Genomic DNA, 72,089 nt, shown 5'->3' with positions numbered 1-72,089 from the left:
ATCAACCCCACAACCATAGAATTCCACGAAACAACATTCTTCGCGGGCATTTCATCAAACACCTTTCTCGCATCTTCAATCCGCCCCACATCAGCATACCCACTAAGCATTGCGGTCCAAGAAACAACATTTCTCTCCGGCATATCATCGAAAAACATCCGACCCTGTTGAAGCATACCCAATTGAAGGTACGCAGACAACATTGCATTGTAAGTGACAATGTTTCTGTGAGGCATTATGTCGAACAGGTTTCGAGCTTCTTCCACGTAACCATGTTTTGCGTAGTTGGTGAGCAAGGAAGTCCAGTGAACAACATGGGTGTGGAGGTTTCCGCATGGAAAAGAGCGAAGAATGTTTCGTGCTTCGAGAAGCAACCCTTTTGTTAGGTAGTGGAGGAGCTGGGATTCATCGTAATCGTGTTTACGAGGAAAAGGAAAGAGAGGTTTGGGTTGAGAATGGTTTTGGTTGTTCGAAATTGGAAGAGAAAAGCGCCTTAGACTTAAACTGGAACCGCGAATCAACTGCAGAAGGATTGACCATCGGTGAAGAACTTGCATTGCATCATGAATCACTAGCACTTTTTCCTCATTCTATATTTTATTTTAAATTTAATCTCAAATTAAGAGCAAATTTCAAAATATTGATGTTAAATACAATTTTTTTTTTAAAATTGTGTTTTAAAAGCCGAAAAGAAACTCATAATTATAAATATGTTTAATTAGGGTTGATAAAACACGTCAGATCCGTAAGACCGATTTGTTTAACCTGTCATTTTTTTAGGGTTGGAGTGAGGTTTTTGACTCTGTGTTTTAAATTTGATCCACCCTATCTAATTCACTTTAAAAATGAGGCGTGGTGGCCGGGGTGGATTTTGTCTGCATATTTTTTTATTAAAATTTGTTGTACTTTGAATTAAAATTGAATAGTGTATTGAAGAGTCGGATCAATTAATTTTTTTCATTATTGATAAAAATTTGAATTTGAATATTTACTTCTAACTTATTGGAAAACTTGTTTTTATACTCTTTGACTTATATTAATGGTGGAAGCAAGTTACAACCATGAAGCATAGGAATTTAAAATTTAAGAAGCAGTGAAATAGTAAACTTTGTTTATTATCGTTTAGTAAAATAATATAATTTTTATGTATTTTATTATATAATGACTCTTAAAAGTGTGTATTATTATTATTCAGAAGATAATGACATGAAATAAAAAATAACACTATTACAAATGGTGCACACAAAACATAAATAGAATTATATTTTAGTCAAAACAGGTTTTTCTCTTTTTAAAATCTTATTTTCTTTTTTGAAATTGATGTTGAAAAGAGTGGTGATGCAGAGTCAGTTGATGCTGCTTGACTTGATGGTGCAGACTCAGTTAATGTTGCATAACTTATGTTAGGATGAGTTGCTTGTTGTGTCAAAGGCATTGGCAATTAGCATGTCGTCTTGTTGTGTCCATCTATATGCCATATACTGCACTTAATTCTAAATCATATGTAGTTAAATCAAATGCAGATAAACCTTCAAAATATGTATGAATAACATTTGGTCCAATATGAGAGTAACTCCTTAATTATGTTAGAATCAAAATTGAAAATTAATGTGCACACAAAGTGAGAAGTCATTTTGATAATAGACACCAAGCAAAAACTAAATTGTGGAATGAACAACAATTGTTCAATTCAAGAGAAGATGCCAGTTTCTACTGAATTCCACAAAACCATAGTGTTTCATTTCAAAATTATTTGTTTGTATATTCAATTTTCAACCTGCAACATCTGAAGCTCCATTTTTTTTATTTCTCGATCATTTACAAAAACATGGGTGTTTCCCTAGCATTGGGCTTAATGGGATTTCCAACATTCAAATGAACCCTAATTATAGTGGAAGACATTTGTCATTTGTATGAAATCACAAACCAAAATCAGGCTCTATAATGAAACATAAAAAATCAAACAATGCTCAAATCACAAATGCATGAAGAGAAATAATACATATAATAATAAATATATACATTCCCTTAAAATCCAGATACTTTATCCTACCAATATTTTCCTAGATTAAGCTTCTTTGGAGGATTTAGACTGTTCTGCAAGGTAACCAGCTCTTCATAAGAAAGCGGTTTCTCATTCACACAAATGTATTTTGGTGGAAGTTGACTTACTTCACAAAACTTCTCATCTTTCATTATTTGTCTAACCTCCAACTGACTAAACAAATGCTTAAGTATTCGAGAGCATTTCTCTAACTTCGCTCTATTGGATTTGTCTATAGAAGATCCAACGTAAAGAAGAAACACAAGTTAATGGATACTCTAAACTCAATACTGGCTCAATTGAATCTCAATCTTACTGATTTAACTCGTTAAAATAAAAACTCAATTTCTCATCATCATATGAAACCCTCAAAGCATTAAACTCCAAAGTACTAGAGCTTCTAATTCTAGTGATTTGATGGTCATCAAAATGAAAAAAAAACCTCAATCCCAACCAAATTGCAACATATTCAGAGGAATAAAAAATATAAAAGTGTGATTAAAATTTACTTTTGCTAAGTATCTTTGAAACCACATGCAATCTTTAAATATAAATCAAGAACTGATAATGATCTATGATGAATTTGAGAAGTTTCATAAACTCATGTCTAAAAGGGGTACAAGAGGAAAAGCAACAAATTATTTATATGAGATGTCAGAGAAGGATTAAATTTTGGGATTCTCAGATTTGAGAGAACAAGAACAGGTTCAAGGGTTTGATTATCAAATGAAATAAATTTTTGATTAAAACTAATAATAACTTAAGAAAAGTTATGTTCCATAACATAATCATAACTAGGTTATCACATTCACATAACTTAATTTTTGAAAAGACCAACTTGCCTAAGAAATTTTTAAGGGACAAAAATGAATGTTTATTAATTAAGAGATAAAAAAGAAATATTAAATTAAATTAATTGACTGAAAGATGCATTAAGCCTTATAAATATGAACTTACTCTTATAATTGATAAATTCAATGATAGTTTATAGTATTTAGTAAAAATAATTTATTAGTATGAAACAACATATATATTTTTTAAAAATAAAATAAATTAAAAAATTAAAAAATTATAAACTACTTGAATTAATTTATAATTTTTTTGATAAACTAATAAAACTAAATTACAAGTCATAAGAAAGTAAATGATATCACATATTTTCATCGTGAAGAATATATCTCTTAGTTCTTATTTTGCTTTCTCTCATGCATTGAAAGATACTCTTTATAATGTGATTGTCGAGCAAAGATTTGTAGGTGTTTAGGTTCGTTTGTGACTTCTTCCTCGTTGAACATTACAAGTGCGCATGCCTCAGAATAGGCGAGATCACAAGCCTGAGAATCAGAAGTCCTAGCAACAACATTACATTTTCAGGTGTTTGGTTACTTTGAGAAACATAAATGGTCTTGCCAATTTAGTTGATAATGTGCTGGGCAGCTCTGAGCAAGATGATTTTGATCATGAGGGAGATCACACTAAGGAAAAAGATAAAAAGATAAACTCAAACATCTGGTAATGCCCCTGCAAGGTTATTGTGAGAATTTGGATCGAACTCTAGTTTCGACAAGGGTAGCTTCTTGGTTCGACAAAGGTTTAGCATATAGTCGATATTTGTTCACATGCTGATCCTGCATGTTGTAGTCGAAGTATGCTCAAACATGCAATAGTCAAAATTACTAGGATTGTTAGCATGTCAAATTGGACCTGTTTGTTTATCCAAATTATTTAAGTTATCTTGTAGCTTAAGTTAGCTTAGTAGTCTATAAATGGACTAGTTCTCCCAGGTTGTTAGGAGGAGTTAGTTGTTGTTATTCACTTATAATCTTTGAACCCTAATTGAGTAAGTGAATAAAAAAACAATTTTAACAAATCCTATTTTTCTCCTCATTCTTCCCTCTTCTTTCTCTTTTGATCCTAATAGGGTTTCCTGTGTTTATTCAAGAAACTCAATCTTTCTCATAGTTTTAGTTTGTTCTTGATGGTACTTCGTTACAACAAATTGGTGCGGTGAGCGTGGAGAAGAAGATGTCATCAACAAAGTATAAGATTGTGAAATTCACCGGTGTGAATGATTTTGGTTTGTGGCGCTTGAAGATGCAAGCCCTACTTGTTCATAAGGGTGTATTAGAATCGTTGAAAGGATTAGAGGAAATGGATATTCCCCTAATATAGAAGGAGAAGGTGACAATGATTGAGAAAGCCCACAATGCCATTGTATTGAGCCTTGGTGATAAGGTTCTTCGGCAGACATCGGAGGAGAAAATTGTAGCTGGTGTATGGACAAAACTCGTAGGTTTGTACGTGACAAAATCGTTGGTCAATCATCTCTACCTGAAGTAAGCTTTGTATTCATTCAAGATGAGTTAATACAAAGTATTAGTTGAGCATATGAATATGTTCAACAAATTGATTCTTGATCTTGAGAATATTGAACTCAAGATTGATAATGAAGATCAAGCGTTATTGTTGTTATGTGCTTTACCTAAGTCTCATGCTCATTTCAAAGAAACTCTCTTGTATGAAAGATATTTGTTGACCTTTAAAGATGTTAAATAAGCCTTGTACTCTAAGGATTTGAATGAACGAAAGCAGCACAAGCCATCATCGATAGCTCGTGAAGGTTTGTCCGTTAAGAGAAAATTCTTGAAGAAAGATGGCAGGTTTAAGAAGAAGAAGAAGGGTAAAGTTCTACATAATTCTTATGGTGATAATGCTCATACTATTAGGTGTTATAGTTGTAAAAGTGGGGGTCACACAAGAAAGGTGTGCCCTAATTGACTGAATAATCATGATAGAAAGGATAATGGTAATTCAACCATCGTGCAAGATGATTATGAATCATCTGATGTCATGGTGCTTTCAAGCAACAACTCTAGCAAGGACTGGATTATAGATTCAGGTTGCACTTGGAAAATGACTCTAAACAAAGATGTATTTGAGGAACTATGTGATCAAGATGGTGGATCAATATTGCTTGGAAACAACAAATCCTGCCAAATCGCAAGTATTGGATCTATAAGATTCAAGCTCCATGATAAGTCAGTAAGACTATTGACTGATGTCAAGTATGTTCATGATCTTAACAAAATATTTATTTCTCTTGGTGAATTAAATAAGAAAGGACATTTTTTCAAAGGAGAGTAAAGTATCCTAAAGGTGATGAAGGAGTCGAAGAAAGTCTTGAGAGGCATTAAGAAACAAGTTTTGTATACCCTTGAGGACAAGGTTGTAAGTGGTTCAGCAAATGTGGCATCCATAAAACCTGTGTCAAATACTGAGCTATGGCACAAGAGACTTGTCCATGTCAATGAAAGAGGCATGGTCGAATTGTCGAAACAAAATCTGTTGTGTGGTGACAAGGTCTAAAAACTGGAGTTTCATGAACCTTGTGTATTTGGTAAATCTTGTATAATGAAGTTTAACAAAGGTACACAAAGAACATTATAGATTACATCCATACTGGTATTTGGGGGCCTGGAAGGAATCCTTCACACTTAGGTGCAAAGTATTTCCTATCCATAGTTGATGATCATTCTAGAAAGTTATGGGTATTCATTCAGAAATCCAAAGATAAAACTTTTGAAAATTTAAAAAGTTGGAAGACCCTGGTCGAAAACCAAACTGACAGGAAGGTCAAGAGGTTAAGGGCCGACAATGGTGTTGAATTTTGCAATGAGGCTTTCGACAATTATTATGTTGTGTTTGGTATTGGAAGGCACATAACTACAACATGAACTCCCCAACAAAATGGTTTGGCTTAAAGGTTTAATCGAACCATTCTGAAAAGAGTGAGGTGCATGTTGGTTAGTGCGTGATTAAAGAAGGTTTTTTCGGCATAAGCTATTGTGACTGCAACATACCTGATAAATAGGTTCCCCTCGAGTTCCCTGAGGATGAAAACACCTGAAGAAGACAGGTTGAAACATCCATCTAATCTCGACATACTTAGAGTATTTGGCTGTTTAGTCTATGCTCACATTAGGCAAGACAAGATCAAACCTAGATCAATGAGATGTATGTTTCTTGGATACCTTGAAGGAGTCAAAGCTTGTAGACTGTGGTTCCTAGAGCCAGGTCAGAAGAGGTTTATCACAAGTCAAGATGTAGTTTTTAATGAAGCAAAAATGGCATTCAAGAAAATTGATGATGTTGATCAAAATGCATAAATTTCTAAAGAAGAGATGGAACAGGAAGAGATTCCTGTTGACGTGGAGCATAGTGATGATAGATTTCATAACCCAGATGAAGTCGAAGAAGATACATAAGTTGCTGACGAAGATGAGGAGACTTAAAATGACTACCTACTGGCAAGAGACAGGTCGAGAAGGGTTATCAAGCCACTTCAAAGACTTGGTTATGCAAATCTCATAACATCCGCCTTAATATCTTCAAGTGAGGTCCTTGATGAAGAACCTAGAGATTACGTGGAAGCTGTGAGGAGTTGAAATAAGACTGAATGGTTGAAATCCATGGATGATGAGATGAAATCTCTTCATGATAATAACACTTGGGAGCTGATTGAGAAACCTACAAGGTCCGGATTAGTTAGCTGTAATGTAAGTGGATTTTCAAGGTTAAGGAAGGAATAAAAGAAGTGATGTCAAAGTGATTCAAGGAAAGGTTGGTTGCTAGGGGGTACACTCAGAAATAAGGTTTCGACTTCAATGTTATGTTCTCACCTGTTGTAAAGCATAAATCCATTTGAATGTTTCTTTCTATGGTGGCGAAGCTCGACCTAGATCTTGAACAAATGGATGTGAAAATTGCCTTCTTATATGGTGATCTAGATTAAACAATCTTGATGAGGCAACCTAAAGGGTATGCCGAAAAGGGATAGGAAAATCATATGTGCAAGTTGAATAGGTTGTTATATGGCCTGAAACAATCTCCTCGACAATGGAATAGAAGATTCAACAAGTTCGTGGCACACATAGGTTTCAATAGGATCCAATTCGACCACCGTGTTTACTTCAAATTTCAACCTGGAAATTCACTTTTTATTTTGTTTCTTTATGAAGATGACATCCTCATAGCAAGAAAGAGTGTCAAAGATGTTACGAAGGTAAAGGCTGAATTCGATAAGGAGTTCAACATGAAGGATCTGGGAGCTGCCTACAGGATTCTTGGGATTTACTTTCGGAGAGATAAAAAGTTGTCGAGATTATGCTTATCTCAAGAGACATATCTGAAGAAGATTCTCGACAATTTTGGTATGTCAAATTTAAAGCCTGTTGTAACACCGACTAATCATCAGTTCAAGCTGAGTTCGACTCAAAGTCATAGTACTAAAGTCGAAAGAGCCTATATGAATAACATTCCATATGCTAGTATAGTAGGTTCTTTGATATATGTTATGGTTTGTACGAGGCCAGACATAGTGTAGAGAGTGAACCTTGTAAGCAGGTATATGACCAATCCCGTGAAGGCACACCAGCAAGCATTAAAGTGGATTCTAAGGTACATAAATGGGTCTTTAACATATTACTTATCTATGGTGGAACTTGTGGTGATGATAGCAAAGTCAAAATCGAAGGATTTGTCGACTCTAATTATGCAGGATGTATGGATCCTAGAAAATCTATTTCTAGATAATTGTTCACTATGTTTAGCACAACAATTGGTTGGAAAGCAACACTTTATAAGTTTATTTCCTTATCAACCAATGAAGCAGAATGTATTTCCCTCGCTGAAATTGTGAAAGAAGTATTGTGGCTTGAAGGTTTTGCTAAGGAGCTAAAACTTCAAGGTCAAGTTATCATTGTTAAATGTGATAGTCAAAATGCAATACACCTGTCGAAGAATTCAACCTATCATGAGTAAATCAAGAACATCCATGTGAGGTTGCATTTCGTCAAAGAGATAATTGAGCATGGAGAAGTCCAAGTACTTAAAGTTTCGACTGATAACAATGTTATTGATATGATCACCAAGACATTGTCAAGCTGCAAGTTTTTCCATTGTATGAAGTTAATAAAGCTGCATGACGAAAGCTAGTTTGTTCCCTTTATGTTGTAAAGTTTGTTCCAAGGTGGAGATATGTGAGAATTTAGATTGAACTCAGGTCTCAATAAGGGTAGCTTCTTGGTTTGACAAAGTTTAACATGTAGTCGAAGTCTGTTCACATGTTGGTCTTGTATGCTGTATTTGAAGTATGCTCAAACATGCAGTAATCGGAATTGCTAGGATTGTTAGCATGTCGAGTCGGGCTCGTTTGTTTAGCCCAATTGTTTAAATTAGCTTGTAGCTTAAGTTAGCTTAGTTGTCTATAAATAGACAAGTTCTGTCAGGTTGTTGGGAGGAGTTAGTTGTTGTTTGATCAGTGCATTTTCATGCACATTCTTTCGCTATTATGTTACGACAATTATAGAGTGTCTTTTGTTATTTATACTATTTAGTGTGTTTCCTTGTCTTAGTTTATTTTTATCTTTATTTTAAATGTCGTATTGTATTTTTTTGAATAAACAACTATTTACACCCTCTTATTGTGAAGGTTATAACTCTGACTATGAGAATCATATTGACGCATTCTAATATGATTTGGAAATATAAGAGGATAAGCTAAAACTTTCATGTTGAAGTCAAAATAAGATTCAGAATGCAGAAGACTAGAATGAATCATTTTAGTTCAAGAATTAAATAAAATAATAAGTTTTGGGCCGATTTTTACGTTTCCGACCCGGTTAGGATTAGAATTCGAATTCCTTGTTTTCTTAACCTAAGTCAGTTGCTGCTACTACTCATTATATTCACTATTCACGAAATTAGACGGCTACGAAGATTTCATGGAGAACTAAACCATTTCGAAGTTGATATGTTTTATTAAGACTCCAAGACCTTGAGATTATTATAATTTTGTAATATAATTTCTATTCTGGTGTCAATTCTGTTATAAGATTATCGTTTGCTTAATCTGATTTGTCATAGAGTAGTTTTGATTTGTTCGATTGATATATGTTCGCTAATTTTAATCGCGCTTAACTCAACTTATTTGTTTATTCACGTTATCTCTAACCGATTGCTTAATTCGACAAACAGGAACACAATTCTTATAATATCATTAACACTTATTGATTGATATTGTGATCAAACGGGAATAGAGAATATGCTTAAGGAAGTGAATTTACAATAGTCGATAATAGGTAGGAATCGAATCAGTAGATTAGCTCTTTAATCGTAATTATAATCAAATTCTGTTAATCGTGATCTTAATCTTAATCGAAACTGAAATCCCCCATTGTTCTTTCGGTTGGTAAAAATCAATCAAAGAGTCTTTGCGATACGACTCTCGAGTGTCGCTTCCCTAACTACAATTTTTAATTATTCATTTTTGACCTGTGTACGACAGCAGGTCAAATTGGCGCCGTTGTCGGTGACTCTCTGTATTTTAGCCAAATTTGGAATCCTAGTTTGAGTTTTGTTAACAATTTTTTTTTGTTGATTTTCAGGGTTGCAGTATAGTGGTAAGTATTTCAACCTATCAGGTGACACTCTGTAATTCAACAAAATGTACTCACTTAAAAGAAATTTTTAAGTGAATTTGACCCTTATAATCGAAAATTTCTTGTTTTTCTATTTTATTTGATTTATTTTCTGTTTCCATAATTTTGAAAAAATCCGAAAAAAATTTGTAGAGTCTTATTTTGATTTTTAGTGATATTTATAGTTTTTTTTTATATTTTAATTTAATCGTTTTTCATTTTTCCAATTGTTTTTCTCATTAGGGACATTGTTGGTACTTTCCAAATGTACTCACTTAAAAGAAACTTTTAAGTGAATTTGACCCTAAAAATCGAAAATTTCTTGTTTTTCTATTTTATTTTATTTATTTTCTATTTTCATAATTTCGAAAAAATCCAAAAAAAAATTGTAGTGTCTTATTTTGATTTTTAGTGATATTTCTAGATTTTTTATATTTTATTATAATCGTTTTTCATTTTTCCAATTGTTTTTTTCATTAGGGACATTGTTGGTACTTTCATATTTGTTGCATTGCTGACTCATGACGCATGACTACTAGTGCACCCATTAGCGATAATGATTTTAATTTTGTGTTTTCTAATAATTTGTTTGATTATGATTTTGAGTTTAATTATCATAACATGGTTGAACAAAGAACCTTAAGAGAACTTATTGCACCTGATTCACTTTTTGTTGATTTCTCTTTTTTGTCTGATTTTAATGACACTTATACTTGTGATGTTTGTACTGATACTCACTTATGTTCGATTTGTGCTGAAATTGAAGTTGTCTTACATATTGATATTTCTTATGACATTTCTACTGACAATGTTGATGTTGCAGATGTAAATGTAATTCATGCTACCAAAAATTTGCCATCCATTGAGAAACCATATGGTTTAGAGCTTAAGTCACTCCCTTCAAATTCAAAATATGCATTTTTAGAATGTGAAGAAAATTTGTCTGTATTTTTTTTTATCTAAACTTGAATATGAACATGAAAAAAAAATGTTGCAGGTATTAAAGAAACATAATAAGGTAATTAGATGGACATTGGTTGACATTACTAGTATTAGTCCGTCAATGGGTATGCATAGAATCTTACTTGAGGATGGAGAAAAATCATTTAGGCGGCCCCAAAGGCGACTTAACCCTTTGATTTTAGATGTTGTGAAAATTGAGATCTATATTGCACTGGAGGACAAAGAGAAAACCACCTTCACTTGTCAATTTAACACTTCTACCTATAGAAGAATATTCTTCGATCCAAGAATAAAAAATGACGGCACTGATAAAAATTTCAAAGTCAATGGACATTGCCTTAAGTTATTCCATGAGAGCCCCGCTTTGGAAGAAGAGGTTGTAGAAGAGCTCTCTTTGGAAAAAGACTGCTTATACGATCATCTATCCATCTTGACTGCTTGGGTGTGTTCTTTCCTCCATTCTCTCACTCTTATTTTATATTTCTGTTCTTTCATTAAGGATAATGTGTGACTTAAGTGTGGGGGGGTGAACCATTTATTTTTTGTTTTCTTTCATTCAGTTCACATTGCTTTTGTTTTTTTCTTAAATAAAAAAAATTGCATGCTTTTCATTGGCTTTTGGGTTGCAAGTGTTGTGTGAATAATTTTTCTTTTCTATTGATTAAAGATGTGTGGTGTGGTGTGATCGATTTGTTGTGCATTCTTAGTATGATAGGTAGAACTGAATGCTGAATTGTGTATCATTTGTGGTAGATCATCAACCTTTGTGAGATTTTGAGCCTAATAATGGATAACATTCAAAAATCTATCTCTTTCTTTTTGTGTGATTTCACTTATGTATGTTAGTCTCTAGAACTTGATCTAACTCTTTTTGAAACTGTTTGATTACTTGTGTACACTGACATGATAAAGACAAGTTATTTGTGTTATATTTTTTAACCAATTAGCCAAAAAGTCAACCCTGAATAATATCATCCGTTATTTGAAAATCCCTTTGAGCCTATTAATCCCAATTTTTTGTTTATAAATCATTACAAGCCTAGAAGTGAAAAACAATATTATCACCCTATTCAAATGGTTGAAAGATTCTTGTTTGGAGTTGTGTGGCGGTTGAATAATCATAGTTGTGATATTTCATTCAAAAGTTGGCAAAAAATAGAAAAAGAAGAAAAAATTTGAAAAAAAAGAGAAGGATGACAATACATATTCCTTCTGAAAAAAAGAAGAATAAAAAAATAAAATAAAAGAGAAATAACTGCAAAGTTGTTGTTTGAAAGTGAATGGAATTTTATTTAGTTCAACTCCCACAATTTCTTTCAATTTCCTTTTATTCCTTTGAATTTTAACCTATTACCCCTTAAGATGTATCTTCCTCTTACCTTGGGCAAGTTAGAACCCAAATAAAGTCATTTTGATTTTTGTGTGCATGTATTTCAATTGTGGATGTTAGAGTCTTTTCAAGCTTATGATAATATTAAATTTTATGATGTGCTTTGAGTGTAAACAGTATACACTTAAGAGTTGAGAAAAATTTTATGTGAGAATCGTGCTGCTTATGATGTACTTTTTGGTAAATTTTCTTCTTACTTGCTTTGAATGTCATTAAATTTTACTCACTAACACCATGCTTCTTGAAGCTTAGAATGAGGGTTTTACTTACACTCTTGTGATTTTGAAGGTCTTTGAATTTGCTTGTTTTGTTTTATTCTTATTTTTCTGCTTCGAATTTTAACTCTAGAATTTTGCTCGAAGTGCAAATGTTCAAGTGTGGGGGAATTTGATCAGTGCTTTTTTATACACATTCTCTTACTATTATGTCATGATAATTTTACAATGTCTTTCGTTATTTTTAGTATTTTAGCGTGTTTCCTTAACTTAATTTATTTTTACCTTTATTTTAATTTTGTATTGTATTTTTTGAATAAATAACTATTTACACCCTCTCAATGTGCAAGTCATAACTTTGGCTACAAGAATCGAATTGACGCATTCTAATATGCGTTATAAATCTGAAAGGATAAGCTAAAAGTTTGATGTTGAAGTCAGAAACAGATTCGGAATGCAGAAGACTCAGATAAATCGTTTTAGTTCCAGACTTAAATAAAATAATTAGTTTTGGGCCGGTTTTTATATTTCCCTACCCAGTTAGGATTAAAGCCCAAATTCCTTATTTTCTTAACCTAAATCAGCCGCTGCTACTGTTCATTATATTCACTATTCACGAAACTAGATGGCTACGAAGATTTCATGGAGAACTAGACCACTTCAAATTTGATCTATTATATTCACTATTCACGAAACTAGATGGCTACGAAGATTTCATGGAGAACTAGACCACTTCAAATTTGATCTATTATATTCAGGTTCCAAAACCTTGAGAATATTATAATTTTGCAATATAATTTCTATTTCATTGTCAATTATCTTATATGATTATCGTTTGCTTAATACGATTTGTCATAAAGTAGTTTTGATTGGTTCGATTTATATATGTTCCCTAATTTTAATCTCCCATAACTCAACTTATTTGTTAATTCGCGTTATCTCTAACTGATTGCTTAATTCGGAAAATAGAAACATAATTCTTATAATATCGCTAGTGCTTGTTAATTGATATTGTGATCGGACATGAATAAAAATCCGCTTAGGGAAGTGAATTTATAATAGTCGATGATAGGTAGGAATCGAAACAGTAGATTAACTCTTTAATCCTAATTGTAATCAAATTATGTTAATTGTGGTCTTAATCTTAACCGAAACCAAACCCCCTCATTATTCTTTCAGATGGTAAATATCAATTTAAGAGTCCTTGCGATACGACTCTCGAGTGTCACTTCCCTAACCACAGTTTTTAATTACTCATTTTTGACCCATGACCGACAACGAATCATTGTTATTCACTTGTAATCTTTGAACCCTAATTGAGTAAGTGAATAGAAAAGCAATTTTAACCAATCCTATTTTTCTCCTTATTCTTCCCTCTTCTCTCTCTTTCGTGAAATCATAATAGGGTTTCTTATGTTTGTTCAAGAAACTCAATCTTTCTCATAGTTTCAATTTGTTCTTGAAGGTACTTCGTTACAATAGTTAAAGATGGCCACTTCATAACCATTGTGAAAATGTTGAGACCATCTGAAGTGGCCCTGTATAATGGAGATACAATGAAGGTTTTGGAGGCTAAATAGTCGTACATTCCATCTCCCTCTATAATAACCACCTTGTTCTCAGAACCTCCTCTTGTGGATGATATTGATATTATCCTTATGTGCATTAAATCATATCCCAAAGAGTCATAATGGGGTAGAGATGGCTTGTGAGCACAACATATATTAAACATATTATGTGGAGAAGATTCTATTATGGCAAGAGATATTTTATGTGCAATCATTGTAATTTTTAACTTATGAGTAGGATGAAGATGTTTGATAAGTTTGGCAGAGTTTATTCCCTTTGCACCCTTGACGTCGTTATTAAAGCATGATGGTGGGATACACCTAATTATCATGTGAGCTACTTGGAGAGATCTTGTATCCAGTGTTACTATGAAAATAATCGGTAAAAATGTGACATAATATCTCAATGACTTCTAATTTGGGTCGGGGTATCGTGTGGTGTTGATGTCATTTTGCATTATGACAACAAAGTGTTGAGAAAGGGAATGGATATGGCTTTTTGGCTATGCTTGTAGTAGATTTTTCAAATGCTTTCAACATGATAGATCAATCGACCCTACTACGCGTGGTGAGGGTGAGATGCATATTTATTTCTTTGTGGGTTGAGTTTCATTATGGTTAGACAATGAGGTTATGCCTTGGGGATGAACATACTATGTTTATCACTAGAGTGCAACAATATTTTTCTCTTGTGCTACACCCTCTTATTCATCTAATTAAAGACAATTTTAAGTTTCTTCATGTCTTTTATCTTCATGATATGAACATCATAGATGATTCAGAGGAGGAGGCTAAAGTCATTAACATTATTCGAGAGACATTTTCAAAATTAAGTCTTATTGAATATTTGCAAAATTGAGTTGAGATCTTTTGAACATAGTGTGATAATATAACACCATAATGTTTTAAATGTGTTATTTATTATTATTATTATTATTATTATTATTATTATTATTATTATTATTATTATTATTATTATTATTTGTACTATTTATTTTACACATTTTTACTTAACACAATCTATTAAATAGATTTATGGAAAATGATAACGCGAAAACGTATTATGTATTTGGCTTCATATGCATTGCTTTTTACTTGATTAACACTTATTATTACGCAGTATTTTATGTTTATTGCAGTTATTTATCGAATAAGAGATGTATAAGCGAGTAAAGTGGAAAATAGCAAAAAGGAAAGAAAAAGAGAAGAAAATGGAGAAAAATAGAGAGCATGGGGCCCACCACATCAAATGGACATGTGGCACCCACCACTTGGATGTGTGGCGCCCGCCACATGACCTAAAAGGAGTGGTGGCGCCCGCCACAAAGCAAGGAAGTGGTGGTGCCCATCACTCAAAAGGTGACACTCGCCACTAAGATCATACTAGGATTGTGGCAACCGCCATCAACCCGATCTCCCCTATTTTCTCTCCACCTTTTTAGCCACGACCTCCACAATTTTAGCCATGACTTCCACTTACCTTTTCAACCCACGAATGCTACAATTAAGGGAAGTGAAAAGTATATAAAGGAGGGTCGGTTTTCTTTTCAAGGTGTGCATTTTTTCAGTCAGATTCTTTTGGTTAGTTTTCTTAGGCAGTTTCTTACTCTGTAAAAGCAATAGATTCTCCACATCAGGGACGATTGCAACTTATTGTTTACGCATTTGAATTCAATTGTAATGTTGTATGCAATTGCTAAAGCTTGCCGACATTATTTAATTTGAAGAATTAGGATTCCGTTCAAGTTCTCAATTTATATTCCAGATTTTGTTTTAACTGCCATTTTATTTATTTATGCCTTATTGTATGTTTGATTTCCTGAATACCATGTCTATTACTAGATCCATGTCCAGCTAAACCCCTAGGTATCGGTATGTAAAGACCGTCGAAACGACGAGATTCATAAATAATTGGTGAGATTCATAAATAATTGGTGTTGGCTTTTATAAAACTTACTTTTTCGGTTTTAGTTTCTTGTTTTATTCAAAACTGTTTTTCGTACGAGAGTACAAAACAAACAAAGGTTACGGTCAACAAGAACGAGAGTTTGAGATTTTAACCAGATAGCTAAAACTAGACATTAATCCTAAACACAGCGAGAGCGCTTTATGATTAATTAGACTTTATTCATATTCAAAAATTACTTTTAAATTCAAAATGAGACCGCGAGAGCCAAACATTATGGTTTAAGAGTATGATCAGAGTCAATAAAAATAAAACGAGAGTGTGAGACTAATTCCTTTTTATAAATAATTTCTACTGAAGAATATTTTGACCAATAAGATTACACCAACTATCTATCGAATCCCCGAAGTTTGATGCGTTACATACCGATATCCCCCTTTATCAAATATCTTTATTAATCTTCTATTTACGTTATATTTATTTCTCTTCATCCCTCCAATCTTAGAACGATCATCAGCCTTAGATTTACATAGTAACATTAGATAACGATACGTTCGATTATTAGTTCTTGTGGGTTCGATAATGTTTAAAACTACGCGATACAACTGTGCACTTGCAGTCAAGATTCCCATAAACTTACTAAGTCGCGATCAGAAAATAACTTCAAAAATAAATATATTAATATGTTATGATAAATTTGGACTTAAGATTTTATTAAATTTTTTATTGTAAAATTTTCAGCTATGCAAATTTATATGTAAAAATATATATTTGAAATCACAAAAGTACATAATTAAAATGACATAGTTAAAAAAATTTAATTTTTATATTTAATTAATAAATATAAAAATAAATAAAGAAATAATTAAAAATAAAACTAAGAAGATAAGAATGAAAGAGTAAGCATGACTTGGCTTTGGATACTACAATAACACTTGCCTTGATTTTTTACCAAGATTAAATGTCTTTAATTTCAACCAAGTAAAAAAACTCCTAGAAAAAGGAGTAACATGCAGCATAAAGAAACCATCCAAACATCATACAAATAGGCGACACATACAAATCGGCATATATTACATCTCACAAAGAAAATCATATCAACAAGAAGAAGAAAAAATCAAAGGTGAAAACTCCAGAAAACCATTTTCTCTTTCTATAGTATTAGGTTAATTTATTTTATTGGTTATAATTTTTAGTTTGTAGGGGTTATCTCGAGATGATTAAAAATAAAATAAAATTATATTTAAAATATAAATATGTAATTTAGAGTCATCTTGCAAATAAATTTAGTTTATAGTTTAAAATGTTATTTTTTAATTAGAATTTTTTTATTTAAAATAATCATTATTTTCAAATTAAATGACAAAGTAATCACATTTTTAAATTATTTATCAAACTGATCACATTTTAAAAGACAATTACACAAGAAAAACATGTGTCTGTGGGGTATGCATTGCTTATTTGCACTAAGGTGTCACTGTCTATGACACATGCACACAAAAGACTAATAGTGCATACATACGTTACTCCTCCTGACACTACTGCCTATTACTTTTTATCAATATTGCATTTATGCGCCATTCCTCTTGGCGCATGTTCAATAGCTTTTTGCATGTATTCGTCATTATGATTGACGCTTTAGTGCAAAAAAACGCGCATGCGTCATAGGTAGTGACGTCTGTTCTTGTCGTATAATTTTTTTGTTTGAAAATGATTAGTTTAATAAAAAATTTGAAAATGTGGTTGTTTTGATATTTAATTTAAAAATAATAGTTTTTTTTAATGAATAACATGTGATTTGTTTTACTGTAAAAGTTGTTAAATTGTATTTTTGAATATATTTTAGAATTTTAATTAAAGTGTTGATTAGTTGAGATATAGTTATGCTATTCAGTAATTAAGTACCGTAGGAGTTGGAGAAAGTGGTTACTCAAGCTAAATTGAAAAACTCAAAAGTAAATTTTTTTTCTAATAATATATATATATATATATATAATATATATATATAATATATATAATATATATATATATAGAGAGAGAGAGAGAGAGAGAGAGAGAGAGAGAGAGAGAGAGAGAGCGAGAGAGAGAGAGAGAGAGAGAGAGAGAGAGAGAGAGAGAGAGAGAGAGAGAGAGAGAGAGAGAGAGAGAGAGAGAGAGAGAGAGAGAGAGAGAGAGAGAGAGAGAGAGAGAGAGAGAGAAGAGAGAGAGAGAGAGAGAGAGAGAGGAGAGAGAGAGAGGAGAGAGAGCGAGAGAGAGAGAGAGAAGAGAGAGAGAAGAGAGAGAGAGAGAGAGAGAGAGAGAGGAGAGAGAGAGAGAGAGAGAGAGAGAGAAGAGAGAGAGAGAGAGAGAGAGAGAGAGAGAGAGAGAAGAGAGAGAGAGAGAGAGAGAGAGAGAAGAGAGAGAGAGATAGAGAGAGAGAGAGAAGAGAGAGAGAGAGAGAGAGGAGAGAGAGTAATTGGAATACACTGTCAGTGTAAAACCATTTTACACTATCCTCCAATTAAAACTATTCATTTTGACATATAAGCATGTAATTAAAAATAAATATAATAATAATTATTAAATCATAATAATAACAATTTCTCCATGTTTCTCTCTTTCTCTTTCTTCTTTCACGTTTCTCTCGCTCTCTTTCTCTTTCTTCTTCCACTTTTCTCTCACTCCATTTATTTCTCATTTCAGTTACATAACTTACATCTGCTATTCGTCCCTCACTCCATCCATCTATTCAAAATTGATCTTTATACTTTCACAAATTTTATCTCACAAACTATATTTGCAAATCTCTACATACATGAGGTTAAACCCTACACTAATAATATTTTCTTCTTTTTTATAATTGTCTGACTTTCCAATTTTTTCTTGTTTTTTTTTCTTTTAATATTAAATTTAAGTAGAATAATTTATGAACTTCTACTGATTGTTGAAACTTTATAAAATTTAAAGCAATGGTAACTTGAGTTTTAACAAATAATATGGAATTTGATTAAAAGAGAAAGATATAAGTATTGTATTCAATTTTACTAGCTTTACTAGTGCAATATTATTTTTGTTATCACGTTTAACAGTTGTGTAAATATTGTTTGTATGATTATAACAAATTAAGAGATGCAAAACATACATGAAGATTCAACCATAGTTAGCTCTGATGACATGCTTGAAAGTGTTGTTGGTATTGATCCTCTCAATAACAGACTACCAACAGAGCCTCCCTTAGAGCCATACGAAGGAATGGAGTTTGCATCAATTGAAGAGACGATAATTTACTACATAAGGTATGCTAAGAATACAGGTTTTAGTTTTCGTATGGGTCGTGTTACTAAATCAAGAACAAATGGTATGATAATAGGTCGAGAATTTCTCTGTTCAAAGGAGGGATTTCGGGCAAAAAAAATATGTGAAAGAAGAAAGTAATAGTATTATCGTACACGATGAAACAAGGGTAGGATGCAAGGCAATGTTGTATTTAAAGAAAAATGGAGAAATATAGATTATTTCAAGATTTGTAAGGGAGCATAATCATGAACTATTTTCTCCTAAAAGTTCACAGTTTCTTCGAGTACATAGAAAGAAGACTAAAGTGCAAAAAAAACTTATTGATGTGTTGCATGATTCTGGTTTAGGCCCTAGTAAAATAAGATCTGTCTTATATACTGTAAGTGGTGGTGTTGATAATGTTATATTTAGTCCACAAGATGTTATCAATTACTTAACTGAAAAGAGACAAAAAAGTTAGAAAATGGAGATGCTCAAATGATGTTATCATATTTTAAAAGTTGTCAATTGAAGAATCCTGGGTTTTTCTATGCTTTTCAAATGGACACTGAAGGAAGATTAGCAAATTGTTTTTGGGTTGATTCAAGGTCCAAAATGGCATATAAATACTTTGGTGATGTTGTTACTTTTGATCCGACGTATTTGACAAATAAATATAAAATGACTTTTGTTCCATTCACAGGAGTTAATCATCATCAACAATCCATTCTTTTTGGTTGTGCTCTATTATGGGATGAAACTATAGAGAGTTTTTTTTGGTTGTTAAGTACCTTGTTAGAAGCAATGAGTGGAATTTCTCCTAAAACTATCATCACAGATCAAGATGTTGCTATTAGTAATGCAATTGCAAAGGTATTTCCAAAGGTTAATCATCATTATTGCATGTGGCATATTGAGAAAAAAGTTCCTGAATACTTGAATCGTGTCTATCATGAACATGGTGAATTTAAAAATCAATTTTACAAGTGCATCCACCAATCTACCATTGTTGAAGAATTTGATTCTGATTGGGAAGCAATGATTGATAAATATGGATTACAAGATAATCAATGGCTAAACAAGATATTCTCCATTCGAGAAAAATGGATTCCTGCTTATGTACGTCACAATTTTTGTGCAGGAATGTCTACCACTCAAAGGAGTGAAAGTATGAATAAATATTTTAAGGATTTTTTGAATTCAAGTACTTCATTAAGCCAATTTATGACACAATATGAAAAAGCTCTTGATGCACGTTACAACAAGGAAAGAGAGAAGACTTTCAAAACAAGAAATTCAAAGCCACTTTTACGAACTTTATATCCCATGGAAGAAGAAACTTCAAAAATTTATACAAGAAAAATGTTTAGAATATTTCAAGATGAGTTGGTTGGTTCTCAATTATTTATCACAGAAAAGGTTAAGTTTTCTATTGAAGTCTCAACGTATAAAGTTCGTGAAATTTACAAAGAGAAGCTTATCTACTATGTGAATTTTCATGTCACTTCAAAAGAAGCAAATTGTAGTTGTCACATGTTTGAATATTCAGGTATTCTTTGTAGACATGTATTATGTGTATTCATAAAGAAAAAGGTTTATTGTCTCCCTTTACAGTATGTTTTACATAGATGGTCTATTAATGCTAAAAAAGAAAAGGTAAAAGAAGTGACAATTGAATGATTTCAAGAAGGAAGCAGCAACGCTTCTGACACTTCATTGTTTAATAGTATTATGGTTCACTCCCTCAAACTATCAGAAAGAGGTTCACAATCCGAAAACATCACGACATTGCAATTCAAAGTTTGTAAAATGGGATTGCAAAACTTGATTTATTGGATATTGAAGAGTCAAATAAGAAGTTTGTTGATTCAACATATGAAGATATGCCAAAAGTATCTGATGTTATCATAGCTTTGCATGACCCTCCACGTATAGCAACTAAAGGACGTCCGCGGACTTTGCGAATGAAAAGTAGTTTGGAGATGGTCAGAAAAGGTTCCTCTACTTGTAGTTATCACATGAAAAAGGGTCATACTAAGCCTAAATGTCCAAATTTAAATCAAACAAGGTATCTTAAAATTACATGTACATGTCTTCTCATTTTTTTATCATGTTAATTTTATTCACTAACAACATACTTATGATTTTTAGGTGATAAATTCAATTTTCAAACTCTATTTTGAAACTTCTATATTGTTGGTTGATTAAGAGGTAATAGTTTTTTCTAATGTTACTACTTTTGCTTATATTTATACTAGTGTTAATTTTAATAATTAATTGTCTTCATATTATAATTGAAGGTTTTTATTCAAGTCATGCCTTATCAAGCCTTTTAGAACAGGAAAATTCGACAAGTTGCTTCTATACTCTTTGGAGACTTCATCATAGCCTTATTTAAGTTGTTGGCATTTTGCACTTACTATTTTACTCTACTGTGATTTTTGTGTTTAGATCAAATGGTCTTTTGTTGATTTTTTTTTATGTTGGAGTCTATGAGGGATTAGAGAAACATTTATCATTCTTTATAAAGTTATGTGCTTATCCATTTATTCTTAACTTTTGAATTTTTTTCAAATTTTGTCTAATATTGAATGCTTTTATGTAGAGAGATCGTTAATTTTAATTTTCTTTTTCATGCTCAATCTATAGAGACAATTTATTATATCTTTCTCTTTTAATCAAATCCCATATTATTTGTTAAAACTCAAGCTACCATTGCTTTAAATTTTATAAAGTTTCAACAATCAGTATAAGTTCATAAATTATTCTACTTAAATTTAATCTTAAAAGAAGAAAAACACAAGAAAAAATTGGAAAGTCAGACAATCATAAAAAAGAAGAAAATATTATTAGTGTAGGGTTTAACCTCATGTATGTAGAGATTTGCAAATATAGTTTGTGAGATAAAATTTGTGAAAGTATAAAGATCAATTTTGAATAGATGGATGGAGTGGGGGGAGAATAATAGATGTAACTGAAATGAGAAATAAAGGGAGTGAGAGAAAAGTGGAAGAAGAAAGAGAAAGAGAGTGAGAGAAACGTGAAAGAAGAAAGAGAAAAAGAGAAACGTGGAGAAATTGTTATTATTATGATTTAATAATTATTATTATATTTATTCTTAATTACATGCTTATATGTCAAAATGAATAGTTTTAATTGGGTGATAGTGTAAAATGATTTTACACTGACAGTGTATTCCAATTAATCTTATATATATATATATATATATATATATATATATATATATATATATATAATATATATATATATATATATATATATATATGTGTGTGTGTGTGTGTTTTAAGTGATTATTAATGGTGGGGATTAAAGTAAAAAAAGTGTATAAAAAGTTTATTAACAACTAGATTTAAGAGCAAAATATGTTGCTTCTTATAATACAACAAAGTATATAAGAGTGAGAATATGTTTGGTCGGGTCAACTACAGACTTTGTAAGGGTCTCTTGCGTTTTAAACTCCTACCAATAGTTGACGATAGTCACTATAACGGGAGAAAATCATAATACTAGGCACGGTAAAACCTGACGGTACAATACTATTTAAAATAAAGTGCAACACTAAAGTTTAAATGGTTAGAGTAGAAGTTTAATATGTTATCATTGTAAACAATTATGATATGACCATTGAAATAACCGTACGCTCATGTTGAAATATATAAAAAAAATTAAGGATTTTTATTTTTATCATGACTAACATTTGTCTTTATGAATATTGACATTATTTTGTACTCTTGATTGGTAAATGTGTTTGTGATTAAATGAATCTATGTAACTAGTTTATTTTTATTTGTGACTACATGTAAAACTAAATAATTTGATGTATGATATTCTATCTAACAAAATATGGTAGGTAATTGTATAACATTATGTATAATCTTGTGACATCATCGTGATGTAAACTTATGTACTAGTATTTCTCCCCTTACATTACAAATGATGTTGGGGTAGTCGTTGGACCATTCGGGTACTCGAAAAATTGAGTGTTTGGAAGAACAGGGGGTACAGTTAGGGAGATAAACAAGACAACCCAAACTTTAAAGTTCACAGGACTCGTAAGAACAATATAAGGAATACGAGGATTAGTTATTTTTTCAATTATACACCATATCACTTTAGAATTGACACTATCTATGGAAAGAATGATAAGGACACAATATAAATAATGTTGGAGAAAGTTCTACCTATGCTCGACCTAGAGGGTTAGGCCTCACAACCGTCATTCTCCTCGCGTTATAGTTCGTGGTCCTCACGTTCCTCATCATAATAACACAAGTATAAGCGATAATGAATTTGAAAGGAATGGGTAAGTTGCATAAGAGGAGTATCCCTCAGAATAATTTGGAGATGATGGTGCCAACATGTATCTCCCCAATGGCTACTAGTGGTATGCTGATTGTTAACTCTGAATGACAGAAATTTTGGGAGCCGTTTTGTGATAGCTAGTATACTAGATAGATCTGAAGGAGAATGGAAATCCAAAACGCAACGGAATTTAAAATTTCTCCTTTAGTGATCCTTACGAATGGGCATGATCAGTGATAAAATTGTTACCTCTTGTGACGATTGAAACCTTTGATGCAGATCTACGGAGCGATCACGAACGTTGAACGATGACAACGCCTCTACTCAGTCCACACGAACGGATTCCTTCAATCTCAGTGCTAGCTGTTACAAATGAAGGCTTTGAGTGAGAGAGAGAGAGAGAAACGAAAAATTGCAACTGCGCAAATGCTTCTGCACAAGGGTTCTATTTATAGAACCACTTTTGTGGGCTATAAGCTAAAAATCCCACTTAAGTGTATGTGGCCCATATCTTATAATATGCCAAAATCACTTAAGCGCGTGGTACCTTACCATATTTCGTATTCTACTTAAGTACACCGTACCTTACGATGTTCTACAATTCACTTAAGTGCACCGTACCTTACAGTGTTCCTTAGTTACTCTATCTCTCATCAATCCGTCCTTTGTGTGTGACCCTGTAGGTTTTTGCGGCATTGACAATTATATTAAATCACATATTTAACATGATAAACAGTGAGCGGTATCTAGCAACACATAACTGCTACCCAAGACACAAAAATGTCATGTGATCTGACAAATCCTTTTGTGATAATACTTATGTGTACAATTACCCTTTTGCCCTTATGTCTATATTGAACACAAGGCATAGACCGTGTCATCCTTGTCCAGTTCAATATTGGGCCCATAGACATTTATCTTGTTACGTAGGATGGGCAAATTCCATCTAGGTCACTCATGTCCCTTAGCATGCTTCATGGAGTACCCATCAACTGTCTTTATGGTCATCCAGTTACGGACAATGTTTGATCAGCAATAAGGCACTCGACTCTACATCTAGGGTCCATAGTGGTTTCAGATCGAAGGGTGGTATACACCATTATCACCATGAGAATAACTTATGATACTTTGCATAACATTCTATATAGTATTCTCATAGCGGGTCAATCCAGTATAAATATTACTCTTAATATTCATACCTATGTTTAAGACTTGATAACTCCTTATCCATGATCTATGAGATGTGATCATCAGTCTATATACATAATAGTCTTAATACTTTAATGTTATCCCACTTCATAATAAAGCTCGGCTACAGATACTTTAAGAATAGTGTCCTTATGTTTAATGTGATCTCAGGATTAAGTCATACTTGATACATTAAACAGACTAGTTATTCTAGGGACTTTATTAAACAAACATAATAAAGAAAAAGCCTTTTATTATTAATAAATAATGAGATACAAGTACCAAAAGTATTGACCTTTAGGGCTTAAACAAACATAATAAAGAAATTTTGGGAGCCGTTTTGTGATAGCTAGTAAACTAGATAGATCTACGTTCCGGGACTCTTCCTTTTAGTAGTGCTGACTCAAATGACACAACATGTGAATATTAGCTATGGCTATGTTGGACCTAACTAAGATGTTGAACTTACAGGACAAAATGGTTGGATAATGATAACTAATATTCACATATTACATCCTTTGGGTGAGCACTACTAAAAGAAAAAGTCTAGGAATGTACACATATCTAGTCTACTAACTATCACAAAATAACTCCCAAACTTTCTATCACTAAGAGACAACAAACAACATACCACTAGTAGCCATGGGGAGATCTTCGTTGGAACCATCACCTCTAAAGTATTCAGAGGGATCCTCCTCTGATGCAACTTGACCATTCCCTTCAAATCCATTCTTGCATATACTTATGTTATCATGATGAGGAACGCATGGACCACAAACTCTAACGTGAGGATAATGACGGTTGTGAGCCCTAGGCCTTCTAGGTCGGGCAAAGGTAACACTCCCTTCAACACTATCTAAAATGACTGCTCTTATCATTCTTTCCATAGATTGTACAAACTCTAAAGTGATATGGTGTACAATTGAAGAAACAACTAATCCTCTTATTCCTTCCGTTGTTCTTACAAGTCTTGTGAACTTTAAAATTTGGGTTGTCCTTTCTATCTCCCAAATTGCGTCTCCTTGTTTTTCCAAACACTCAATTTTCTGAGTATCTGAATGGTTCAGTGGCTCCTCCGACATCATATGTAATGTAAGGGGTGAAATACTTGTACACAAGTTTACATCATGATGATGTCACAAGGTTACACATGATATTATACAATTAAATATCATATTTTGTTAGGTAGAATATCATATCTCAAATTATTTTATTTTACATGTAGTAACTAAAAAAAATAAAATGGTCACCTAGATTTATTTAATCACAAAAGCATTTACTAATCAAGAATACGAAATAATCCTGTCAATATTCATAAGACAAAGGTTAGCCATGATAAAAATAAAAATCCATAAATTTTTACCGACTATTCCAATTTTCTTAATAATATGTTTTATTTAATCATATTCTCTAGAGACATTTATTTCAACATGAGCGTAAGTCTGTTTCAACTCCCATAGCATGATTGTTTGCAATGAGCAAATATTAAATTTCTACTCCAATCATTTTGGCCTGAGCGCTCCACCTTATTTTAGATAATCCTGTTTAGTCATATTTTACTACGTCAGATATTATGATTTCCTCAAATCATAGTGGTTATCATCGATTATTGGTAGGAGTCCAAAACACAGGTGACCAAAAAAGACCTATCCTCAATTTTATATACTTTCTCGTATTATAAGAAGCAACATGTTTTGCTATTAAATCAAGTGGTTAATAAATTTTTATATACTTCTATACTTTAATTACCACCATTAATAACCACTTAAAACACATTTTGATATAAAAATTTAAATTTAAATTTCATGAGTTCCTAATTATGACTATATATATATATATGAGAGAGAGAGAGAGAGAGAGAGAGAGAGAGAGAGAGAGAGAGAGAGAGAGAGAGAGAGAGAGAGAGAGAGAGAGAGAGAGAGAGAGAGAGAGAGAGAGAGAGAGAGAGAGAGAGAGAGAATTTTTTATGCACGTTAAAATATATTATTTACAAATCCCCTTATCTTTGAGTTTTTGAATTTAGCTTAGATAATCACTTCCTCCGACTTCTATAATACCAATTTACTCAATAACTTAATTGTATCTAAACTAGTCATCTTTATAATTAAAATTCTAACATGTATTAAAGTGTAATAAAAAATATAATTTACAATTTTTAAAGTAACTAAACTAATCAATAAAAAAAAGAGTAACAAAACTAATTATTTAAAATTGTTTTTGAATACATACATATTGCACATTATATGTTTTTTGAATAAATGATTAAATATAAGATAATTTTTTTATCGGTAAATCACTTCATTTAAGATTATCGAAAAGGATTGCAAATGGTAACCAAACCACAAGGATCATGATTATCTCGTAATTAAGTTTTGGATCCGCATCTCATTGCTAGCCCTACCAAGCAATGAGCTTTAATATTACCATCTCTACCAATGAAACTAACCACAACATAAACTAATTCGAACATAATAGATATGCGTTTTTCAATAACTGGTACGAGACCTTAAGTGGAGCAGAATTGCAAGCATCTCCCACCAATCACTAGCTCTCGAGCAATTCGAAATCCCGACACTTCTCTCATTACCAATCTTCCATCTTCATCCCACTTCCATCAAGTTTTTAACACTCAAGATACTTCTCCAGGCGTAGCTTGGGGAGTAGCCTATCTTCGCTCAAGAAGTCATATCTAGGATAATACTTGACTTTGAAAACCTTCCCTATAAAAGTTTCGTCACCCTTCATTAGCCTCAAATATTATTTTCCTATGAGGGCTTTATTGAAATTAGAGATGCCCAAAATCCCATCCCCCTCTTGCATTTACCTTTGATATTCTTTCTTGGCTCATCCAGTGTAATTTCATTTCTCCCTCCTTTACGCCAGAAATTCACGAGCATTATTTATATCTCCTTGCAACACCCTTCTAGAATTCTGTAGCAGCTCATGATGTAACTGGAAATTTCCTGTGCTAGAGCTTTGACGAGGGTTTCTCTCCCCGCCCTTACCATTGCTTTCTCTTTCCCACCGTTGACATTTTTCTAGACTTGTTCTAATATGAATGCAAAGATCTCCTTTTTTGACCTTCCAAAGACCATAGGAAGCCCTAGATACCTGGTATGACTATTCACAGTCTTTATCCCCATACTATGGCATATAGCATTTTTAACTTCTTTAGGAACATTTCAACTAAATGACGCCTTAGACTTATCCATGTTGAACAAGTGGCCAAAGCCTTGTTGGATGCACTCAAGAACTTCATGATAGTGTCTGCTTCATGTAGTTTTGCCCGTCCAAAAAGGAGGCTATCATCTACAAAGAACAAGTGAGATATGGACGGTGCTTTCGTAGCCACCCTAATGCCATGAATATCCTTAATTCCTTATCTTTTGCTTCTAAGCTTATTAGACTAGACAAAACATTTGCACACATGATATGAGGTAAGGGGACAAGGGGGTCACCTTGTCTTAAGCCACGCTCTAGGGTGAAAATCTTGTTGGGCTTACCGTTACCGTTGATGAGGATCCCATAAAAGACTGTTGAGATGCATTTCATAATCATTGAAACCAACTTTGTTGGGAAACCCATCTTAATCAATATGATTTCAACAAATACACATTCAATTTTGTCGTATGTTTTGGACATGTCGAGCTTCAGAGCCCTAATTCGTTGCTTTCATTTCTTCTTCTTCATCATCATCCAATAGAAGCACTCCATAGTTATAAGATCATTGTCCATGATCAACCGACTTCGAACAAAGGCGTTTTATTCCTCATCAACGATATTAGGCAGTATAAATTTTAATCTATTTGCAATGGACTTGGTAACAATCTTCATGGCAGGGATAGTAGGGATGGAGTCAGAAATTTTGAATTGTAGGATCAATATAAAGATAATATTTTATTTTCAAAAATATAAATATAAATTATAATTGTTCTCTATGATTTTTCATGTTCTAAAAATGTTGAATGATTTTCTCATTTTCAACATCAACAAAAATATCTTTCTCAATATAAGTAACTAAGCAATCATTTAACCAATCATCACCCATACGATTTCGCATTCGATTCTTGATAATATTCATAGTTGTAACACCTCAAAATTTGCCCTCCTCTTCTTGGGACTAATTTGGCACATTGCATTGCATGTTTTAGGACATTAGGCATTTGCATTTTGTATATCATATGAAAACAATAAAGTCATCCTCCAAAGTCTTCTCAGAGATGGAGAAGTTACATGGTTTAGGCCTGAGGGTTTCATGGATTGATTGTCAACCATCTGAGGGTTTGTGCTTCAGTCAGGGCTTCTTGATTCCTCAAAGAGGTTGAGTATTATCTTGTTGGCAAGGATATGTCACCATCATCATGGTTATTTCATCACCAGGGGTTTCATCATTCATGCTCAAGTTCCTCTGGATCAGGGTTTTGACCTCTGGTCAACCCTGATCATTGCCTTTCTTCCAGCCAGGGTTTTTCAAGGAGAAGAGGTATTCTTTTGAGATGGAGATCACATGGTTATGTGGAGAAGCTTATTTGAGCTAGGGTTTCATTTCTGAGCCATTTCCCCAAGTGGTTGAGGCTCAAGCTGATCAGAGCATGTCAAGGTCATCTGAGGACCTATACAATCAACTGTGTAAGAGCTAAGGGCTTTGAGGTGGAGAAATGAGTTTCAACACTTCATTCATGTTCAAAAGATGTTCATTCATCATGTCAAACATCTACCTTGAAGATTTTGAAGTCAAAACAAAAGTTTCCAAAAATGGAAAGTGACCTGTAATTTCAAGTTTCCAAAAATGGCAAGTTTTTGGACCATATTCAACTTGACTTTCCAACATCAAAGAAGCTTCAAATGAAATTTTGGTCAACATGAAAGTTGAAGATCTTTCTCTCCCATTTTCAAAAAGTCCAAGATCATGAGCATCTGATGAATGGTTGAGAAGTTATGACCAAATGATCACCAAGTGTGCATGAAACTTCAAAGTGACATAACTTTTGATCCAAAACTCCAATTTGAGTCACTCTTTTTGCAAAATGCTTCTTGTGACCAATATTTTCCAAATCCATCATTGCATTGCATGAAATAATATCACATGATCATTTGGCCATGCATGAACATTTTGGAGGGAAAATGCCTAATTCAAATTTGGTGCATCACGCATGCTTAATTCCAATCCAATTGTGTTCATGAACTGATTTTAAATGATTTTACACACTCACATGGCATTGTTCACGTCCATTTTGCTATGCATAAGGTGCACTTACCAATTTTGCATCACACTCCATATTTTGTTAATTTTTCATTAGCCATGCTTAAACTTAATTACAACATGATTAAGGAGGAGTATATAAGGCTAATCATAACAGAATTGGATCAGTTTTCACATTCTAGATCTAGAAATTAGTTTTCCCTCCAAAAATTCTCTCAATTGGAACTTGAATTTTCTTCACATAACTCATCAATATTATTGCATATTCTGGTTTATCTTGTGTGATTGATGAAGAATCAAGGCTTGGATTGAAGAAATTGATCAAGATTCGTGCACCTTCAACACATGAACATGAACATGGAAGTTTGAATTTCAGCTAGATCCAGATCAATTCAAGTGTCAATTCATATCCAAAGCTTCATAACAAGAGTGGAGAAGGAGATCTGGAGCTGGAGAAGGCTTAACCACAAGGATTTGGTCACTACAAGTTCAGGTTGGTGAAAATTCGAATCTCATAATTTGCCATTCTATTGCCATGATCTTATAGATCTTTCATCACTGAGAATTCTGATATAAATATTGTTGAATTTGGATGAAAATTGAGTGAGATATAGTGATTTAAAGTTTGATGCATGAAACTTCTCGCCTTCGATCCAGAAAATAGGTGATGATTTAGGCTTAGATATTTGTGGATTCGTGATCCTCGTTGTGAGAGCTTTCCAACGATATATATATTGTTAAATTCTGCACTTTGTGACGGTGGCGCTCCGCCGGAGACGGCCGGAGAAGACGGTGGAAACCACCGTCCGCCACCGCCTGTTGATTGGCTAGGGTTAGCTCTGAAATGGCGTCGTTTTGGCCAGGCGCTCATGAACCGTCCAAGCGCTGGTTCGAGTCCTGGCGCGCGCATTTGTTTTATTCCATTTGATTTTTTCTGAGCGCTTGTTTGAATCCCTTGGTCCTGTGTTCGATTCCTGCCAGGCGCGTTTGTAAATTTAATTCATGGAGCGCTCCATTGACCCTAGGCGCATGAGTTCAAGTCTGGTTGAGAGCACAATGCTGATTTCACTTCAAATTCCATTTTCAACATTTATTTCATGTTTATTTCAAATATTTTCCTTAACTTCAAAAAATCATAAATAATAGCAAACAAATCCAAATTAATCCAAATTTTTTGTCACATGTTCATTTGAATGTCTATTTTTTTTGAGCATTTATTCCCTGATTTTTATATTGCTGGAATTTTGAATATGCTTGCTTGATTGAACATGGTGCAAAATGTGACATGTGGTGGTAATTGATTTGTGAAATGCTCATTGTTTGTCCAATTAATCTGAAATTTGACATGCTCATTCCTAACATGATACTTGATTTTTGAGATTTGGTTTGGCATTTTTAGCATTTGTTATCACTGTTGGGGACACATGGACATTTGGTGTGACAATTTGTGTCACAATTTTGATGTTGCTCTTGTTCATTTTCATATACATGTCAATTGAGCTCTTCTGATTCCAATTTTTGGTATGATGCTTGTGTTTAACATGTCAATCTCACATAAAAAATTTCATGATCATTGGATTCATTTCTGTTTTAATATGGAATTTCTCTTCTTGATGTCCAACTTTGACCACCTTTGCTTGCCTTTGCCTTATCTTGATTCGTTGATGGCCTTGCCTTATGATTTGGATTTGATCCTTTTTAGGACATGTTCTTGTTTGATTAAATGTGCTTCATGTTGAATATCAACTTCTGTTTTGACTTTTTGCTTTGCCTTTGACCCTAGTCTTTGTACTAGTGGTTTGTACTCACCAGTTGAGCTTTGTATTTCAGGTTCAAGCATTTAGCTCCAATGGTTGATGTGATCTTATTTCTTGAGATGCAAATTACTTTGTCCACTAACCTTTGTTGTGTTGTAGGTCCATTGGTGATGAACTCACTTGAGTTTCTTACACATGTTGACTTGTATTGTGTACATATTGAGGAACCACTGTTGATTGTCTGTTTGGTTTGTCTGAATACAATATTGACTTGTTTGACTTTTGTACAGGTACGTTAGTCGCTTTTAGCTCATTGCTTGAGCTTTGCTTTGCTTGTGGTTGGTTTACCCCATAGGTAATCACTCTCTAACTCCATGTAGTCTAGAAGCCCTGTCGTTTCTTTTGGCAGGCATTTGGCTGAAGTCCTCCTTAAGAGGCAATGACTGTGATTGTTTATATTTGTGCTGAAGACCTCCTTGTCGAGGCATGTTACTTAAGTCCTCCTAAGTGAAGAGGAAATTGACAGATAGAAGGGACTAGCAATCAGTCCCCTGTTATTCATTGAGTCGTTCATTATGCTCGCACTACGTGCTGATGCTCTTGAACCTAACCCAAGATCTTGTACAGTGTCAGTCAAGTGGAATAGGGTCCCTCATTCTGGACCCCCACGCCTTCATTGATTCAAGCTCACCCATGCCAGGGTTAAGAGCTATGAGGTCTAACCCTCATTACCTTTCATCTGCTCACCCTGACGGTCAATGTCAGTGGTTAAGAGTCATCATACCCCTACAGCTTTGGCTTGTTTGTCGAGGTTGATATGACCCCTTGACTAAAGCTCAACCATGTTGTATGAGCCTCCTTGTTTGCATATAGCGTGTGATGCCTGTATGTTTATGTTTATTTGCTGTTTGAATTGACTTGATGCCTGTGCAAGTTAGGTTCTGTTTAGATACCTCAACCTAGGACTATTGTGGATTGCATGACAACTATTAGGCTCGAGTCAGTCTCCCTTTTAGTTTGTTATTCCCCGGTCTCTGGTTAGGAGAGAGTTTCTCCCCTGTTAAGGGGAACTACGTCGCCCTGATTCTCATACCAGATGAGATACGTAGGCAGGAGATCGTGCGAGATCTCTCCGGGCAACCTTTTCTTTTTTTGTAACAACTATTAGGTTCGAGTTCCCGACTCCCTATTAGTTTGTCTGTTCAACCTTTTCTTTTTTGTGACAACTTTTAGGCTTGAGTCAGTCTCCCTATTTTGTTGTCTCCTTTCCCCTGTTAAGGGGAACTACGTCGCCCTGATTCTCATACCAGATGAGATACGTAGGCAGGAGATCGAGCGAGATCTCTCCAAACCTTTTTGTTTCTTTGGACGTTTCAGCGTCTCTTTTTGTGTGCGACAACTATTAGGCTCGAGTCTTAGCCTCCCTTTTAGTTTGTTGTCTCCTTTCCCCTGTTAAGGGGAACTACGTCGCCCTGATTCTCATACCAGATGAGATACGTAGGCAGGAGATCGAGCGAGATCTCTCTGGGCAACCTTTTTTGAAACCTTTTTGTTTCTTTTGACGTCTCAGCGTCTCTTTTCGGTCATGACAACTATTAGGCTCGAGTCAGTCTCCCTATTAGTTTGTTGTCTCCTCTCCCCTGTTAAGGGGAACTACATCGCCCTGATTCTCATACCATATGAGATACGTAGGCAGGAGATCGTGCGAGATCTCTCCGGGCACCCTTTTCTTTTTTGCGTGTGTTTTGCTTGACAGCTATTAGGTCCGAGTTCCCGACTCCCTTTTAGTCTGTGTGTTCAACCTTTATTTCTTTTGACGTCTCAGCGTCTCTCTCTGTGTTTGTGTGACAACTAGTAGGCTCGAGTTCCAGACTCCCTATTAGCTTGTTAATCAGATAACCTTTTGCTTTGGTGCTCGCTGGTTAGCGATTGTTTGTGTGTTTGGAGTCGGATGTAAGCCCAGGTTTGGCATTTTGTTTCCTGGATTATTTGTGTGTTTGGAGTCGGATGTAAGCCCAGGTTTGGCATTCTGTTTCCTGGTTTGCTTGTGTTTGGAGTCGGATGTAAGTCCAGCCATTGGCATTCCGTTTCCTTGTTGAGTTTCTTTTGACGTCTCAGCGTCTCTGTGTTGTGTTTTGTTTCGGCGTGCATTAGCCGAACTACGGTAGCTCTGATTCTCATTCTAGATGAGATACGTAGGCATAGGATGCGATATCCTAGCGAGCCCGTTTCCCATTTCCCCGAACTACGTCGACTCTGATGTTTGTTTCTGACAAACTACGTAGGCCCAGGATGCGACATCCTGCCGAGTCCACTTCCTCCGTCTTCTTTCATCTGTTTATTATTCCAGTGTGTGTGCATTCTTTGAGCAGTTATTCAGCAACCTTATTCTATTCTTTTAAGCGTGGATCCCGTCGAGTACGGCGGACGTGAGGGGTGCTAATACCTTCCCCTTGCGTAACCGACTCCCGTACCTTGCAATCTCTGGTCGTAAGACCATTCCTTTCCCTTTTTCAGGTTTACTTCGAGCGTTTCCTTTCCCTCCTTTGGGATAAATAACGCACGGTGGCGGCTCTGTGTCTTTTCCCGCCGGTTGTTTTTCGCGAATGCGACAATAGCAGAGAAAGCTCTTTCAGCTGTTGCAGTTGCCACCGGTAATATCAGAGATAACTTTAAAAGCAAATATACCAACGGGTACACAACATGTTTTTTGGTCTCTACGAGCTTGATAGAAAGATCACCAATCCCCTCTAATTCTGAAAATTCACTGTGAAAGCATACATCTAAGAAATAGTTTTCAAGTTGACAATCTAGTGTCAATAATTCAACTTGAGAAAATTCTGAAGGATAAAATTGAGTTAAACAAATCAACCTCTCCTTATCAAATGCAGAAAATGAATCTCTTGGACTTAAACAAGCTACACAAAGGAGCAACTCAGTATTCACTTATGTAAAACGATTGTTCAACTCTTGAAGTTGTCGATCAATCACTTCATAAAACAATCCAACTTGAAAATAGTGTAAATTATATACTTTCTCCATTTTTCTCTTTGATTTTTTTTGTGTCGGTTGAAAAGTGTCATCCATATCTGAAATGTCAATATCATTATGCTCACAAAATAATGAAACATCATTCAACAAAGAATCCCAACCATTATCTCTTATAGCTTGTAGCCTTATTTTGGACATTTTTACTAACTTCATAGCATTTACAATATCTTGATCACTTCTTTGTAATGCTTGAGATAAATCATGTGTAATTCCTAAAACTATTTTCATCAAGTGCTAGATGAAAATAAATTCAAAAGATTGCATATAATTCTTCAGCATTAGTGCTTCACCTTTTTTATCTAAATCTGTTCCATCTTCCTCAACCATTTATAGCACATCAATCATAGAAGAGAATAGAGAAACTATATTAAGTAATGTACCATAATATGAGCTCCATCTTGTTTCCCCCGCCTTCTTAATTGTCATTTCTTGATTCAAGCCACGCTCACTAGAGATTTCTCCATGTTCTAATGTTTGTTTCACCTTTGTAGTTTGACTTTCAAGAAGAATATCTCGGCGCTTACATGATGCTCAAACAACATTATACAAATTAGCAACCAAATTAAAAAATAAAGTAATTTTAGAATGCTTTTTTGTTGATGTCACAAGAGCTAATTGGAGTTGATAGGCAAAACAATGAATAAAAAATACAGAACAATTCTCTTTAAAAATCAAGCTTTTTAGACCATTGTATTCACCCTGCATATTACTTGCTCCGTCATAGTCTTGTCCACGTATCCTTGACAAACTTAATCCATATTTTACAAATAATGACTCCAAACCCGATTTCAATGTTAGAGCACTAGTATTTGAAACATGAACAACACCAAGAAAACGCTCAATAACTTTTCTTTCATTATCTACATAACGTATAACCATAACCATTTGCTCCTTCACCGAGATATCACGAGATTCATCAATTAAAATAGCAAATAAATCATCTCCAAGATCATCTAGTATAACTTGAGTAGTGACCGTTGCAGCAGCTTTAACAATATCCTTTTGAATATCAGGAGATGTTAACTTAAGATTTCCACGACAATTTTTCCAAACGTTATAAATATCTTCATTATGGTTAACAAGAAAATTCATAAGTTCAAGAAAATTCCCCTTATTTCTGGATGAAATTGACTCACCATTACCACGAAAAGCTAAACCTTTTGCTAATAAATATCGAATGCAATCAATTATACCTGTCAAATGAATTCGATAGTCCTCTTTAACTTGATTGGATTGTTTACACAAGACACATCCAATGTGTTGTTTTTGTTTCATTAGAGCTTGACAATTTCTCCATGCTTGATTATGAGAGTTATTTACATCTCCAAGATGAACTCGAAACCTTTCACTTTTTTTCCAATTTGTAAAGCCTTCTGTTATAAAGGCATCACCGCAACCTTTATGTTCTTCAAGATGTGACCTCATAAGATAACAGCATAAACAATACGGAGGATCCTCACTTTAACTATATTTCAATCAATTACCATATTTTAAATACCAATCTGAATTAAACTTACGAAAGATATCTCCAAATTTTCTCTGTGGAAAAATAATTTCTTTTGGTTGACAAGGACCCTTTTGTAAATAATATCTTCTAATTTCATTTCTATCACTTGGATGATAATCTAACATTTTTTGCCTTAAACTGGGATAATAAGTGTGAAAATATTTTTTTAAAGAAATTGATTGGTAAATAATAAAATATACATTTTTAAAATTTTAAAATTAGGAGAAATGTCAGGTATATATTGGGGATGACAACTTAAATCTTCAAGTAACACAAGTATTGTCTTATTTTTATTGTTGAGCAATTCTATGAGAACATGTGAAACTAACAACATATATCTGCATAAAATACATTATTTTAAGAGTTTAATTGAAATACACTGACAGTGTAAAAGATTTTACACCGTCAGTTAATCATAGACATCAAATATTAATAGAAGTTTGACTTTTATTTTAAAAATCTATAAAGTAATACAAACGGATGATGGTGATGAATCGATGATGTAAAATTTTTTACACTGACAGTGTATAGCAATTAATCTCTTATTTTAAATCATTATCAAAGAATTGCAAGAAGAGAAAAAAATACATTATTTTAAAACCAAACCGTATTACAGCATCTGTCTAATTTTGTTGTCGTTTTTTGTTAAATGAGACAGGAAAATGTTTACCTTTTTATTTTATGATTATTTTTCTCTCATAATCATTTAAGTACGTGTTGATTTCTTTTTGTTAAAATATAATTGCTCTTTTAAAGTTATTAGAAATTGAAGAGATAACAAATATTTTGACACAAAAGTCTGACATCAAATTTGATGGTTAACATGCTACAAATGTGTTAACACAATTTAAATGAATGATTCATAAATATATATTTGACACATTATATTTATTAACTTTCTGCATAATATAATTAAACCATATATAACTTTTACTAGTCTATTTAATGTCAAATTTGGATAAGTGCTTCTTGAGACTAGCAAGTGCTTTTGGTTAGTACAGTTAGATATTGGATATTCGGCAAACAGATCTTGTCATCATAGTCTTGAGATGTAAATATATGGAAGCACATTTGAATATGAGTGAATTTAAAATACAGATAAAAAAATACAAAATACAGATAAAAAAATACAAAATACAGTTAGTGAACATGTAGATAAATTATACACCAACCATCTTCAAATTATAATCCCAAGAGGAGTTTATTGGAAAATCTAGATGGTTAGAAAGAACTATTACACAGATATGTCAAGAACTGTTAGACCCTAAGAATTGGACCACAAGTTTAGCCACACAGTTGGCTAGGGTATCTGTAGCTTCCTGCGTTGATGCTTCCGCATATACACGAACAACATCCTCGGTACCTGATGGTCGAACAAAGCATCGACCTTGAGTGTACTTTGCTGTAAACCAAAAAAGACATGAGACAGAGCTGCAATATTAGTACAACTTAAATTCTAAAATTAGTTTAATCTTCTAACTTGAAGACATTAGTAAAAATGGATGAAATTGACTAGTATTCTCAACCTCGTGTAATTTTATTTTGGCAAGTCAATTGGATTTCATAACATAATTAATACAATCCAATTGATAATGAGGCAAAAGGAAGCAGCAATGGTGTGACAGTTTCACAGAGAAAAACAGTCAATCAATTATGAATAGTAGATAACAGTGCTAATTCTAGAGTGAAACAAAAACAATGTAATATTTCGACATATATAAAAACAAGCCTCAAACAAATTTTGCAAAATTGGTGTGGCAAAATGTAAAAGGGGTCAATTCCAAATTGGGCGGTGCCATATTATATCATGGCAACAAAGAAAAAGAGAAGGAGCAGAGAAGATACCAGTTTCTGTATTGATGGCGTCCTGCAAACCAGGGGGTCTCACAACAACAGTTTCTGCATTTGCTGTAACTACCGCAGTTCTGTCAGCAACTTTAACCTAACAGTTTAAAAACCAGAGGGATTTTTCATTTCAGAAATGTTTCAAGCAATTACTTTGAAAAAAGTTGAACTGAAAAAGAAAAGTGATTAAGCTCTTGACTACTTGTCAAATTAACTGCAATAAAATTAGCAAGTAGTGACGAGTAAAAAAATAGGGAGAGGGAATATTAAAATGTTTAATCTAATAAATAACTTTGCAGCCCAAGGTAAAATGTGGCATTTGGGTTAAAAACAATTTCTTTATTGTAAATGCTAGCAATAGAGAGTTGAGACAGAAAATGATAACAAGGCAAGAACTGGACGTAATAATTCATTTAAAAACAAAAAACTTGTTAGCTAGCTATAAATTAGATGATAACATAACTAAAATTATGATTAACGTTTAACTTATGCATTGCAGGACCACGGAATTGAAGCTACATTTATGAACTTCACCATATAAAACTATTATTAAATAGGAACACAAAAGAAGTGTATATTTATGATCCAGTCAAAACTTCTAATAGCTTTACAGAAGTTTTACTTTCAGAAAAGATACATGACAATAATAACAGACCTTGAGCTGCCTGCTGGGTAAATCATGATAAAGTTCATTCCATCTATGTATTGACCATCCCATGTGCTTCAATATGACTTCCACCAAGAGCACTCCACTCAAAGCATCTCCTACTGCTTGGTTGATCAAATTACTGACTGCCAATAACCTCAAAGCAGCCTTCTCAGCTTCTGAACCTGAAACAAACAGCCAAAACATTTCTATTTTGCTCCGCAGTTGATTCTTAAAATTGAAGCGAGATTAGTGAGAAACCAACTAATAAACCTTTGGATCCTGAAGAAAGATCGCGGCTTTTGACTTCTAACCACTCTATGAAAGATTCTGAAAATAGGATAGTTCCATGGCCATTTGCCTCAAAATATATACCGATATCAAATTCAGCAGCTTTTTCATGTAAGTATTTCACTCCAGTGGGAGTAAAATTAACTTCGAGTCCCAAGTGTTTAAGGTAATTAGTAGAAGCTCCATTTGCATATGCAGTCTGTACGATACCAAGACGGGCTTTGTGGCTGTTTTTTAGGTCTTCTTTCTCATTAAGAAAGCTTAGTTGCTCCTTAATAAATACAGCAAACAGGGACAGTATTTTGTCCCCATCAACAAGATTAACTTGAGCATTGCTTTCAGGTGGTACTAAAAAATAAACAAGCCGATCAGCATCTCCATCCAAACTAGCACACCTGCAAACTAGAACGAACTAGCTCCATTAGTAGGACTACAATAAATAGCACCAATATAGTAATGTTAATAAAGGTACAAGTTCACAACCATTAAATCAAAGGTAGGGGATTAGTTAGCCGGTGTGGATTGATTGAATCATTAATAACATAATCTCCATTAAAACAGATAATCTCAACTGTCATAATGGAAAATTCTTGGATGTAAGTATCCACTTTTAGCATCGGAAGATGAACAGACTAACCTTATGCCGGCATCTTTAGAACCAAAGCCGTGCGGAGCAACCTTCTCTTTTTGCACATAATCAGCACCAACACCATCATTCAGTACACCTTCATCTTCACTGCTATTTCTAACCTCAATATCCAAAACATTCAACAATTTATGCAAAACTTGAAGTTTTGCTCCACCAACACCATTAGCTCCATCCACAACCAATTTGTCATTCATCCCATCAAACTTGCTTCGTTCAGTCGGAATCAAATCCATTAAGCACCTGATGCATTCAAATAATGATCCTAAAGGACGTGTTAAGCGATGGCTTTACCATCAATAACAAAAGGAACAGCATGGAAGCATATCTATGCGTCATACAATATTAGGAAAGAATCGTACTAACTTGAATGAGTTGGAAAGCTGTTCAAAGTAATCCTGCTCCGATGCTTTTAGGCCCTTATTTCTGGCACGAACCATCCAATGTAGTTGTGGAGTTGTCAAAATTCCCATGTCGGACGCAACAGCTCCAACAATTGAAGTGACTCCCTTCATTTTTATCCAAACATATCCGATTATCTGACAGTAAAATAGAACAAAATGATAAAAAGAAGCTAAATAAGTTTATGGCGCACATACTTGTCTAGCAGCTTCAAGCAAAGCTTCTCCACTTGGCCTCGTGTCTCTCCCCAAAAGTATTTCAGCCGGCCTGACCCCAAGAAATGGTATCCTTTCTTTCTCAACAAATTCATTTATCAACTGCAAGTCATATAGAATAACATTTATCAACCTTTAATCTTGATTATAAGCAAAAGTTCTTAACTTCACACTTATCAAGAAATATGGTAAAGCAAAATAAATCTCCTTAATCTCATAAAAAGTATACTTCATTTGAACTTGTTCCATGAGAATAATAGAGACATTAAAAAGTAGAATATATATTATTATTAATTTAGGTTTTTAAAAATGACATCAAATATAGTGAAAGTGGTTAAGTTTACTAATATTATATTATATTATATTATATTATAGCATATTATTTTATATTATATTAAATTATATGTGAGACTACCAAATATAAGTAGTTATTCTTGCTTATATTCCATGTAAGAAGAAAACTAAATAAAATATGAAGTATAGCGATACGTATTCCCTTCTCCATTCATTGCTGTTAGGGCCTTTATATAGGCAAAGTACAAATTGAAGTATATCCAGCATAAGCACCATAACTCAGTCCTAAATAATAGAACCATTACCATACAGTATGCAACATGTAAGGTGAAATTTCAAAAGGAATCATGTAATGTAAACTTAATGAGTGGCCCATACAAAAGGCTTTCCAACATTAATGAATTCAACATAAACTTCCCATTAGAGAAATCAACTAATCATCGGGGCGCCTTGTCAGTCTTGCATTAGTATTACTAGTTAACAAATTATTGAACATCCATTTTGTCCTCTTACACATTTCTCACCTCACTTACCACAGTGGTCAAATTTGCATTTTCTAAGTCTTAAATCTTAATTAATAGCAATTATATACTATTGACAATCAAACTAAAAGTGGAAACGGATGTGGAGTGGAAGCAAATGTCTCTCACTTATTATTTGTTAGTCCTTTAAACAACAAGGCGTGATTCAAAATTTTAAATTGGCGAGATATACCTCCTGCAATACATAAAATGTGCTGGAAAATTTCAACCAATTTACAGGGGCTTGTTGGTGGGTTGGGTAATGGTGGATAGGTTCAAAGTGATTTGATTTGCTAACATAAGGGTTATGTTGAAGGAGAGACATGAGGAAGCCTTCAAAAAGCAAGGAAGGGATGGTTGAATAGCTAGTAGAAGGTTTCATATTCCCAATTGTGGTTGATAAGTCTAAAGGAGTGTTTAGGAATTTAGTTTAAAATTCAGGGGAAGATGGTGGAATAGTTGAAAGAACAAGCTGCAAAGAGTATTCAATCAAAATAAACACCTTAAAAAAATATAATAAATAAATTCTACCAACACTCCAGATCCTAGGGTTTAACTTTTCAGTGACACTAAAGAGTAAAGAGCACCTCACCAAATCAACAAAAGAAAATGAAAAACAAAACAAACAAAAAAAGCATATTCATCACACAACTTCAAAGGTGGACATTCAAATGAAGAATCCCAAACCTGAAGAAGTTGCTGAGGAGAAGAAGCATTTGCAATGGCGTCCGCAAATGGCTCCCAATGCTGAGACAACATACCCCCATTCGGATCAGCGATTTTTACACCATTATCAGAAACTTTGTTATGAGAAGCAGTGATCATAACTCCGATCACTGACTGCGTTTTCAGCGATCTAAGAGCTGCCAGAATTCCAACTCTGTACACCGTCGATGACAGAATCGACGCATCTTCCCTAAATCCAGCAGTGCCATACGATAGCTTCACTCCTACAAACAAACAAACAAACATCACAACCGTAACGGAATAAACGACATCGTTTTACTAGCTACTGTGAATCAGAATAACGAACCTTGAGGAATCACGAAGCGAGAAGAAGAATCCAGAAGCAGAGACTTTTGTTCTTCGTTCATTGCAATGGATCCAAACCACTGAAACAAAAAAAAATAGCACGTTATATTAATTATAAAAAATAAAAATAAAAATAAAAAACGAATCAGGAAAGGGCAAAAAGGTCATTTGACGACACAACCGAAGAAGCGTTACATTATTTCACTTACATAATCGAAATTGAAATGAAATCCCTAGATAGAGTTAGTTAAGAAATAAGCATGGGTTTACTGTGGTGGCGGAAGGAGAAGAATTCTCAACCGGAAGCGAAGTCGTCGACTGAGAACGCGAAGAATGGTGGCGGCCCGGTGAAAACTACGGCGGAGGCGCCGGGGATGAACGGTGCAGTGGAAGTTCCTCGACCTACGAACACGAGCGTATCCGTTTTCGAGTTTGGTTCCGTTGCTGCTTCTAACGATAAGGTTATGCTCGCTGGCTTTTGTCCTGTCTCTGAAGACCTTGAGCCTTGCCGTTGGGAGATTCTCCCCGCGATTGAGTCCAACGGGCCGCAGTTTCGCGTTATTTTCTGATGTGTTGTGTTATGTACTTTTTGTGTATTTTTCAACTCTTTGCCTTATATTGGATCAAAGTTGATGTGTTCTTGTATTGATATGACTTTGATATGAATGAATGTGTTTTCTTTTGGATATTAGAACATTTTATGAAACCCCGTAGTTGGAGATGAGAAAAAATTCCATTGTCTTCCATTTACTGATGCATTTAGTTCAAATTCCATTTTTAGAGCATTTTATTATTGTCTTCGATTGTGATTCTTTATCAAAGATATAGAGTTGAGAAACCAGTTTCAGCCCTGATGGTACCAACCTTTTTTAACTCTGACCACTGTGGCATAAAGCATGAGATTATGAGACAATCTTTGGAGTAGCTAGCTTATTGAAGATGCTGTCAATGTTAGCTGAAGAGGCTGTTGAGACTGAACCTTTGATCATTATTATCTTGCACCTCGGGGCTAAAAAATTTGTTGTAAAAAATTTGTGGTAACATTTGACCTTTAAGGTTATCTTTGGGTTGATGGAACATGACGAAGCGGAAAGGAGTGGTCAAATGAGCAAGGATGGAACATGAGCGGAAACATGACGGAGCGAAATGGAATATACATCTCACTCTATTATTTGGTTATTTTATTAAAAATGTTCATTCCATCACATACATCCCAAATTGGATGTAGGGATGGCAATTTGACCCATCCCTAATGGGCACCCGCAAATTTACCCATAAGGGGTAGGGTAAAAATCCGCAAAAATGGGTACGGGCATGAGCTCGGGTAATTACCCATAAAAAAAAGCGGGTGCGGGTATGGGCATCTTGGTACCCAGTCCGCCTCATATCCACACACTATATATTTATGTATTTTTATTTTTATTTATATATTTTAGTTTATATTGTTATATAAAAATGCATGTCTATCAATTATAAAACGTATATCAATGTTAAGCCATTATATATTTAATATAAGTGTTCGTTTATTTTAACAATAAATTGTGTGAATTTTTTTTAATGTTTTTAAAAACTTAAAATTATATGATATTTTATAATTGATCTATTTATTTTTAATAGAAATGCAGGTCACGGGTACGGATATGGGTACTTACATACCCATAGGGTGCGGGTACGGGGATGAATATTATAGTACCATGTCCAAACTCTGTCCATTGTCATCCCTAATTGGATGGAACAAAAAAAAGAGATTTGTATGAAATGGATTCCATCATGTTCCATTCCATTCTATCAATTATTTACAAATCTCAACCATGGAATCTTATTAGTAATCATTCTACTTCATTCCATCTCATCCCATACCACCAATCCAAAAATACTCTTATGATAATCCTGCCTATGTAGTCGGTCCACAAGAGGGGGTTATATTATGCAGTCGATAGTCAATGTAAATTTTTTTTGAATTTTTATGACATTCATCAAATACGTAATAATGTGAATGTTAAGTCGTTCTTCAGAAGCAATGAGTTGTATAGCTCAAGTACATGGTCAAATGAGCAAGGATCGTTACGGCGAAGCTCAAGTACATGGTCAAATGAGCAAGGATGGTTGCATCCCCGTCTAGATGTAGTAAAAAATAAACAAGAGTTTCTATATTTTTGTATAAGTGTGTGGGTAAAAAAGTTAGTTCGTAAATTTTTTGTAAACGTGTGTGGATAAAAAAGTTAGTTCGTGAAAGTAAGATTTATTTTGAAACATTGAATAGAGGCACACTTGAAGAAAAATCAATTGAAATATTGGACATTATTCTAAGAAAAAAAAATCAATTTCATGTGCCTATAAGAAATTAAGTGGTCGGGGTGAAAAAGGTGAAAGAGTTCAATAATTTAGAATTTAAGCTTTGGTGTAGATTGAAAAATATGGTGGGAATTATTACAAACAATGAGTGGAAGAGACGGGAAGAAAGATATTGTGGATGTAAAAAGGGTAGGAGATCATATCATAACTTTGAAATTTGTAGTAGAATAAGACCGGTATCTCAAATTATGTTAACATCATAACTTAAAAGTAAAGTTTTGGCGGGAAATATAAGACTTAGTTTAGAATATACTTCAAAGGGAATATTTTGGCATGAATTATAAAGACTTAGTATATAATATAATTCAAGGAGAATATATTTTTTTTAAGGAGTGGGTCTTAATGGGTGTGTATGGAGTGTATCGAGGGATTTTGAGAGAGTGCATGATGTGTATGGTATTGAGGGAGTAACGCGGAGGGTAAATCTATTTTAGATTTATCGCCGATTTTTTATTTTATTATAGATAATACATGTTTTAGAAAAAGAGATAAGCATCTTATCACGTTCAAGAGGGAGGTTAAATATTCTCATATCAATTTCTTTCTTATTAGGAAATTAGATAGGAATCGAATTTTATTTCGGGAAAGAGCTTGAGTACCTAACATAGAGTATTGGTTATAAATGTAAGAGTTAAGAGGGGAGCAAAGAGAAGAAGCCACAAATTTGAGGAAAGTTTTAGGAATCCACGTGGAAGCGCGAATGACATGTGTGACATGATGACACAAAATATTAGAAAAGTAGCAAAACAAATGTTGGGATAATTAAGAGGTTTTGGACATAGGGGTAAAAAATTGTAGTGGTGTAAGAATGCCATAATTTAGGGAAAATTATAAGAAATTTAAGAAAAAGACCGAGACGGCGCTAAGTGAAGAAAGAGCTCAAAGTTTTGACGGAGTATACTAATCATTAGGAATTAAGAAAGTATAAAAATCTATCTATAGAATTGCTAAGGAAAGAAAAATAAAAATAAGAAACTTAAATCAAGTGAATGTATTAAAAATGAAGAATGTGAGATCTTAATTTAGGAAAATGATATAAAAGATAGATGGAAGAAGTATTTCTACAATTTATTTAATAAAAATATGAGATCTTACCACATTCTAACAAATTAAACATCAGAGAAGAAAATCAAAATTATAACTATTATTAATATATTAAAAAACACTAGGTAAAAGAAGTATGGAAAATAATGAGTAATAACAAGATAGTTAAGTCAGACACTATACCTATTGAAGTGTGAAAAGATTTTAAAGATAGAAATATCGTGTGGCCTACCAAACTGTTAAATGAAATAACATGTCAAAATAAATGTTGGATGAATGGAGAAGAAACATTTTTATATGATCTATATAAATAATGGGGATATACAAAATTGTGCAAATTATAGAAGGATTAAATTTATGAGTTATACCATGAAGTTATGGTAAACGATGATTGAATGGGTACTAAGAAAAAAGACTTAAGTTAATGATAATAAATTGGATTTATGTTTGGAAGATCGACCATATAAGCTAAATATCTACCGCAATGTGTGATGAAAAGGTATTTAATGGATCAATACAATTTTCATTTAGCTTTCATTCACTTTGAGAATGCATATGATAAAGTGGCTAGAGAGATTTTGTGAAAAGTCTTCGAGAATAAAGAAGTTAGAATGACTTATATATAAGTAGGGGTGGCAAAACGGGTCGTGGCCCGTCAGACCGGCCTGCGCACCCGCCAAAAAATGGCGGATTGAATTGGAATTTTGTGTTCGTCTACCCGTTTTGTCCGCCCCGCTTTAGGTCCGTCCCGTCTTAAGCCCGCCAAAAAAATTGGCGGATTGGCCCGCCAACCTAGTTATCAAGCACTCAAAATATTTATTTTCTTTGCTTTAAAGTTAATACTTGAACTATAATTTTGAAATACTTGTTAATGATTCTATTTTATACATTTATGTGTGATATATGCAATATTTTTTTAAGTAAAATTTGTTAAAAAGATTCTTTATAAAAAATTGTTCTAAAAAATAAATGAAAAATCTAATTAAATGTAAAAATAAACCTATTAATCAATTAAAAAAATTAAAAATATAAAAAATAGGCGAACAAGTCCGTCGTCCGCCAATCTGTCACCTTGACGGGACGAGCTAGATTTTTAAGCCTAATTTCACTTGGCATTTGGCGGACTTAAGACGGGGCGAAGCGGATGACCCGTTTTGCCACCCCTATCCTCGACGTCCTCTTGTGGATGTTATTCATCATATTTATGTCGGTTCATGTGTTATCTCTTTGATGCATGTGTATAGAAACTTGGGATTGAGCAACGCAATCGTTTACTTTAATTATGTTAAATAGAAATGATTAATAGAAATGGTTGAATTTCATGAGATTTGAATTTCATGAGATTTATCGTCACAAATGGATTGTCATTAATAATTGTTATGAGCTGTTTATCACCTTTTCCACTGTGTTTTATATCAAGTCAAACAAATTTTCAGTTATAAATTCTAAAACATCAAATTGGTGAATATTAATTTTTTTCTTTTATAGGAAAAAACTAATTCATTTATTCAAAGCAAAATTTCAAATAGATTGAAAACACAGTTTATGGAGCATCTCCGACAACTTTAAATAAAGACCTAAGAAAATATATGTATTAGGAAGCAAAGAGTGGCTAGGAATTAAAGTGGTGCTATTAAACCAATATCTACAACTAAACTTCCAATTTTGCGTCGAAAAGGAAAGAATCCACAATGTTTTTTTTTATACAATTTGTCAAAAATACAAGTTCATTTAGACTAAAAGTGGTCTCAATGGGTATAGATGCAAAAATTGGTATGAATCAATAACATCATGTAGACTTGTCAATTCCTCTTCTTCAAAAAGATCAATCTTTCTTGAAGCATATCATCAAACACAATCAAACCAAGCTTAAGCAAAATCAAACCTAAGGATAAGATGGGCATACACTAGGGAGAACCAAATGACAAGTATAAAACCCCAAATTTAATCATAGACAACCTAAGAAAGACCAAACTCCAATATATACATGATAGTTTTGGTAAAGGTCGAAGAGATCCCAATCGATGCTTAAGAGTTGATTTATTGAGAATGGAAAGATAGTGTGCCTCTTTGGGGTGGTACTGGGAGAATGAATGATGACATATTCGTCTCAAGTCGGGTGAGCTTCTCCAAGTGGTGATGTATTGTGAAGTCAATCCATGGTACAGTCCATCATGCTTGCCCCTTCGACAACATCAAAGCATAATGAGCTGACGGCAAAAAGGAAGAACATGGAGATGCACTTCAGGGGTGCACAACCTGAGGATCTAGTCTTTTTCCTCGCATCTAGATTGAGAAGAGGACATGGAGAGGGAAAAAAACCAGGAGATCCTGGGAAGACAACCAATAAAACCCTAGCCGTGGACAAAGCTAGGGGAAGGGTTAAATTGAAGTCATGCTCCTCTCTCTATAATGAAAGTTAGTGATTTCTCAAATTTGTCAAAATATACACAACATGAAAGATCAATTCCATAGAATATTGACAGAAAATACATTGGTGAAAGAACCTTTTCATTAAACCCTTATCGTTTAAGGAGGTGGGTTGAAAAACTCCCAAAAAGCAATACTATAAAATCGTTCATTCCTTAAAAAAAACATGACTTTAATATTTTAGCAAAAGCATTTTTAAAATATAAGCTTACAATTATAAAATTTTGAGTATCACTCTTATGATAAGTATCTGCCATAAATGCGTGTATTCTCCTCAAGTTTGGGGCCAATGGTAGAGATGCTCTCAATAACTGTGAGTCTAAAGAGAGAAATAGAGTGAAAAACAAGTCAGATTAGAGGCTATCAATACTCTTATAAACGCAAAAGCAAAGAATTTATAGTACAGGTTTATCAATATTTGAACTGAGGGGGTGTTGAGGTGAATATTACACAAGCAAAAGAAATAAATAGCACACAAAAGGAACGGATACATTTTTACACCTATGAATCAAGCCTTGCTGAACTCCTGTTTCATAGCATACTGTAATAACTATCTTCCTCACCCATCCCCAGGTAACACAATATAGCTAATACAAACACAAAGAAAGAAGAGAGTTCCATTGCAAAGGCTGCCCAACCGATCACCCCGGCATGCTTTAAAATGCTCGGAATGGCAATGCCTCCGAGAGTTGAGGCTCCTGTCAAGAACTTGGCAATATTCACCCAGCTGCTCAGCATATCACAAAACGAAAGGAGAAATGATTATCCACTCATCTCAAGATAGGACTTTACACTATTTTCCTTTCTGAAGCATTCTGATCTTACTTTGATGAATAGCAAACTAATTTAACAAGTTGTATTATCAAAGTTGAATGATCTTACTTCTTAATTTACCCAAAACTAACTGCTTACTTACGTGTTATCAGATTCGGAGAACATGGAAGAACCATCAGACCCAGCAAAGAACAGCAAAGGCATTGGAAGAAGAACATACGATATCGCTGCAAGACAATAAAAATCATCAGACGTAATAGCAAGTTACCACCAAGGGGATGTTCTCCCCCTAACAATACCATCAATGAAAAGATACAAATATGCAGTATACTAGAATCATATTTCAACTATGTTTTATCTCACCACTAAGCATCGGCCACCAATTATTATACAAAGCACAAGCCTGACAACATAAAATAGACATGAATAAACAGAGACATTTATCAAGAAGTTGTCATCTTTTTTTGTGTGTATAATAAAATCAGGAAGAAGAAAAATACCAACCAAAATTTGCAAGACGATTCCTCCTGAAACTAAAATTGCCAAAAAGACAAGCTTCCCTGTGTTCAAGCAGTAACGCATATATCCCGGCATGTCATCCATCTTCAAGTCACCTCATGTTACATAGAGCAAGCAATATTACTGAAACAAAAATCTCGTTAGCATTATCGCGAATCAATACAGTAAAAAACAATATGTTTTGAATCCAATTGATTCAATCATAATTTAGCATACAAGATATACAACACCATTTAATAACTGAATGACATTTCAACTTGTTTTACAATGCATATCTGAGACAATTCAAAACCCTAATATGAAATTACCAATAACCAAAACAAAGAACAATTACAAAATTGAAAATTGAATAATCATATTACAAAATTGCATCTGATTATAGTAACTTACGAAATTGAATCGATGAAAAAACCCTAATAATTGGATAAAACTAGAAATCGTATGGAGGATAGGTAAGTAGAAGGAAAACGAATTGATAGCGATGGAGATAAGTAGAGTAATTTCCCTAAAAAGTAGGAATTTTGAAAAATTGAACCTGAAAAGGCAACAGAAATTGAAATTGAAACGCTTATTGTGATGTATATTTATGGTGATAATAATCTATAGATATATCAAGTAAACGTCGAGAGCGTCGGTGCGCGTATGGCACTGAAGAATCGGATGCAGAGCAGCGTAGCGGTCTGATCTTGGAAGGAAACTCTGTCCTGACCTCACCACACGGTCCACACCTCACTTTCTGAATGGATTAATACAGATATACACTTTTTTTAATCATTTTTACAAGATGAAAATAAATTACAGTCAAAACTCTTTCAAATGATAGTAGTAACTTTTTTTAAATAATTTTTCTTCATTTTTATCATAATTTTTTAAAATGTTATGATAATTAAAGAGAAAATAGTTTACTAGTACCTATGAATTTAATAAACATATATTTTTTTAATAATTTAAAATTTTAATTAATATGCAGTGAGAGATGCACGGAGAGTGTAATGAATTTTTACACTGTCAATTAATCATAACCGTCAAATTCTTATATATATTTGACTTTTTTTAAGAGGTTACGGATAGTGCACTTACTTATAAAGAAATATCACACTCACGTCCAATCAAAATATTGTATATTGTCAAATCATAACAGTATTTTAAAAATAAAAATGTGATGTGGCTGGATACACAGATCTCATTGGTTGACAGTATAAAAATATTTTACACCGTCAGTACATAATCTTTTTTTTCTTTCTTTAATTATATTTAAAGTATCACATATGAATGATTGTGATGCATCAATAATATAAAATGTTTTATACCGCACGAGTATATGGTTGTCATAATTTACACCCAGTGCACCATCCTTTTTATCTTTTAAATAAATATGTTTAAATTGTTAATTAAACAGTGTTATTTTGGACTAAATACTCTTAGGTTAATTAATATTAATGTTTCACTAATTTATCTAATTTTTATCAATGTTATTTTCCATAATTCATTATTATATTATATGTTATCTAAGCCGGTTTTAAAAGTGACTTTCCATTTTTCAAAGACAAATCAAAATACACCTTTCTCAATGCATGCATATGCAACTGAAAAGTCATATTTTAAGTGAAAGTTGTGAAAGACGGAAACGGATATCTTCTACTAAATCACTTGTTTGTTGCTACACCGTTCAAAAGTAATCTTTTAATCTAACTTCCATCATTGATTTGAGTATTTAGTTCTTGCAGAAGAAAGCAACAAAGGAAGACGGAAGAACGCATGCGATTTATTGAAGTTTTAAATCCAACAACAAAGATTCTTATTGAGTTCAAAGTTTCCCGAATAATACTGGTATGAGAATTCAACAATGTTCTGAATTTTGCTCTTCTTTTCATATATTTTTTCGTTTTTTATGTTTGTTGTTCTCATGAAGTTCAATTCTAACTTTGATTTTCGAATAACCATGTTGTTCGAGGTTGTTTTTTTTTTCTTTGTATTTTTTGTTTTACTGGAAGTATTTTGTTTTTGTTTCTATGTTGGTATTAACTACTTATAGATTTGTAATATTTTGTTCTTCATTTTTTACCCTTCTTTAGTGCCTCCAATTTTATTATTTGAAAATTTATGTTGTTAAAGATTCAAGCGTCCAATTTAATTGTGTTAAATATATCAATTACTCCAAAGGATTGTGTACGAATTCTGTTAGGATTAGATATATGGGGATGTACTTTGTTTGTGGAAAATTGTTGTTAGGATTAGAGATTTGTGATCTATCACAAGCATGTCAAACAAAAAGCGTTTGGAATTAGTTATAATGGATGCAAAGGTGTTGGCTCATATTTTCGACGCCCATTAAGAATTACCAAAATTAGAAATTATATGCACAGCTGTTTTCGACCAGGAAGTAATATTCGACCAGCTAGAGGTGAGTCTACTTGGCCAGATGAATAAAGATCAAGCATACAGTTGAAACTCCAGAGGGGTTCTTCAGAGAAACGGTTGAAAAACGGTTTTCGATCAAAGATTCAAAATTCAAATAAGGGAGGGAACTTTGCCTTCGTCATAAACCGTGAGAGCACACGTGGAGCATAGTGGATGAATGTGCACATGCAAGGCGCCAGGTGTCTCGACATGATTGAAGAACCATCAAAACGGTTATCTCGATACAGTATAAATATGGGGTCTTAGTGTTAGAAAAGTGTGTGTCAAATTGTGTAGAAAAATCTGTAAATTTACCAAGTATTCGTGTGAAGAAGAACCGTAAAGCATAGAATGTACGTTGTCTACACCATTATTAGTTATTTCAAAGCAATATAAATTTGTCTTTACTTTTCTTTCCAGAAATATACTTCTTTACTTCTTCGTTTCAAACACCCTCATTTTACTTTGTCATTTGCAGATCTAAGATTTATCTGTTTTTTTCCCCCGCTTTCAATACTTACTTTACAGTTTTAAGATTCCTCCACTTTCGATATTTACTTTGTCATTTATAAATCCTTTAAGGTATCTTTCATTCAACTCACCCTTTTCTATTAGTTTTCAAACTCTGATTTGACACTTATTATTGAGTATTCGTCACTACCACATTTCAAAAACAATTAGCACATGTCCTAGGATCAATCTGATCGATCCTGCAAGTAACCAAATTTAGAAATTTGGAAGATCAGCGGTTGTTTACTGATTTTCAGGGTAAACAAATTGGAACGCCCAGTGGGACAAGTGCTAACGTTATGTATTGTGTGTAGTTCTGGTTGTTAAGTTCTTTTTTGGAAAGATTCGTTGTATGTTATTAAGAAGTGGTAAAATAGCCATAAACGATGAACGAAGAACAGGGAGAGAATCCCATACGAGGATGGCGAATGTGAATCCGCCAGAGACCCAAAACTCTCAAAATCCATCAACTAGTAACGTAACACTCCCTTCTACCTCGATAGGGGCAAACACGGCTACAGCGCGTGTGTCCGAAGTAGTTTCGTCTATGGTGAGTTCGATGCCTAGGCATTCGATCTCCCATACTGAACCAATTTTAAACTACATTGGGCCTATAGGACCTCCTCATACTCCCTCACCAATTAGAGATATTCCAAATAGGTCGTTGGTACCCCCTGGTTTCTCAATACCATTTGGTAGTCGAGAGCAGCTGTATGGAATGCCAACTTCAGTGATGGCCAATTTACAGAACGTTGGTTCTACTTTTTCGGAACCGGTGGTCAACATAAATTCTCCAGTGCAAGGGTCTGGGATTAACATGGGTCGAACCAACCAATCTTTAGGTTTGAGACACCGACACAACTACCTACTCTTACTAATAACTATGTGGTAGCATGGAGGCAACAGATGGACGAAAGCAATCATGAAATGGTTCAAATGTTGACTCAGACTTTGACCACTGTGTTGAATCCTCTGATTCAGAATACGGCTTAGTCGAATCAACATATGACATCACAGGTGGCTCGAATGTCTGAGTTTCTTGGTATACCTCAGCACCAACGTCCTCCTCCTAGGGATTGGATAAGAGAGAATCAAGAGGCCACGTTTGAGGAAGACCTCACCCTTAACCAGATCCCACAAAACCAAGGGGGAGTAGCGGTACCCCCTAGGATCGAACCACGAGTACCCAGGGAACCAAGGATGTTAATGGTGAATAGAAACCAAAATGCTGGTGATATCATACGTCAAGTTCGACATGACGATGTGGCAGCAGATAATAACCTAGTAGCTATAGTCGAAATAATCATGGTTCGAAATGGGGTAAACTTTTGCCTTAGAAGGCCAAATTATACGTCGCCTTTAGCAGAGTATATCTTACAAGCAGAAGCACCCCTCAGGACCAAAATCCCCAAATTCACCAAGTTTGCTGGGGATACTACTGAGTCTATTGTTGAGCACGTGGCGAGATATTTAATTGAGGCTGGAGATATGTCAAATAACGAGAGACTTAGGATGAAATTTTTTCCAAGTTCTCTCATAAAGAATGCTTTCACATGGTTCACAACCTTGCCCCAAAATTCGATACGCACTTGGAACCAACTGGAAAGAATGTTCCATGAGCAGTTTTACATGGGGGGCAAACGAAGATAAGTTTGAAGGAGTTGGCTAATGTCAGACGAAAGTTCACTGAGCCAATTGATGACTATCTGAATAGATTTCGACTACTCAAAGCTAGGTGTTTTACGCAAATACCAGAGCATGAACTGGTCGAAATGGCCGTTGGGGGTCTTGACTATTCGATTAGAAAGAAATTAGATACTCAGTACCTAAGGGATATGGCCCAATTAGCTGACAGAGTTCGACAATTAGAACGTTTAAAGGAAGAAAAGGCTAGGGCGAATAAAGGTAAAAGGGTAGCCTATGTCGATTTCAGGAATGATGACGAAGGTTCATGTCATGAAATTTCAGACTTCGACGGCAATGAGATCGACCTTGCTGAGTTGACACAATGGCCACCATATGCGTGCAAAAAGTTTTAGCCCATTCGAACGGGAAAAATCCTGTCGAACCCGAAAAGAGTGACAAATTTTCTAGGAAAACATATATGTTCGACGTTACAAAATGTGACGAAATTTTTGACTTACTAGTAAAAAATGGTCAGATGATAGTACCTCTGAGTGCTAAAGTTCCCCCTTTAGAGCAAAGAAATAAAATATGGTTTTGCAAATACCATGGTGTTTTGGTTCATAAAATGTCTCAATGTTTTCTTTTCAGGGATCTTGTACCGAATGCCATCCAGGAAGGAAGACTCAAGTTCGGAGACAAAACACGGAGCCAGATGAAGATCGACTTTGATCCTCTACAAGTAGTTGAGGCCCATTATACTGAGCCAGAGGAAGTGAACCTTATTGAATTCGCCGATGATTTCAACATGACTGAAGTCACTGAAGACTTCGTCAATGGGCCTATTATAGCTAGGGTTCATGAGTACTTCGAGCAAGCGCCTTTTGATGATTTCGCTCAAAAGGCTACAGGAGATGTCAACAAGAAAAATGATGAAGCCTCCGATGCCGAGGACGCTGGAAGTTCAAATTTAATGATGATTACTAAAGAAATTGCTGATAATTCCGTTCAGATGGACAAGGCCACTAAGGGCCTTCAAAAACAATTCCAAAGGTTGGATATTACTGAGGATATCCACATGGAGGTCAATATGGTGGAGTTATCTCAAGAAATCTCTATGGAGGTCGATGATGAATGTCGATAGGAGGAGTATAATAAGGCCGCTTTCCCTTAAGAGGAAGAAACGTTGTCGGACTTCCTCCGAAGGTGTCAGAAAAAGAAGTTGGAAGTTATGTTATGCCTTAGGTGTAGTGTTGTCTTCGACAAAAATGCAACTCAAAATCTTGAAGGGGTTAAGAGTGTAAATCACCAAGATGGTCATAAAGCCATCCAAAATCACCAAGTGGGTAAGCCAGAAAGGGCTTTCGATCCCAGGAGATATCCTGATCCAAGACGCCACATGGTGAAGTTGAGTGAAACCAAGCAAGCAGGGTGAAATTTCAAACCCATGTCCTTTAAGCCTAGTATCGAGGGGTAAAATGGAAAGTGGGTCAAGCAAACTGATGGCAGGAAACGCGGTCATGGAAAGTGGCAAAACTTCGAGGTTGAGAGAGGTTCGTCGTTGGCTTACCGCAAGGAATTTTGGACCAACAAAAGGACCTCACATGTGTCCGAGAACTATAAGGGAAAAATCCCATGACGAGATCTCAGTGGAAAAGAGAGCAAAGAAGATGAAAAGCCCAAAGAGAAGCCGGTGAGAGGGATCAAGTTTAGTCGAGTACCAATGTGATTGTGAAGAAAAGGGATTACCCAAACTTCACCAAAAGAGATCTAAATATCTCAAGTAAGACGGCCGGTGAAAAATACAATCAGGTGGCCGTCGAAGACGAATTATTGACTGACAACTTCGAATCTGGTTCGGAAGCTTCCTTAGACATCTTAGTCGGGGTAGTATCTGTAATGCCCAGGGAATTCGATAGGATTATTGAAGTCGAAGACAATGACAGTATCATAGAGAGGGAGATGGCTGCTCACAAGCCAATGTGTTACTATGTAATGAACAACGACTGTGTTGAAGAGCAAAATGCATTTTTTGAAAGGCTTAGCGAAGCCATTAAGAGCCACCTGAAACCCCTCTTCATCACTAGAAAAGTTTAAGACGTCCCCGTTAATAAAATATTGGTGGATTGTGGAGCGACTGTGAACTTGATGCCTCACCGCATGCTGAGGAAAATTGGCAAATATGATACTGATGCCAAACCTCATAATATGGTGTTCACTAACTATGAAGGTAAAGTAGGTTCCACCTTGGGGGCTATCCAAGTCGAATTAACTGTGGGGACCGTCACTAGGTCCACAATGTTTATGATTATGGAAACTAAGGCTAACTATAATCTGTTGCTTGGGAGAGAATGAATTCATGGGGACACAGTTGTCCCATATTCAATGTACCAAAGGATAATAATTTGGCACCCATATGGCATCATCGAAAACATAGAGGCAGATCAGGGGTACTTTAAAACCACTATCAATCATGTCGACAGGCGCCAGTTTGATAAGCACTTAACCACTATATCCCCCTGTGATTCGGCTGAGTTTGCGTTTACCCCTGACGATAACACCTATTGTTCCTTGTCACTACACCCTCACTATGGTTTTCGGCAGGACAGAGAGATAGTAGGCAAAGACAACTTCGGATATTTGGGAGTATCTGGAATCGACCCCATAGGATGGGGAAGTGAATCCAGTAATGATGACTGAGTTTACAGCTCTAAAGAGGATTTCGGCTTACATAGCCGAAAACAAGCAACAATTGGCCTTAGAGGCTGAAGTCAAAAATATGGCTGTCGAAGCCAATGAAATTTCTCAATCAATAGGTCACAGGAAGGACTTTGACCCAAAGCCACCCGATAAAGGTCAGAATGAAGAGCAAGACCAGAGGCTCGATGTAATTTATGACGACGAGCCTTTGGGTTTCGAGAAGGATCCACTAGCAACAAAAATTAAGATGTTGGCTCAGGATCCCATTGAAAGTAGACTTGGGAGAGGGGTAATAAAAAGGCCAACTTACACCAGTGCCAACATTCATCCTCAACTCAAGATCGAAGTGGTCCAGTTGCTAAGAGAGTTTAAAGACTGTTTCGCATGGGACTATGATGAAATGCCTGGTTTAAGCAGGGAGCTGGTCGAATTGAAACTACCGATCAAGCCTGGAAAGAAACCTGTGAAGCAGAACCCAAGACGATTTGCTCCAGCAATACTATCGAAGATCAAGGAGGAAGTTGAAAGGCTTTTCCGTTGTAATTTCATTCGCACGGCCAAGTATGTTGAATGGTTAGCTAACATTGTGCCAGTTGTAAAGAAGAATGGTACTTTAAGGGTTTGCATAGATTTTAGAGATTTAAATATTGCAACCCCAAAAGATGAATATTCGATGCCAGTGGCGGAAATGTTATCGATTCTGCTGCAGGCTATGAATATTTAAGCATGCTTGACAGGTATTCTAGGTATAATCAAATATTTATTGCTGAAGAGGATGTCCCGAAAATAGCATTTTGTTGCCCCGGAGCCTTAGGCACCTACAAATAGGTAGTGATGCCTTTTGGTTTGAAGAATGCTGGGGCGACCTACCAAAGAGAGATGAATTCGATCTTCCATGATTCCGTATAAACTTTTATGCAAATCTATATAGACGATATTGTTGTTAAGTCTGTTTTAGGGAAAAGTAATGTAGACCATCTTTGAATATCTTTCGAGAGAATGAGAAAATATGGTCTAAAAATGAATCCTTTAAAGTGCATTTTTTGTGTGCAGGCTGGGGATTTTCTAGGTTTTGTGGTCCACAAAAAGGGGATTAAAATAAACCAGAATAAGACCAAGGCCATCATGGAAATGAAAGCGCCATCGGCGAAGAAAGGTTTGCAGTCACTACCGGGCAAGATCAATTTCCTAAGGAGATTCATCTCAAACCTTAGTGGGAAGACGCAAGCATTCTCGCCTTTGCTTCGACTTAACATGGAAGTGTTTGAATGGGGGCAGGCTCAACAAGAAGCATTCGATAAGATTAAAGCATACTTGAGCCATCCACCAATCTTAACACCACCTTGCCGAAATAAAAGTATGAGATTGTATATATCTGCATCTGACAAAACCTTATGGAGCATGTTAGCCCATGAGGAGGATAATGGTGTCGAAAGATCCATTTACTACCTCAGTAGAGTTTTAAATGATGCAGAAACTAGGTATAGCATGATCGAAAAGTTATGTTTATGCTTATATTTCTCGTGTACAAAATTGAAACATTATATCAAACTTGTTGACGTTTATGTTTCATCTCATTGTGACGTTATTAAACATATGTTATCCAAACCAATTTTGCATAGTCGAATTGGGGAATGGGCATTAGCATTAACTGAATTTTCTTTAACATACATGCCATTAAGATTTGTTAAAGGGAAAATGGTAACAGACTTCATAGTCGATCACTCCATTGACGCCAACGCATTGAACTATGTCGAATTGGGACCGTGGAAGTTGTACTTAGACGGGTCTAGTCATAAAGATGGCACGGGCGTCAGGGTCATAATTATTTCTCCTAATGAAATTCTAACAAAATTCCAATAAAAAGTAGAAGGTACTTGATCAAACAATGAGGCTGAATACGAAACCCTCATAGCAGGACTTGAAATGTTGTTGGAATTGGGGGCAACTCGAGTTGAGATAATGGGAGACTCGGAGTTGGTCATAAAATAGATCACAAAGGAATATAAATGTGTTAAGGAGAATTTGATCATGTATTTCATAATCGCCAGTCGACTATTAAAAAGGTTCAAAACGGTTTATATTCGACACATACCTCGACTAGAAAACCAAGTGGCTAATGATTTAGCTCAGATTGCATCCGGGTACAAAATTTCAAAGGAAAAGTTGCACAAAGTCATTGAAGTAGGGGGGGAGGTCGTGGCAGCCAGCTTAATTCCCCTAGATTTAGAAAAGACGAAGCTAGGATATGTTGGTGAAGGAAATTTCAAAATATTGGCAATAGACAATTTGACGAATGAAGATTGGAGGAAGCCAATAGTGGTGTATCTGCAGAATCCAATAGCGTCTACTGATCGAAAAACTAGGTATCGAGCATTAAGTTATGTTCTTTTGGGTACAGAGTTGTTTAAGAAATCTCCTGAGGGAATTTTGCTTAAGTGCCTCAGTGAGTCAGAGGCATACTTTGCCCTTTCGACTGTGCATAGTGGAGCGTTTAGGGCACACTAAGTCGGTCATAAGATGAAATGGCTCTTATTTCGCCAAGGGATGTATTGGCCTACCATGTTAAAAGACTGTATTGAATTCGCAAAGGGTTGCCAAGAATGTCAGATGCATGCATGCATACAACACGTCCCTGCAAGTGAATTACATTCTATCCTCAAGCCTTGGCCATTTAGGGGTTGGGCTTTAGATTTGATTGGGGAAATTCAACCTCCATCATCTAAAAGTCAAAGATATATATTGGTGGGAGTTGATTATTTTACAAAGTGGATTGAAGTTATACCCTTACCAAATGTGACCAAGAGGATGTGATAGAATTTATCCAAAAACATATTATTTATAGATTTGGAATCCCAGAGACGATTACAACGGATCAAGGATCAATATTTACTGGTCGGAAAATGCAAGAATTTGCCAAAGAAATGGGCTTCAAATTGTTAACGTCAACGCCCTATTATGCTCAGACCAATGGACAAGTCGAAGTTGCCAATAAAGTGATCATTGGTTTGATTAAAAAGCATGTAGGGAAGAGGCCTAGGAATTGGCACAAAACTTTGGACCAGATTTTGTGGGCATGTCGTACCTCCCCCAAAGAGGCTACTAAATCGACCCCCTTTCGCCTAACTTTTGGCCATGATGTTGTCCTACCAGTAGAAATTCACCTATAATCCATAAGGATTCAAAGGCACCATGAACTTCCAACAGAGTCATACTGGAGTATGATGTTGGATGAATTGGTTGACTTAGATGAGGAAAGCTTAAATGCCTTAGAATTGCTAAAGCGACAAAAAAAGAGAATAGAAATCTCTTATAATAAGAAAGTAAAAGTCAAAAGTTTTGAACCCGAAGACTTGGTCTGGAAAGTGATCCTTCCAATGGATCGAAAAGATAGAGCCTTGGGGAAGTGGTTCCCAAAGTGGGAAGGCCCTTTCCAGATTTTACAGATATTCTCTAATGGTGTCTATGAAATCGAAGAGCTCAGTGAAGATAAAAGGATTCTAAGAGTAAACGGGAAATATTTGAAAAAATATAAACCGATAATCCAAGAAGTAAAAATAAGAGACGAATAGTTATATAAATAAAACAAAGCCAATATGGTAAGAATGCCAAAATAGTTATATTGAAGTCACAGGCCCAAAGGACCAATATTCGTTACAAAGAAAATTTCACTACATTGCCAAATAGGCAAAGAAGCACTAAAAATGGAGGTTGGCTTGGACCTTAAGATATTTGGCCTTAAGGAACTCTGGTCGTTTTTCTCACAAAGATCTCTTCGATCACATGAGTTTAATGTCAGACTCAAGTTGTCGAGCCTTTTCGATAAATTCCATGCCAAATGATAGCTCTTGAGCCATTAAAGCTTCGTCAAACTCCAAGAGTTGATTTTTTCTTTTTTCGGCATTAGAGATCTTCGCCTGGAGTTCTTCTATTTGTTTCCTCCAGGAAGAAATGTCATAGTTGTGAGCTTCAGCCTTTTCCTTGTTCTTTTGTTTGGTTTGTTCCAATCTCATGACGCTATTGGTGGATTCGGTGGCAGCATCCCAGGTAGCAGCCTCAGAACCATACTTCTTCTCTATTTCCCTTGTGAGCTAAGGTAGCAACTTATGATCTGCAACAACTTGGTCGATCATAGTTCCTATCTCCAAAATAACGTTTACCACTTCAGGAGAAGCTTCTAGTAGATCGACTTGGCTGAGAAGAGCCTTTAGAGTCAAATGGGCAGAAGGATCAGCCAATAGGAACATAAACAAGTCACCTTTGAAGACTTTATCTTTGATCTTAGAAAGAACCTCGCTTGCAGAAGTGCTTGAAGGTTGATCTTCAGACACTGAAGTGCTAAGGCTTATGTCATAAGAACTTTCCCGGCAGTTTAGCATAGCTTTCAAATACTCAAGGGGCTAGTTTTGTTTCAGGATAGCCAATTTTTCTGCAGAAAGGCCTTCGATACTACTCGACGAAACTTTGGCCCTTGGAATGTCAGCCATAATAGGAGTAATAGGAGTTTGAGTTTGAGCTTGCTCTTCGTCTGCATTAGCCTCTCCCTCTTTAAATCCTTCGATATCTTCAGGGTTGGTGATGAGGTTGCCTTCATTCGCATCCTCCACAACCATATCTTTGACACCCCAACCTTCTCCCTGGGGATCATTCGCTCCTTCAGTTGTATGTAAATCAACCCCAGGGGTTTCCTCGTCTTCAACTAACTCATCCTCAACCATGGGGTTTGGATTACCTTTATCCCATCTTCTTCGCTCGAATCGATTTCGTGACCAGAGTCGCTGGTTTGAGAATGTTGAGTAGCAGTCTTTGGAGGTGAAGCATCGAGGTCACCAGATGGAGGTTGGTTAATCTCACTTATAGACCCATTTTTAGATGATGGTCGATAAGTAGGTTCGCCGGTGCTATTTAAAACATCGGGCGCAGAGATAGGCGTGGAAGAGGTTTTTGTCTTCTTGGTTCGAACGACAATGCTTGCACCACCCTAAAATCAATACGATCGAAAATTATAAATGGATAAAAGAGGGAAATAAGTTAAGTGAGGTAAGGAGAAGTGTGTTATACCTTATCACCTTCGACCCTAGGGCTAGAGTTATCGCTCTCACTTTGGGCCGCCGCTACCTTCACCATCTCCTCAGGAGTGGGATCTTAGATAATAAGTGCAGCAAGCCTCTTCCTTGGAAGTTTGACAGAAGGTTGGTTCGGAGCATATGTGGCCTTTGGTTGTGACTTCCTCTTCCTATAAGTTAGGTCGAGAACCGGCGACAAATCATCTTCGTCAGATTCTACAATGATCGGGACGACAGTAGGCTTTTGGATTTTTAAGGGACTCACTAGAGGTTTTCGAGCAGCCTGAGTTAAGAATAAGAACATTAGTATCATCAATATACAACAAAGACAAAAGAAACAAGAAAAAAAGGGTACCTTTACAGACTTACTGCCTCCTTCGGTCTTCGACTCGATTGGTCTTTTGCTGGTGGGTTTCTTAGGTGGAATCATGATAGCTAAATAAGAAAAACATAAAACAACTAGTGTTAGCTAAATGGCTTTCAAAGGGAATGTACTTTGGGAGAAACCTCATGTGTCACACCTTCATGTATGTCTGACTCGATTAAGACATCTTCGATCCCTATATGAAGACGCCCTTTAAAACTGCCTAAAGTATGCTTAGTCGCGACCACCCGCTGAGCTTTTTTCTGAGATTACTGTCAAAGTATTTTAATAGAATATCCACAAATAAACCAATATGGAAATGGAGGGGCAAAGGTCACTCTGAAGTCAGCATTAGGCAGTGAAAGAAACTTTGGGGGAAATAGTTCAAGAGCCATTTCATAGCGTTTTTCATTAGGAACGTGTAAGACCCCAATTTTGACCCTAAGATCCCTCATGGCATCATAACATTGCATTTGCATTGCCTCAAGGATCTTTAGCATCTTGGTTCCCTTTGCCTTTGGGTGGGACTCCTTGTGATTGGTTTGAGATCACCAAGCATGCTTGAATTATACATCATTGTTTCTCTTACTTTTGTTTACTAACCAAAAGCATAAAAATGTGTCACTAACATCTTTTGTTTGAAGCTTAAGTATCATCCAAGACACTTTGTGGGTTCTATTTAGATGATCAGTCAACACAAGGGAATGGCTTGAGATACTTCCAACAGGTTCAAATGGGATCTATTCGTCAGTCAAAACGTTAATCTTGAAGGAGCAAAAGTTTGTTCATGAGCTGTCATGCTCGCTAGGCGAGCAGAATGGGTCGCCTAGCGGGTCCCAAGAAAAGCCACCAGAATCACCTACGCTCAGAGGAATTTCTTGAACTGTCATGCTCGCTAGGCGAAACCCACGTGTTTTAAAAAAAAAAGCGAAAAAAAAAACGAAAAAAATAAAATAAAATAAATAAATAAAATATAACAGAAATTTTTTGGACTTGGGCCTCTCTCATTTGAGCCCACAGATCCACAAAAATCAGGTTATAAATTCAGAGTTTCAGTGAAACAAAAAGGATTCTATTCCTACTACCCTGGCAGGGAAAAATATAGTGAGAGAAGAGCTAACAGAGTTCAGAGCAACCTCCAGAGACTGAAGGGAACTCATCTGCAAAGAGCCAATTCCATCTTATATAAACCCTCAGATTGCTTTGCAAACACAACCGGGCAATTCAATTTCATTCGATCTCTCCAATCAGGTTTGCCCTATTTTCATTACTTTATGCTTTTAATTTGAATGCTCTGAATGTATGAGGTATTATGGGTGAATTTGATACCCTTTTGATGCATGTGTTTGACAAGAGGTTTAGGCCTCCTACCCTTGGTTGCTTTTTGTGAGCTTTTTGTGAATTTTAATGGCATGATTCATGTGGTTACATTTTGATTTGGGGGCAACTCTTGATTACCCTATCTTGTTTCTCTAACCTGTTTGTTGAGTTTTTTTATGAGGGCTCACATGACTCTTGCAGAGATGACCTGGTGTTCCACTTTATTTGTGGGATACCACCTGGAGGTTTATTTCGATTACCTGTACTGACTCGCTTTCTTTGATGGTGCTAGCTTGAGAGATCTCTGGGTTTCTTACCTCTTTATTTGCTGTTGCTTCAGATCTTTATCCGTGTGGTAGATCTCTTAACCCCCTTTATCTTTCCCGCATTTTACTACTTTTTGCCTAAAGACCTCCATGAAGAGGCAATTGACGGATAAAAGGGATCAATAGTCAATCCCCCGTTATTCAGTGCGTCGTTCTTTAAGATCACACTACGCGTCGATGCTTCAGAACAAAAACCCCAAATCTCTTGTCCGATCGGTCAGTGGAGAGGGTTCCACCTTTCTGAACCCCCACTTTTGTCATGAGCTCACCTTGTCCAGGGTTAAGAGCTATGAGGTCTTATCCTCATTACCCCTTTTTTGCATGAGCATCCCTAAACACCCCAAACTCATTGATTTTTCTTCTCCTAAGAACATGTTATCTCCTTCTACTACAGGCGAGTAAGTCTCCAAAGGGCGAGCATCCGGTAGATTGCGTAGTAACGTCGTTCACCCCAAAACACAACCCTTACCCCATAGGTGGTCGAACTACGTTTTGCTCTGATTTTCATCCCAGATGAGATACGTAGGCATAAAACGTGATGTCTTAGCGAGCACACTCCTCTTTAACCCATAGGTAACCGAGCTACGAAGACTCTGATTCTCAGATTCAGATGAGATACGTATGCAGTGGATGCGACGTCCGTGCGAGTCATTTTCTTTTGACCCTTCTATTAGTAAGTAGTACATTAGATAAACATACACGCTTTTCTCATCCCTTCAATCATGTTTGCACAAATAATTTTTTACAAAACAACAACCTTTGCAACAAATGTGAAAAGGGCTCCCTAGGAGTACCTAGGATGCTTTGGATGCCTAATACCTTCCCATTGCATAACCAACCCCCTTACCCAGATCTCTGACATTTTTACTAGTTTTTGATTCGATAAAACTTTTAGGTTTTTGTTCGCTTTCTAACCATTCCTTTGGATAAATAGAAGTGCGTTGGCGACTCGACTTGTATGATTTACCTTGGATTTAGTCAATATCTCTAATGGTAACGAATACCCCGCTACAAAACGTATGAGGGAATCTTTAAGTTTCCATTTTCTTTAAAAAATTCTCTTTAAGCGTGACAGCTGCTTCGCGAATGGTTCGACTAAGATCATCAGGCCAATAGACAGTTTCAAAATAACTTTGAAAAGCTTGAATTTCTCTTATAAGTGTATAAGTACCTTTCCTGGTCTTTTCTCGCACAAGAAGAAAAGCTTTATCAAATTGTTGAATAAAGGAGGTGACGTCACAGAACTCTTCGACGTAGTACTTAGCCCACCACTTCCCAAAATCTCGACTGCAGAGGAAGTTGGGCTCGAAGTTGAATAGAGTAAGCTGGGTTCTGCCAGTATATCTGACTATTTGTTTGAGAGCAGTGGTTTCGGTATGGACTGCATTATGGATAAAGAGATTACTTTTCTTATCATACATGCACTTTGGGAGGACCTGAACTAACCCAAGTTGTCGAGCAACAAGGTTGGGTTGGTAGGTTATCAAAGTAACCTGAACCTTCGAAGGGTTGAATCGAAGAGTTAGAATCATGAGAGTAAAAAAGGCTTCCCAAATCAGCAAGGATTTTGTCTCCTGTGTCTTAGATGGAGAGGGGAAGGTCCTAGTAAACCAATTGGGGCCAATTTTCCTGAAGGCGAATGGGGCCATACTCGAAGTGAAGACATGACGCTTAGCAAACATCATGATATAACTCATGAAGGTTGGTTGGAGAGATTTTCCTTCGTCCCTGGGGGTTAGCTGAGCTACTCTTAGGCCTTCGACCCTTCTATTTCGGATTCCCTCAGGATCCTCGTCGACGAGGCCTTTATTCGGCAGGTTGGCCTCGAAAGTGGCATTGAGCCAAAGTTGTAGTAACCAAAAAGGGCTAGACAGAAAAAGGTTCCCTTTATCCCCCAAATTCTTCGGTTGAGCCACTTCATCGCTCAAGGATTCGTAAAGGCTTGCCAGGATCATCTCACTTAGGTAGATATCATTCCCCGCGTGCAGTTGGTTGGCCAGAGTAAGATATTTTTTGGCAACTTGTAGGGATTTCAAACAAAAGACAGAATGTGACAACCATAAAGCCAAAAAAGATATGTGCTCCACGTCGGAGACAACGTCAATGTCTTTATCATGGTAATGTGTAATGTGTGTTGAGTACGCTGCCCTAGTGGTCGAAAAGGCAATAGTATCCCTGGAATTGATGTCAGGATCATAAGTATGTCCAGTGGGTTTCATCCCTGTGATAGAGGCCATGTCGAAGAGGGTTGGTGCGACCATACCGCAAGGAAGGTGGAAGGTATAATGTGTATTGTCCCAGAAGTACAACGAAGAAATCAACATGGGAGTGCTATAATCTAAATTCAGTTTCGACAGCATAATCAGGTCATATATTCCTTGTCTTTCCAAGCCTGGGTTTTCTGTTTCTCTACTTTGGTTAACCAGTTTAGGTAATCAATTGGGTCTTTAAAGGTGGGAGTTATGCTGAAGGCTCTAAAACCATTATTCATAAACCTCAGATCCATGGTATCCCCAGCCTGGGGGTTTTCAGTGGAGGTAGTTCTAGGGTTTCTAGCTTGCCCTGTGGGTTTGCATTTGTGGTAAGAGGGAAAAAATTCTCTAAACTTACTGGCATCAACATTTAACTCAACTAAGGGCCCAAATAATGCATAAGTTTTTTCAGAGACAGAAACGTGAATAAGTAACTGAGAAGCATAAATTTTGCGTTGTTCTTTTGTCTGAGGCTCTGGTATGTATTGATGGTTGCCAACTGCGAGTGGAGCAAACAGCGTAGCGAATGGAGGAAGTTCAAAGATCTTTTTTGGAGCTTTAGTCCTATTAGCGGTGGTTTTGACAGAGACCCCTGTTCCCTTAAGAGCTTTGCTTAAGGTGGCCATTGTTAGGGTTTGAAGGAAATATGGATTTAGTTAAAGAATATTTGAAGAAAAGAGAGATAAAGTGCTTGGAGATTCAGAAAACGTAAGAAAATGGGAAATGGGTAAGTAAATGAGTTTTATAGGTATGCTTGGAAGAGAGAGCGTTTCAAATCAGTATTAATGGTGGACTAGTTAGTGAGACACGTGTCTCCCTTGGGTAGTGTAATGGAAATGACAATTAATGTTGTAGCCCATGATTTCCTAGAAGCTAGGAAACGTGATGAGTAAAAAAGATTTTGTTGTGGGCTGAAAAGACGTGGGTAGGAAAAGATAATGATGACTCTGACGTCACCAGACAAGTTGAAGGAACTGAAAAGTTCTACTAACATTGAGATACTTGACACAATGTCAGAGTTATCAAGGCGTCGAAGTAGGGTCTCAACAAATGTCTTTTTCTCACGTGTGTCGAAAATAACATTTTTGGGGGGCAATTTGTTGGCTCATATTTTCGATGCCCATTAAGAATTACCAAAATTAAAAATTATATGCACAACTGTTTTCGACCATGAAGTAATATTCAACCAGCTAGAGGTGAGTCTACTTGGCCAGATGAATAAAGATTAAGCATACAGTTGAAACTCCATAGGGGTTCTTTAGAGAAACGGTTGAAAAACGGTTTTCGATCAAAGATTCAAAATTCAAATAAGGGAGGGAACTTTGCCTTCGTCAGAAACCGTGAGAGCACACGTGGAGCATAGTGGATGAATGCGCGCATGCAAGACGCCAGGTGTCTCGACATGAGTGAAGAACCATCAAAGCGATTATCTCGATACAGTATAAATATGGGGTCTTAGTGTTAGAAAAGTATGTGTCAAATTGTGTACAAAAATCTGTAAATTTACCAAGTATTCGTGTGAAGAAGAATCGTAAAGCACAGAATGTATGTTGTCTACACCATTGTTAGTTATTTCAAAGCAATATAAATTTGTCTTTACTTTTCTTTCCAGAAATATACTTCTTTAATACTTCGTTTCAAACACCCTCCTTTTACTTTGTCATTTGCAGTTCTAAGATTTCTCTGTTTTTTTCCCCGCTTTCAATACTTACTTTACAGTTTTATGATTCCTACACTTTCGACGTTTACTTTGTCATTTATAAATCCTTTAAGGTATCTTTCATTTAACTCACCCTTTTCTATTAGTTTTCAAACTCTGATTTGACGCTTATTATTGAGTATTCGTCACTACCACATTTCAAAAACAATTAGCACATGTCCTAGGATCAATCTGATCGATCATGCAAGTAACCAAATTTAGAAATTTGGAAGATCATCGGCTGTTTATCGATTTTCAGGGTAAACAAAAGGTATGTGTTTTATCTCCCTTGACAATGACTATATGTTGTTCTTTCAAAAAGAAAACTTCTTCAGTATCCTATGCTGTATATTATTTTATTTGATTTTTTAGTGCGATATAATCCAAGTCATTGTACCACCACATTTGGTTCAGAAGCATAAGTTTACACTTATTGTAGGAAATACATATACATCACGCAAAACTTCAAGGTCACCACATTTGGTTCAAAAGCATAAGTCTACACTTAATCTTAGGAAATACATATACATCACGCAGAACTTCAAGGTTGCTAAAAATGATTTCTCATTCAAAGCAACCACTCATAACTTCAAATTGATATTTTGTGGTGCATCTTCCAAAAAAATGCAGATTTTCCCGACATTCCTCTGAACCATTTGAACTTAATTAGTTTGGATGCACACTTGCGGAAAGTTTCAACATGAATTCTTAGTTGGTAATCTAATTCTTGATATTTGTTATTTTGTATATGTAGTCATTTCAATTTTGTTTTCTTTCTTTGACGATGTGATTTATTCATAGATGTTTTTGAAGGAGTGCATGAAATCATTTAGACCCAAATGACTATGTCAAACAACAAAAGTAAATTTGTCTTTAGTGTAACATATATGAGGTATTTCCATATTAGTCTTATAAAAAATTATTAATTTTATATTAGATTAGATTAGATTTTAGTTAGACTATTTAACTCAATGCATATTTGCTTGATTCTTTTATTGTTATAGGTCTTTGGTTTATTGTCCTCTTTAGGGTGACCTTGCATCACAGTTCTGCAACTACTACAACAATAACAATTACCATGATTATGTCATTTTACTATTGAAAAATTCAAGAATTAAAAAAGATGAAGGTATTGATGTTGGCTATTTGTTTAACACTCCATTAAACAATGATTTTTCTCGGTTTTTCAATATATGTCATGTACACTATACTAATTTACACATTTATATGAAGTTTTCCCTTGACTTTGTCAAATGCATGTAATGGCACAAAGTTAAAAATCAATCATGTTAATATAGATGAGATAAAAAAATTCAAAGACAGATGATTGCTTTGTCATAACTTTATTGTCTTATACGTTTGACGTTGATTTTATGTGTTTTTAATGTCAGTCTTCAAGGGGAGATTACTTTATTATCAACACCTAACGCTCAAGTTGATATGACTCAAAACTCTCAATATTTAGATCTTGATAAATTTACATGAAAATCTCAGGTTCCAAGTCTTTATGAGATCAACACTCTTCAATATGTAAGTATGTGTTGATTCAAGGAATAATTGTTGTCTATGGTGATTTAATTTCAAACTAATATACTACTCCATTATCTCACAATTTATTGTTTCTCATGAAACTGGGAGATAACATGTGTCATTGTTGCCATATTAGATAAATTTGAAGCTGACCAATCTGGATGGTATTGTGATGGTCGTGGTCAGTGTACCAAGAGTGTTTCACTAAAAGATGGAAAATTAAAGTGTTTCTCAAACAATGATATTGATGAACCTGTTTTAAGGTGTGTCTTTTAGATTATTTATTGTATATTTTTCATAAGATTCAAGATTATGTTGTGTCTGAATGCTAATCTTATACTTGATTTTAAATCAGATACAAACTTAAAGTTCAGGTTATTGATAGCAAATATAGATCAAGGTTTGTCTTTTGGGACAATGATTGTTTCAAGATGATTGAAAAAACTGCCCTTAAGCTCAAGACTAAGTGGATTGAGGTACTTACTTATCTTTATCGTATGTTTATATCTGACATTCTATTGTTTTGTATAATTTTAGGTTGGTGAAGATAATCCCCTGGCATATCCATATGCACTAGATGCAATATTGAAGAAAGAATTTGGCAATTATAGTCGTCTTTCAATCAAAGTATGGTTGATTGTCTATTGTTGGATTTAGGGATAACAAAGAGTCACTTAAGAAAATAAGAGACCAATTCAAGTGTGAGAAGGTAGTCTAATAACATGAACTTATATATTTAGATAATTTATTATAAATTAATTCAATTAATTTTTTTTAGCATACATCCAAGCTACAAATCTCTGAGCCTTCCACGCAGGAGGAACTTCCAATTGATTATGTAATACTCCTTTAGTATCATTCATTTTTATTTTGCAAATTAACATCAGTTCTTATTAACAAGTTCAGACTACAATTTCAATGACATAATGTTACATATTTTTAATCTATCTATATGCATGAAGCTCTGTCTGGCTCAACTGATTACGATCCTACTAGTCAAAAGTTCATGCACCGCTCCTTCAAAAAGATCTGCGACTGATTCAATAGATGATATGGAGAATGTTCAGTTGTCCTCCACAAAGTTAACGGAATGTGTTAAATGGAAAAATGATATTATATTTTCCTACTTAATCATTTATCATATATTCTTAGTTATGTAGTTGTATTTTGACCTATGTTGACATACATTGATAGTTTCAACCATGAACAATGTTAGTAGAATTTTGTTTTGTAACTTATGACATATCCTCAATGTTATAAAGCTTCCTTTTTTATTAATATTTTCACCGTCGGGTTTTGGTTATTTGGTCTTCTGATATTTTTATGCACTTCTGCTTAGATTTCCATGATCCAAATTGGACAATATGCTCTAAATTTCTATCATTTTGTATAATGCTCCAACTTTAGCATGCATTATAATGAACATTAATTTTTTCAATTTAGGTTTCCTTTGAATATCATAAGTTTCTAAAATTTGTCATGTATGTTAGAAGGTTTCCACCTGCCGCACTTCGTAAAATGAGAACGTGACCTAATGAAGGGCAATCACACACTCGCGGGATGGACTAAACAGAGTCGTCACCAAACTTTATTTATTCCTAAGAAGGAAAAGGGAAATATCGATAAAATATAAGAAATAACGACAATGATAATGGTTGTCGCAACCAAATTAGGATTCAGGATTCGATTATGCAAGAGGAAGGTATTAACATCCCTCACGTCCATTGTACTCAACGAGAACCATTAGGTTAGTTGTGTGTGTTAGTGTTAGCTTATACATGTTAGGATTCTCGAGTTATTATGAGGGAGATAAGAATAGGATCAAAAGAAAATAGTTTTTTTTTTGGATTTTTTATTAATGTGCTTGACAAGATTCACAAATCCTGCTCATACGTATCTCCGGATACAATAGATAACTCAAGGCTTACGTAGTTTTGGATAGAAAATGTTTGTTTGTTGATCGATTTTAGCGAAATATACTTTATATCAATCAAAGAAAACATTATTGGCTACCCAAAACAAGTGGAGAAAGGAAGATTTACATCACAGCCAAATGGATTTACACATCAACATTTGTGAGCAACGTCGGAAGCTTACTCACACGTTCACGTGGACGAAACATTGTTTTGCATTGTCTTGAGACAAAATACCCTTCGTTTGAGAAAAAGGTTTAAGGATCAATCGCATGATGACGAGAAAAGAGTTTGATTGGTTGGAATGTGTTTTTTTGGATGATGAGAGAGTTCATAGAGGATAGAACTACATCTCAGTTCCTAACTCTCAAGAATTCATGGACTACACCCCATTATTTTTTCACCTTAATTGAAAAAAGAGTTTTAATATTTTTGGATGTTTTTGAAGTTTGGCTTGAGAAAACGCACTCGAGGCTAGTCGAGGTTTGTTAAGCGTTGTGGAATTGATTTTAGAATGATGAGTGTTTGGATTGATGAGAATTACATCTCATATCCTAACTCTCAGGAGCTCGTGGACTACACCTCGTTCCTTTAATCTCTTTTATTGAAAAAAAGTGTTGAATAGTGGTTAAGTGTTTTTTATTTTCGATTAGGAAAATCGCTTGACGTTGGATCAAGCTTTGATTAACAACTGCAAAATGGTTTAATGGAATGAATTTGAAAGTTTTGGAATGGTAGGAATGGATTGAAATTGAAGGTTTTAAATGGATGAATTGTTTGGTCTTTAAGAAAATACTCGACGTTGGATCGAGTTTTTATTTTTGTTCATTTTGAAAAGGATTGATTATATCTTGTGTTAGAAACTAACTAAATAAAGCAATTAAAAAATAAAGCAATAAAATTATTACACGTCATGGAAATTGGAGTACATTTTGTCGAATGGGGATATGAGATAATGAAATGATTAAAGCAAAACTCAATCAAACAAACACAGGCAAATGAGTGTACGTGCATATAATAGTCTCATTGTAAGAAAACCCGAGTGTAAGCCAAAAGATCAGAGATAAAAAACACACAAGTGATATGTACAATACACGTTCATAATAATTAAATCGAAAGAAGTAAAACAAGAATGAAACATGCACGAATCAAAATCATGATGCGAGGATGTGGCTGGATGTCACATGATGCAAGAACGTGCAAAGCAAACGGAAGTTGAATTCAAATTCAATTTAAACAACAATGATGTTGAATCGTTGTTTGTCATCATGAATTGAAAGAAATGCAAACGTAGGACGTATCATGGCAAAATGGAATTGAATGGGAACGAACTCGAGCACTCAACCGAATGAAGTCATAAAGTGATGTGTAATTCGTATGCAAAGCAAACAGTATCAAAACGGATATTAAGTAAACCTCACAATCGAAAAATAAAATAAGTAAGAAATCAAAAAGTGCAAGCAAAACTCTAGGTAATGTGCTCAAAGTCAGTTTGTGCGTATCGACAATAATGAGACGTCGTAT

General features: G+C 35.0%; 4 protein-coding genes and 2 pseudogenes across 6 annotated transcripts in view; 2 read left to right on the top strand and 4 right to left on the bottom strand.

The window, feature by feature from the left end:
- LOC127120551 (pentatricopeptide repeat-containing protein At1g32415, mitochondrial) overlaps positions 1 to 606 on the bottom strand; it is a 2,388-nt gene extending 1,782 nt beyond the window's left edge. The window contains exon 1 of the mRNA XM_051051019.1: positions 1 to 606. This exon is cut by the window's left edge and continues 1,782 nt beyond it. Coding sequence (XP_050906976.1) covers positions 1 to 557 — 557 coding nt within the window. The 5' untranslated portion in view covers positions 558 to 606.
- Positions 607 to 19,085: 18,479 nt separating this feature from the next.
- Positions 19,086 to 20,499, top strand: LOC127123819 (protein FAR1-RELATED SEQUENCE 5-like; annotated as a pseudogene).
- Positions 20,500 to 25,590: 5,091 nt separating this feature from the next.
- On the bottom strand, positions 25,591 to 36,467 carry LOC127123818 (uncharacterized; annotated as a pseudogene).
- A 411-nt stretch (positions 36,468 to 36,878) lies between these two features.
- On the bottom strand, positions 36,879 to 42,623 carry LOC127120549 (phosphoacetylglucosamine mutase). 2 transcript variants are annotated; one of them, XM_051051016.1, is made up of 10 exons: positions 42,605 to 42,623; positions 41,742 to 41,820; positions 41,396 to 41,658; positions 39,876 to 39,995; positions 39,643 to 39,785; positions 39,268 to 39,519; positions 38,613 to 39,025; positions 38,349 to 38,524; positions 37,694 to 37,790; positions 36,879 to 37,250 (listed from the first exon to the last, which is right to left on the bottom strand). In XM_051051016.1, exons 2-10 carry the CDS (start codon positions 41,800 to 41,802, stop codon positions 37,096 to 37,098), a joined length of 1,680 nt encoding a protein of 559 aa, XP_050906973.1. In that variant the 5' UTR covers positions 41,803 to 41,820; positions 42,605 to 42,623; the 3' UTR covers positions 36,879 to 37,095. The 2 variants fall into 2 exon arrangements, with proteins under 2 accessions (XP_050906973.1, XP_050906974.1); XM_051051017.1 differs by lacking the exon at positions 42,605 to 42,623 and adding an exon at positions 41,950 to 42,090.
- LOC127120550 (uncharacterized) lies at positions 42,001 to 42,428 on the top strand. Its single transcript, XM_051051018.1, has one exon. The coding sequence runs from the start codon at positions 42,001 to 42,003 to the stop codon at positions 42,307 to 42,309; it is 309 nt and encodes a 102-aa protein (XP_050906975.1). The 3' UTR covers positions 42,310 to 42,428.
- A 5,299-nt stretch (positions 42,624 to 47,922) lies between the features above and the next one.
- Positions 47,923 to 49,621, bottom strand: LOC127120548 (vacuolar protein sorting-associated protein 55 homolog). 2 transcript variants are annotated; one of them, XM_051051014.1, is made up of 5 exons: positions 49,398 to 49,621; positions 48,848 to 48,985; positions 48,707 to 48,746; positions 48,486 to 48,570; positions 47,923 to 48,296 (listed from the first exon to the last, which is right to left on the bottom strand). In XM_051051014.1, exons 2-5 carry the CDS (start codon positions 48,944 to 48,946, stop codon positions 48,101 to 48,103), a joined length of 420 nt encoding a protein of 139 aa, XP_050906971.1. In that variant the 5' UTR covers positions 48,947 to 48,985; positions 49,398 to 49,621; the 3' UTR covers positions 47,923 to 48,100. The 2 variants fall into 2 exon arrangements, with proteins under 2 accessions (XP_050906971.1, XP_050906972.1); XM_051051015.1 differs by having other exon boundaries at positions 49,253 to 49,605.
- Positions 49,622 to 72,089: the final 22,468 nt, after the last annotated feature.

Source organism: Lathyrus oleraceus, chromosome 2 (genome assembly GCF_024323335.1).
Source record: "Lathyrus oleraceus cultivar Zhongwan6 chromosome 2, CAAS_Psat_ZW6_1.0, whole genome shotgun sequence".
NCBI lineage: Eukaryota > Viridiplantae > Streptophyta > Magnoliopsida > Fabales > Fabaceae > Lathyrus > Lathyrus oleraceus.
Note: the sequence above shows the minus strand (reverse complement) of the source record. Positions and strands in the feature narration are given on the sequence as shown.

Bases quoted from the DNA above. Each gene is read 5' to 3' on its own strand.
- LOC127120549 (XM_051051016.1), bottom strand. From the start codon at position 41,802: ATGAACGAAGAACAAAAGTCTCTGCTTCTGGATTCTTCTTCTCGCTTC. The intron at 41,659-41,741 runs GTTCGTTATTCT...GTTTGTTTGTAG, and splicing joins TCGCTTCGTGATTCCTCAAG to GAGTGAAGCTATCGTATGGC. The intron at 37,251-37,693 runs GTATCTTCTCTG...TTTGGTTTACAG, and splicing joins CGCCATCAATACAGAAACTG to CAAAGTACACTCAAGGTCGA.
- LOC127120550 (XM_051051018.1), top strand. From the start codon at position 42,001: ATGGGTTTACTGTGGTGGCGGAAGGAGAAGAATTCTCAACCGGAAGCG.
- LOC127120548 (XM_051051014.1), bottom strand. From the start codon at position 48,946: ATGGATGACATGCCGGGATATATGCGTTACTGCTTGAACACAGGGAAG. The intron at 48,747-48,847 runs GTTGGTATTTTT...TTATGTTGTCAG, and splicing joins GAATCGTCTTGCAAATTTTG to GCTTGTGCTTTGTATAATAA. The intron at 48,297-48,485 runs GTAAGTAAGCAG...TATGCTGAGCAG, and splicing joins TTCTCCGAATCTGATAACAC to CTGGGTGAATATTGCCAAGT.